Source organism: Gymnogyps californianus, chromosome Z, assembly GCF_018139145.2.
Source record: "Gymnogyps californianus isolate 813 chromosome Z, ASM1813914v2, whole genome shotgun sequence".
In the NCBI taxonomy this organism is placed as follows: domain Eukaryota; kingdom Metazoa; phylum Chordata; class Aves; order Accipitriformes; family Cathartidae; genus Gymnogyps; species Gymnogyps californianus.
In genome coordinates, this window is record NC_059500.1 from 44,089,544 (window position 1) to 44,161,632 (window position 72,089).

A 72,089-nucleotide genomic window follows, 5' to 3' on the forward strand; every position below is an offset into this window, starting at 1 on the left:
TGTATTTTATTGTTGCAAATCTTACAGACATCAGCGCTCTGTTAAGTAAAGGAATGTAGCACAGTAAATACATCACAACAAAATAGCTGGCCAGAAAGGCCCCCACCCTGCCCCACCCAAAACAAAAAGCCCACTCCTCTCCCCTCTACCCTCCCCCCAAATCAAACCACTGCAGCTTCATTACAGAGGTCAGAGACCTGTGGCAAAAAACATCAGAGGAATTACATTCAGTAGATGTGCAGTATCAACATTCCAGGCTCACATATATTTATATATATATTTATATTTATATATAGAGATCATTAAATGTTTACAAAGAACAATATTGTTACAAATACAATACTATACTTTTCCCAACGCTTTACAATAATTTCTATTCACCCTCTTTACAGAACAATAGTACAACTTCATAGCCTAGGTACTGCGCTAAATATGTACAAGAGATCTCAACCATGTTGCTGTCTTCAGAAATACATTTCATTTAGAAAACAAGGAAAGCAAGCAAACCTGGAAGTCCCAACTGAGTCTCAAACTCAAACAAGATACAAAACAAATGTGTGAAACTTGCCAACAAAAAAAAATATAAGGGAAGTTTCATCCTTAATGTAAACACTGAAGAGTTAATTAGACTGTATGAAGCAGCAAGGATGAAAAAGAATTCAGGTCTGTCACGGAAAAAGGAATGTAAACCAGCAGTTTGTTCCTTTGAATCTGTTAAAAATTCACATATGTAATCTAACAAACTGCTGCAACAGTCTAGAGAATTGCCAGCTTTCCCTTTCGAGCTCCTTTTTCTTGAAACTCTTTCCCTTTACAAAGTAAAATGGGATTGTTTACAAGACTGTTATCAGAAGCGTGCACACACTATGGACCTCCCAGTTTAGAAATCTTACACACACACTGTAATTGGAAAAAACGAGATTTTTTTCTAGACTCTGATCCTGCAAGCATTCACTTGCTTAATGTTAAGCACCTGTTTGACATGAACTGTTCAAGCACTCAAGTGCCAGTAACTTCACAGAATCTTGGCTGCAAGATTTTCAAAGAAACAGTTGTTTCATCTCTAAATACATTTGCAGTTCAGGTCTTCTTCATTTCCCAGTGAAGTGAGTTAAAGACCCCACCACAAGAGCTGGACAGAACCACAGAAACAGGTGAAGCTGAGGGTGTAAACATAGCAGGAACCAGAAGCATGATAACTGTGTCTTCAAGAGTTCACTAAGTTTCCTCAGGCAACTTACGGAAAGGCTGCACTGTATATAATCTTCTAAATTGTACATGGTTATATATCATATTTACATATGTTACTATATATGTGGAAAGTTCTGGAAAAAAGTTCAAATTATCATAAACCAGATGCCTACAGTTAAACAATATACTCACAAGTCATTCACTATCTAGTTGCATCAGTCAGGTAGCAGAGGTAAGTACTAACCTGGAATACTAACACCGCTCTCTTGTGCAATCTGCTATTCTGGAGATTTGGATTAAATTATATAACAACAAGAACTGCAGTAAAATCAAGTCATCATACATTAATCTCAACACTAAAACATATTCACTTACTACAATAGTTTATGCACCACTTCATTATCTCCCTTAAATATTTACTGCCCACTGAAATACAAAGTTCATTCTCTAACTCTGATCAGCCCATGATTTCTGAAAGCCAAAAAGGGACCTCTGGCAGGAGTGCTCAATGGCTGTCAGCAATGTTTGCACCAAGCGGGCGTATGCATGCACACACCCCCCACTTCATGAATCTCTGTAGTAATGTCTAGGTATTGTTACTGAACTGCAAACAACGCTTACATTGCACAGTCCACCCCACAATAACTGAGAAACAAGTGACTATGACCAATAGCACATTTGCAAAGCAGAAGTGGTGTGTGGCTGTGTGTGGCCTGCTCTTGTTTTCATCTCACTGAGCCTTTCCATCACAGTATAACACAGCAAAAACTGTTTCTTTAAAAGAAATCAACATATTAGCCTGGACTAAATGCATGGTTCAATTTCAGCATCAACACCAGTATACAGTCCTGGTAAAAAGTAACTACAGAGAATGGAGAATTTTCCTTTCACTAGGAAGAAAAGCCACTACTTTCCCCCCCCCCCCCCTTAAAAAAAAACCCAACCCAACCCCTTTTTCCCCTTTTGTTTCTAGCATGCAAGTTAGAGGCCAATCAAATCCTAGATTTCATACATCCCTACAGTTTAACATCTTCATACAAGTGCAGATAGTACACACATATCTCCTTCAAGTGCCATACATATGGAAAAAAATCACAAGTTAAATTATATAACAAAATAAATAAGTTTATTCCCATCTCATCCCTTCCACTGTTATCTATATCATGAACTAAAGAGAAAGTCAATAAAATTAGACAGGTCTTTGGACAAAAATATATGTTAAAACTGGCTCAGAGAACAAAATTACTTAGAATAGTCTGCAGATCTCTTATATTCAAACTTCATAAATAGCAAGCACAGTTTTAAAAATGTCTATATACACCGGCACACATGGCTATATGTGCACCAAATTCAGAATTAAGAGCCTAGAAAAAGTGTAGCTATTCAGGAAAGCCCCTCACTATTTCTCTTGTAGATATTTAAACATCCTCCCCCCCTCCTTTAACCTCTAAAATAGGCAAGGGACTATAAAAGACATGTTGCATTTAAAAACAAAGTAGAAGAAAACAAAAAGTTAGAAACCTGGGGGCCAAGAGGGGGAGGCAGCTGTAAAAAATGCCTCCCAAATTACTTAGTGTAAGTAATGCAAGCGTAACATGTTTCAGCAACTCACAGGGTACCTTTTGGGGTCCTACTATCATGAAGAACTGATGACAGAGGGGAATTAAAAGGTGTGTATTTGAACAGTCCATTTTACAACAGCAGCATTTACTGAGTCTTTGTAAGCAGATAATTCTTCCTGAGGGCAAAACTATCCTTTTGGTATTCTACTTTCCCTACAGACATAAACCTTTAATACTGAGCTCAGTGCCTGTGGGAACACAGGGCAAGAAAAGCAAGTCACATGCAGGATATCCAAGAGAACACTTTGCACCCTATACTTTTATCTGTTTGGTAAAGACATCTTTCATTCAGCAACATTTCATTTACTCAGTTTGTCAAATTATAGCCACAAAAATAAAACTGATTATGTAGCATGAAGCAGAGTCAATCTTCTTTGCGAATCCTGCTGTGAACAATGATGCTGTTATTTTCCTGTTTTGCATGTGGGACTGCATGAAGTTTCACTTGTAAAAGGATGCAACCAAAATAGTCCCATAGATATATTTTGCCCCTTCCCAAAAAACAGGAAAATGGTGGGGAGAAGAGGAAAAAGGGAGGGAGGAGAGAGAGACAGTGTGTTTGTGTCTGTGAAGGAGAGTGAGAGAGAGAGAAATGTCTCTGCAGACACAGAAATGCAGCACTAGAGAGACAAGCACTAATGAGGAAAAACATCCTCCATGCACATTGTGACGGTGAGATGTCGGCTTTAGATGTAAACTGGTTGCTCTTGCGCAGTCAACAGTCTGTACATGGCAGCTGGCATAGTCTTCATATGAATCTAGAGGAAACACGGCAAGTCAATCAATGTCCCTAACATGCATACCGCAACCGAGCATTGGTGAAGGAACTAGCTGAGGTCATACAGGACAGAAGGGAAAGGTAAAATCTGAGAGTTTTCCTACTCTTATTAAAGTATTGCAGGTGGTGATTTTATGAAACTGTACATTCAGTATCAATGAACCATCTAAAGTTGTGGACATTTCATATTTTCAGATTAGGGTTCTTCTAAAACATAGGAGAACTATGGGTAAATAATAAAAGAAATGGTGTGGTGGCTTGCTCTCCCTTCCACTTTTTAGATTTGAACAGCAACAGGCTAACAGAGGTAGAATCACAGCATTATGGAACAGTTTGAGTTGGAAGGGACCTTCGAAGATCATCTAGTCCAAACTCCCTTGCTGCAGGCAGGGACATCTTTCACTAGATCAGGTTGCTCAAAGCCTCGTCAAACCTGACTTGGAACACTTCCAGGGATGGGCCATCCACAACTTCTCTGGGCAACCTGTTCCAGCATCTCACCACCCTCATCATAAAAAATTTCTTCCTTATGTCCAATCTAAATCTACCCTCTTTCGGTTTAAAACTGTTGCCCATTGTCCTGTCACTACAGGCCCTGGTAAAAATTCTGTCCCCATCTCTCTTACAAGCCCTCTTTAAGTATTGAAAGGCTGCAGTAAGGTCTCCCCAGAGCCTTCTCTTCTCCAGGCTGAACAACCCTAACTCTCTCAGCCTTTCCTCAAAGGAGAGATGTTCCATCCCTCTGATCATTTTTGTGGCCCTCCTCTGGACCTGCTCTAACGGGTCCATGTCTGTCTTGTGCTGGCGACCCCAGAGCTGGATGCAGTATTCCAGTTGGGGTCTCAGGAGGATCACCTCCCTCCACCTGCTGGCCTTGCTTCTTTTTATGCAGCCCAGGATGATTGGCTTTCTGGGCTGCAAGCGCACATTGTGGGCTCATGTCCGGTTTTTCATCCACCAGTATCCCCAAGTCCTTCTCCACAGGGCTGCTCTCAATCCCTTCATCCCTCAGTCTGTACTGATGTTGCAGATCGCCCAGACCCAGGTGCAGGACCTTGCACTTAGCCTTGTTGAACTTCACGAGGGTCACATGGGCCCTCTTTTCAAGCCTGTCAAGGTCGCTCTAATGGCATCCCTTTCCTCGAGCTTATCAGCTGCACCACTCAGCTTGGTGTCATCCGCAAACTTGCTGAAGGTGCACTCAATCCCACTGTCTATGTCATCGATGAAGATATTAAGAAGTATTGGTCCTAGTATGGTCCCTTGAGGGACACCACTCATTACTGGTTTCCAGTGGTTGTTACTGGTAACAGTGATGAACAATGTTATATTGCCTAGACACATTGCCTGCTCTTACCTCACCAACAGCGTTTGAGAGAATGTGAACAATTTTCTCATGGGGTGTTGCTACAACACTCTGTCCATTGATTTCAATGATCCGATGGCCAACACGCACACCTCCTCGTTCTGCTATACCTCCTCTCATAAGGCTACAGATCTGGAAGGGAAAGGACAAATTTATCAGGTCCTGGATAAGGAACAGAGGCTTTAGATTACCCATTTTTGCCTGTAAACTGTAAATCAGCATTTAAACACAGAAGCTTGCAACAAATTCTAAAATGTAATCCATCACTGATTCAAAGTAAAATTTGTTAGTGACAAATAACTACTGGATATTCTCTTCCAAGAGCAGAACAAACTGTTAGAAAAGGCTGTTTGTGTTGTACGTCACGTGCTGTGGTTTGGAAATTTAAGAGTATATGAAGGACCACAGTTTAACAATGTTCAGGATGCAAATGCCTTACAACAAAAGAGGATCAAGGACAGTCTTTTTCTTTTGAGATCATGCAATGGCTTGGTTAGACACATGAATGATGCAGAGTGAAAGCAGCCTCTGCTACACCATTTTGTTTCTCTAACCTAAAACCGCTTTTCTGTTCCTCTGGCTGACTCTAAAGTTGTGAAGTAAGTAGAGGCAAAAACAAAAAATAACTCTGATTAACTCAGCTTTTATATCTTAGACTTAACACAGGTGCAAAGTCCTGCTTGCTGTAAGGGAGAAAATGGCAGCTTCCCTCTTCCCACACTGAAACTTACCCACAAATGGATAAGAAGTTTCATGTATATTAATACTTAACCAGAGGGTGTGGAAGCTACTTACAATCCCATTCTGCACACTGAAGCCCAACTGATATCTGAGGTCCGGTCTCCTGATCAAGACCGTGGTTACTGGAGGACACCTAACTATGTTCAGTTTGACCCGGGCCTGGTTTTTCAAACCCTGCGAAAAGAAATCACCATGAAAAACGCTGGCAAAGACAGAGTGAAACATTTAACAGAAGCACTGCGGGGGGGGAAGTGTTAAAATATTGACATGGGAACAGCCCTGAATAAACAGCTCTTTGTATGCATTGTAACAGAATCTGATCACTGAATGCCAGACACAAGCATCAGAATATTTAGTGAAATGAGTGATAAAATATCAAATTTTTCTTGTCAAGAAGCTGACACAGTTGTTTTAAGAAAACTAGATTCCTGTTGGCAATTTCTTCATGTGATAACACAAATCATGTATAAAAAGAATATTAAACAGGTCTATGGAGCTCACCAAAAAAGTCAATGACTGTGGATGAGAAATAAAATTTTAAATAAGTAGCTAAGCTAGTTACAAATAAGTGGCTTCCCTAATGGGATATATTAAATTCTGTCAAGCAAACGGCAGGTCCTGCTCATATCATGCTTGTATAAGCAGTGCTCCTAATTTCTGTTCCTCCTCCCTTCTAAATGAGTTTTATCACATTCGTCATGAACTCCTTGCTACCAGAAGAAAATTGAAGGAGGGAAATTAATTTTTACTGTCAGGGTCCTAAAACACTAGAACAGATTACCCAGAGAGGTTGTGGAGTATCCAGCCTTGGAGTTATTAAAACCCTAGTGGGCACAGCCCTAAGCAACCTGCTCTACTTTGAACCAAAGGGTTGATCTAGACCAGCTTCAGCAGTGACTGCCAGTCTCAGAAGCTCTGTGATTGTATGGCTCCATGAAAACTCAAATGTGAAAACGCAGATAACTGCAGTCTGACCCCTTGCACAACTTCAAGTATTCAGAGCTCTTGAGACTGTTAAGATATTTTTCTGAAATGCTTCATTCACACAAAGGATTAGCCATATAAAAATACATAAATAAAATCCACATCAAGAAAGAAATGCTTTATAAAGAATACAGTAACTTCCGCCTTACTTAATACAACACCTACCAATTCCAGTACTTACTTCTGCATTCCTTTTATATGTACAATTGAAATCTGGATCCCATTGCAACTAGCAGGTGCCTGACACTGACTTCAAAAGGTTAATTCTGAAAAATAATTCCTACTATAGCTAAGGTAATACACTGAAGTCTCTACATCCAGTTTACTGCTGCTGATTCTGTTGAGCTAAACTCCAGATTCAGCAGTGACTTGAATAACTAGACTGGCATCCTGCCAGGGTGAACTGCCTTAGAGTCTCTTTTCTTGTCAGTGCCTTAAACTGGATGCAGTCGTCACACGGGAAACAGCTGCCCTCACTTCCACACAGTGCCGAGCTCAGCTTGGCTCATTATTGAAAGTGGCTCCAAGAGAATGGGCATGTGAACACAAAATGACAAAGCACGTGGCTGTGGGAACTGCCTCTACTCCACTCTCAGCAGAAAGAAGGTCCAAACTCCATCTTTTCCATGACTATGGACTCCTCCACTCTGGTGAGGAGTTACCTGCACACCACACATGCTCAAGGGCTATTCATCGTCTATATGTAGGTCTTCACAACAACACACATTGTAGAAGACAGGGACTAATCAACCTGTACTAAGCTGTGGGTATCATGTTTACTCAAAAGTCTGAGGGACTTTTGCCTCCTTCTAAATCCAGGAGGCTAGGAGTCATGCAGAGTACTGGAGATGCCCATTTCTATGAGGAATTAAGGTGTCTAACTTCAGTCATCTGAGTTCACTCAGGTCACATGCCCTCAAGAGAGTTGACATCATTGTGCTCTTACTTCCCTGACAAATGTGCAAGTTATTTATATGTATTCCTCAGAAAAAAAGCAATATGGTCCCCAACAAATAATTTTCTAATTTTACAGAAAGCGCGTCTATTTCAAAAGTGGTTAATTTCCAGTATTATGCAGACTGGTAATATATGCTGATCAGAAACAAAACAATTGCATCATTTGACCAACTTATTTGCTTATCTAGTCCCTGAGTCTGCTTCTGATAGTAGGCAGCACCAGATGCTTCTGAAAAAGATACAAGTAGCATAATACAATTAGGGAATAACCACCACATACGGAAAACTTCTTCTGAGTTCTGTCAGTTTGCAATTGGTTTATGGTCAATTAGTAGCAGAGATTACATCCATAATACTGAAATTATCTCATCTGAAGTGCTTGCAAGATATTCTTATCTACATAATATTCTCATCTTTTCACAGGAGTCCTTACAGCATGCTAAAGAAATCTGAAATCCTGAGATATTTCTACCACTTTTAAATGTGTGCTTAGATCATTCAGTGGTATATATACTTATTACCAGAAGCACTATATGAACAGCTCCAGATGTATGGTTATGAAGACCTGCAAACATACAGACTGACTTCTCTTTAGAAAGACAAAATAAACAGCTAGCAGTTCCTATGGCAACAGCAGTAAGTATCAGTGAGGAAGAGAAAGGTCTGCAGAAGCTGGAAACAGTAAAGCTGGTTGTTTCTGTTTTGAGGAAGTTCAGATGAGGACAACGAAACTCCACCTGAAGAGGCTCTGAATCAGAGAAGCGTAACTCATCACAGGTTTAGAAACAAAACTGATGTGGGATAGGAAAAAAGTATGGCTAACATGAAAAGCCTAAATTTGCAGGGACTTCTGTTCCACTGAAGCTGGCACAAAGATATTTAATATGATTTTTTTTTTTCCTTCCTTCACAAATGTAAGACTGGTTTTGCCATGTTTTTAGTATGCTACACTTCGAGGCTATCATTTCTACTCACTGAATCTAAAATGGCTGGTTCAGTGACTTACACATCTATTACTCATCAGAACTCAGCATTAACATTTTTGGAAACCAGAATGTGAAGTCCTTACAGCAATCATCTCAGTTCAAGTATTAAGAAACTAATCCATAGACAAAAAATTAAAAAATTACTTTGTAAATTTTTTTTACTTTGTAAATGCAAAATTTACTTTGCAATTTAAAAAAGTACAAAATGCAAAAAAACATATTACATAATACAACTTGTTACCAGAAAGTTGCTTAAATAAATAAGTTTAACAGGCATATTCCTAGAAATCAGAGAAGGATTTCTGTACAGTACACCACCAGCATTACATTACGTGTCTACATGTTATGATCTGTTGGAGCTCTGTGGGGCTATTTCGATAAATAACAAAGTCCATATAGCTTCATCTCAAACATTCCCTAGTCATGCATCTCTCCAGCTCTTGAAACTCTGATGTTTAAATACCTATTCCCTTGTATCCTACAGCTACCCCAGACACTATTCAGTTCTAGTTGACCTGCATGCTTTTTGCAGTCACATACTTCTCTGACAACTAGAATAAAGCTCTTCTAATTAAAATATCCCATTTAGCCAAATGAAGAGAAGCATCACACTTTCAAATAACTTGGGCAATGTTTCTACAGAGGATAAGTATGTCTTTAATTCAAAGTTTAAAAGTTTTAAAAATAGTTATAAATAAAACAAAAAAAAAGCATCAGTTCTATTTCAGCCAGATACTAGGAGGCATTTGAACAGCTAATATGGCCTAGGACAATATTAGGCACCTGCGCCTCCATTTGTCACGTAAAATTTTAAGTGTATATCTGGTAATATCTTCCTTCTGAACAAAATATTCTCTTGTGGAGTGAGGTTCTGTACAGAGTCCTTGTCTATACAAGTAAATGGCACAGCTCACTTTCTGGGAGTCAGAAAATTGGTGTAGCATAATTCGCATTGTAGTTTAAAGATCATGAAATGGAAAGTGCTATACAAATGTTTGGTAAGAAATTACTTAAGAGTTATATACTTTCTGCTCTCCTATTATGTAACCCTTTTAAAATGTGTACCTTCCAGAAACATCCTCCGTACCTTTATAATGCTCTGACATGTGGAGAGTGGTAAACCAACCAAACTGGTCCCATTGATTGACATGATCTGGTCCCCTATGTTCAGCTTCCCAGACTTCTCTGCTGGTCCTCCATGCATCATGTTGGCTATGATAACTGTAGGCAAAATGGATCCCCAGCCAGACTCCACAATCACTACACCTAGGATTTCTCCCTTTTGCTTTTCAATGTAAACCTGTATCATAAGAAAAAGTGTTAAAAAAAAAAGCTTCTTCACACCTATGGAACTAACACCCCCCTTCCAAACATTCATATAACCAACAAACATATACCCCTCCTTATTTGCAATCTGCCTTCCAAATTCAAAGGCAAAACAAAATAGGGTACATATTTTACTAAATTTCATTTGTATTCAAACATGAAATAATCAGCATGATGTAAGATAGATTTTGCTTAGTGTGAAACTTCCCTCACAACTTATTTCTGCATATGAGCAGAGGAAATCGGAGTGGAAGAAACCCTGGTGCCATGGGCTTCAGTGGACAAAGCTAAACAGGAAGAGATTGCACGAGTTTATGACTGTGGACTGGAAAACCACTATCTGTGTGTTCCAGTGGTGTACTGGTTCATCTTTATTAACCAAGCTGCAAATCCTTTCAGCAAATACAATTCTTTAAAATCTGCCATCAGCCACTTTCACAAACACCCATGCCTCTATAAATTTTATATTGTTTACTGTAATCTGTTAAATTGTACTAATCTGTTAATCTGTTTTAAATTCATTTTCAAACATGTCTGAAAATTGTTTGGTAAAAAGAACACAAACAGATGGTAAATCATTTCACTGCTGATAAATTTTGGGTTCACTGTTTGCCTTTGAAACAGAACTGATAGCACAGTGTCCTACTTGGGAGGATAGTCTAGACTAACTGAGGTCATTTATAGGAAGTATTAATGGTTTTCTGATTTCTGCCAGCATGGGCCTGCAACTGGTACAGAGCAGCTTAATGCTGTTACAGAAAAAAAATGAGACATACATCTTTGCAGTTTTCAGATTTGGAGAAGTGAATCAGGTCATCATTGTACATGTCCTGGGTATTGAGCAAGTCACTATATTCCTTCTGGCTAAGGTCTTCTGGGTTGATTCCGTTTGCCCTCAGAAATTCCTGGTAGGCCACACTAAATGCTTGACCTATGGACTGTGCAATCAGCTGTGCCTGTAGCAGTTCCCAGAGAAGAGAAAAGAAAAAAGTGAAACATTCTGATGGTCTTGTCCACTGACACTTTCTGTGTTACAATCACACTGTAAAATGGATGATCAAGTTGACAAACCTACAAGTTACTGCAATCCAGTTTAAAAGATATTTGTGCATTAAAAATTAATTTAAAAGACCCACAAAATGTCAACACATTCACCTGTGCCATGAATCCATCTTGGTAAGCAATTATAAATGAGAAATATAAATAAAGCCATCCTTTCACAGGTAAGAACTGCTAATATAAATGTAAAGGTATACCCGCTGCAGTGACTACAGCTTGCTCCTACAGTTCTTCCCACGTATGCAGCTCCCAGATGGCTCTCCCTTCTAGCAGAGGCAATGCGATTCTCTGACAAGCCAGCAGTGAAAATGAAAATGTCTACTAGAAAACACACAACCACATTTAAGAGGGTATTTCCTCCTTTTCTTACCCTCCTTTAAACCCACCACATCCATATTGGCTGCTGCTACCTCAGTCTCGGATGAAACAGGAAAAGGGCAGCAACTAGTGACTGGATCCAGGCCTTGAAGTGACTGGAAACGGTCACACACATCTCCTTCTCCACCCTGCCACCTTCTTCAACCTCTCTCCTCTACATTTCTTGTTTCCCTCCCTCCAACTCCCGTGACTCTGTCAGTTCCCTGCCCCCTTCCTTCTCAGCCTGTCCTTTGTGTGCACCCTCTTGCACCTGCAGCTTCCCATAGCCTTCTCTGCAACTAAAGCCACCAAATGTGCCACTCACTACACTGCATTGCTCCCACCGTGAGCTGTTCTACATCTGCAGCAGTGGGAGAGAAACTGGGCACAAGGCAGACACAGGGAAAGCTCTGCATCGTGCAAGGTGGGGGATGCAGCTGGAAACAGCAGACTAGAGGGATGCCTCTCCCTTTGAGGTAGTGATCATGGTTAGTATGAGACAGGTAATGGACAGGAGAGGAAAGCAGCACAGCATGGTGCAGAGTACTGCTGTGTATAAGCAGAGTTATACGTTCAGTAAGCACTGTGTAGTGCACAGGAGTTGGCCAGGATATGTACTGAAACAGTCCCTTGGAGAACAGTGCTGGCTGTGATGAAGGGAGGGAAGAGAAGAGGAGAGCTCCACAGCTGACAAGGTAGGTCTGGGGCAGTGCTAGTGATGAATGAATACTGCTGAGGTATATTTTTATACAGCCCACCAGCTTTATTTAAAGTCCAGTTTGGTTCCTAATAAGGGAAAGGTTCCCAACCCTGAAATAAAAAGTTGATTGTATCTTAAAGCAACTCAAACTAGCACTAAACCTGTTGATGAGAATAGCATGAATGCTGGTGCTGAAAAGGCCAATATCTAGACTGGCAGTATTTTACCAATGCTCAGATCAACCCAGTTTTGACAGCAAGAACAAGACAGCAAGAAAATGGGAAAACTACACCTCCATAGCTCAGTAACCTAAGTGAGGAGATAAATGCAGACTTTACATTCATACACATGTATCTTCTCTCCAGGAAGAGATCAGCTACCATTTAGACACCCAGCATTTGGACACATCGCTAGGGCTCAGCTAATTTGAAGATCCAGTTCTAAATACAGTTGAAAATCTGGTGCTGTCCTCCTTAGATAAGGACTCTTCCAAGCAGAAACACATTCTGGCCAACACCCGCTTGAGGCCTTACAGCTGCTGTGCCAGTTACTGGGTAAATTCTTCTAAACACCCAGCTGTGCCAGAAGAAAAGGTAACAATGATACATACATGAGTTTTATAATATAAACAGGCTGTACTACTCCACTGGATGTATAAGATCTATGAAGCTGCCATCTCCTTGCTGCTAACAGGTGCTACAATGTTTCCATTCTAACTCTTTCTTAGTCATTTGGGTATTTGAGATAAATTTTGCAAGCTATTTGTGAACTATACCATGACTAAGGAGAGCTGATACAATCTCCTGCAATTTCTCAGCATATGTTCACATCACCGAGCAATGCTTTTATTGGATCTACAGGCATGTACTTTCCAGGCCAATATCTAGTGGCATAGGGAGGATCACATCTGATACAAATATGGGCTGATCCAAACAAACCACAGAAAGTAATGTCAGCAACCCCCCAAAGGAAGCATAGATTCCAGTTAGCCAAAGTATTAACAGCAGCCTGGGAAACAGATCCAGGAAGTCTGGATCATAGTCAGACCACCACATGCTGAAGGAAAATAAGCCCCAGCCTCTGGCATCTGACAGTTTGATTTTTGCTTTTTCAACTGGCCAGTAAGAGAGCTAGCAGTGTTCAAACTTGTGACTAGAAATACAGGAAAAGCAACCTCAAAGTGGGCAGCATATCAAGTGATATTAAGCCAAAAAACCGTTGGCTACTCTTTTTATTTTCACACCAATTTCTTGAAAGGCTTTGCAAAACTGGCTTACATGTTATTTTGGGGAAAAAAAATCCACAATTTTTTATGCTCTCTGTCAAAATTTTGGTAGAGGATTACTTCTATCAGTGCTCTTGTCCTTACTTTTTAACCTCAGCAGTGGGTCATATATGTACATTCATCTCCAACCAGATAATTTATCCAGACATGAGTTTAGAACAGATTCATCATTACATAAAATCAGCCACTTATTCAAGAAAATCTTCCCATTTTGAAGTCCTTGCTGATACACTGCAGAGTGGAAGACATATGAGTATTTTATAAGACACTGATATTTTCACCTTATGTCTCTGAAGTAATACTCTGCTATTTGGAGGGCTTAGAACTGAGATTTTTTATTTTCCCAAATTATTAGGGCTAACTTGATTATGATCTTGACAACTACATATCTAGCCACTTCAATCTGATATGTTTGATTTTACCTTTCAGTTACTGAGCTTTAAAAAGTGCATAAAATCAGCAAGTTATGCACATGGATTGTGAAGAAAGGATATCAAGTCCTATATAAGGTAAATTAGTAACATGCACCATAGACTAAAATTTACTCAGCTGTGTCTCTATTCAGCACACTCTGGGACTGCTGGAATTACCAACTTTCTTTGCTGGCTTTTTGATATGATGTCAGCAACTACTCCCCTACACAATTCTCCTCCTCAAAAAAAAAAAAGGAAAAAAAAAAAAAATCACCATTCTAGTATGTATCAATGACTGATCCTTGATGCAAGACTTGGAATCAGAATTTCCCTAGGAAAATAAGCATCTCTGATAGACTTTCACTCTCACACGCAGAATCTGAGCTGGTATTTGTAAGCTGTGGCAACTGGACCCTCCTCTCTTTGTTACTGGAAGGCATTGAAGGAGCTTAAAAATCGGAGGCATTTCTATAAACATCAATTTTGTGAGTAAAACGTCAGGTCCAAACATGCAAACAGAAGGCAAGTTCGTCTGCTTAGATGAAATATTTTGTTGCAGTTAAAGAACAAACAGGCCAACTTCCAACAGACTTCAAGCCTGCCAAAATGTGCTTACATTTCCACCCCTAGAAAATTACAAGACCGAGTAATTCCTTACATCCTCAGACTCAAAGACATGGCAAATCATTTTGTACTGCCTCTTTCCATCTTGGGAAGGGTGAGATGCTTCCACGTTATCCTGGGAGTTAGACCGTGGCATTCGCCTACGAGCCATCAAAACAACTATATTTCCTATATCTGCAATGTAAGAAATGGTCCGCAGGGGATGATCCATCATTGTTTCCTGGGGAATACAAAAAACAACATGAGCAGCTGTTTCAACGAAGTTTGTATTGCACACCTAGTATTATGAAAACAAACAAATGGCAATAGAAGACCTTTGTTAAGTGAAGTCTGTAATATCTGTCATGCATGAAGGGAGATGCCAACAGAAAACAAGAGCTTCACTTTCCAAAAGTAAAGCAAAGAGCAAGTTTTACAAATTAAAGTTGTGTTTTCTGTGGAAAAGCACATGAAGACCTCAATATCAGAACCTGAATATGCTAGGCACGTATGTGAAAAGGACTATGAACTTCAGATTATCACAGCCAAACACTTTGGACTACTCTGGGCACAATCAATACTTGACACATCATGGCTCGTAAGAAATGAGCTGACTGCAATTAGCTTACCCGCAAATTCTAATCATTTCTACAGTCAGACACACCAGAGTGCATGTATGACAGGGTTCTTGAGCATGGATTTCTTACTAGAAAATCCTGGAGGGAAATACAAGAGCCAGCACTTTTTGAACGACAAATTTTGGCAGGTAGATGAAAGTCTATTTCAGTAGCCTACTACCACAATACTGACAAAGGTGTCTTTGTCTATACCTGTGTGTCTGCATTCAATACTTTTATTCTCTGTGTGGAAATGAAGAGGTCCACTTCAGTCATGGGTTGAGATTCACCTTCTGGAGCCTGCAAATAAATGGATTAGAGTCAAACAAGCACATTAGGTAACATACTTACTAATGATGTTAGCTCACAAACAGGGGCACACTAAGACACAGTCACCAGAACAGCAATGCAAGATAGAGTATTAGACTGCAGAAGCTAAAGATAAACGCAAAGATATGGAAACTATATACATATATGTGAAAGTGAATTGGATATTATTTGAAAAACGGTTAACTGCATAAATGCTTCCCTGATATTTTTCCCTGATTCAGTAAAATTATACCTGACTGCAACATGAACTATATAAAGGTTTCATGAAAATCAAAGTTATTCTCCCATTTTCTCCACACTATGAATCCCACTTTAAAGAAGGTTTTTCACACAAGCCATAGAAAGGCCTAACAGCATCTCTTGCCTGAGGAATTTCTATATGGGCTAACAGTGACTCCCAAGACCACATGAAAAACCTGTAGCACAGGTGGGTACAGTTTAAGCAATTCATAATGCAGTTCTGGTAAGAAGACCTTCACAGTCAGACAACACACTATTCAAGCACTAACCGACTGTAGAAGTCATATTTTGTTAACAGAAAGCAAACACTTGTAATTTTAAAAAAAATTAGATTTGTTAAAAGATACTTAAAAATATATAAATGGAACTTATTACTAAGATGAGTCAATCTCAGCATATTACTGTGTGTATATACATAAACATTTTTCTTTTTTGCATCCAGCAATTTGACACATCTGTGAATCAAACAAAGCACTCTTATAGAAAGATAAAATAAAAAAGAAAAAAGACTTTGTTTTAATCTATCATTTTACAGAGTTAAAACCTTTGCCATGTCAGCCCTGTTTCTTTAGTATGCATTTTGGGTACTGCCTGTAACCATTTGATAAATCCAATCTTTACTCTATTTCTAACATGAAATGGCTAATGATAAGCAACAAAAAATGGCCAATCAGGTAACTGATTTCTGAGAAATGTCAACTTGTATGGTGGCTCAGAAATAAATCTAAAAAAAACTTGCTGGATGCAGAAAATAAAAACACAAAATAAAAAGAAAGGCAAAAAACCCTCCCAGAAAACAAAAGAACAGGCATAACATCAAGCTGATGGAGTTTGTACTGCACCTTCTTCCTGCTTTTGGCTAATTTCTGGGCCATCTGCTTAGCATGGAACAAACAGAGACAGGAGAATAGTTAGAGAAGAACTTACAGAGACTCCAAATCAAGTAGGAATCTGCATGCTAATGCCAGGGCTCACAGACTACTAGCTGTTCTAATTAGTCCCTGCTTAGATTCATTTCCTCCTTTTCTTTTTGGCTTAAAAAAAAAATTAAAAATTTCATGTTTAGGACAATTACTTTAAAAAATGAAAAGAAACCTCACCAAAACAGTCAGGAAGAACACAAAAGGATTTGATTTTTTTTTTTTTTTCCCCTTTCCCCATTTAAAGTCTTACTCACAACAAACAAGGGGGGGGTTTGTGGGTTTGTTTCTTGGGGTTTTTTTTAAAGAAAAAACCAGAGCTTCCCCTCATTTACAGCAGTGTAAACCATGATGTTACTTCTTTTGAAGCAATACCAGTGTAAAAGGTGAGAGAAGAATCTTAACCATTATTATTCCAGCTTTTTCAGATGTAAAGAATTTAGATTCAAGTTTCCTAATGCTCTCGTACTTAGAGTCTTCAAAAAATGCCTCCCTAAAACTATGCTACTTTTTCCTGGAAAAAGAGAATGACAGAGGGTAACTTGCACCTCCACTTTCTCCTCCTTCTGTGCAAATATACCCATACCAATGTTAGCATTGCGTATCTGGACGACAGGTTTTCCTGTGACATCTGCACAAAGATATGTCCATGCTATCACATTTTTTCAAGAAGGCAGTGGAGCATGTACTTCGGTTCCACAAACATCTGAAAACAGGTCTCTCGTCACTAAGTAGTTTAATTGATTTACGTCCAGAGATACATCAACCCATTGCAACAAACCGATTCCTTATGTGCTACTACTGTGGCAACAATAACAACACAAATAAGCATCATTCTTACAGTCTTGCAATCATTAATTCAAACCAAGGTGAACCGAATGTACAGACCTGCTTACTGAAGAAATGCAATACTCTCCAGGCTGGCACATATCCTTTTATACCTAACAGTAACAGCCTCTTAGCTAACTAAATTAACAGGTGTTCTTGTGGTGGGAAGAAGGCTTACTATTACAGGCTTTATAGAGATTCATGGCTAACTACTTTTATGAAGAACAAACTGGAGGCCTGAATCACAACATATATCAAACGTTTTATCCTGATGCTCACAACTTAAATCTGTCAGGTTTCGTCTAAACAAATCTGAAAGCAGTTACTGAAACTTTAGACCATGCTGCTTATTTACACAGATAAACATTTTCACACTAGCTTTTAGTCACCTTTTTCAAACTAAGAAATATTTGATAGCCTGGTGATCACAAACTATTGCAAAAGCAATTAGAACTGCCTCATGCTGCAGGCTCTTCATTACATTAATATTAATTTGCATTGGTACTCAGAAATAATATACTCATCTTGAATAACAGCTGCCTACCATACACTGGGCAAGGGGGAGACACTAATGAGCTAGAGCATTTAAATTGCTTTCCAAAATCAAGCTCCCCTTCAGACAATTTTCCTCCCTCCCCAAACTTTACAGAGTGACGGACCTCACAAAAGAAGAAAAGCACAGGCCAAAAAGAAGAAAAAGGGGGAAAAAAATCCTTGAGCTAGAGGTTTACAATGCAGATTTAAAGATTAATCGAAATGCACTATCATTCAATTTATTGAAAATTCTGCTCTGGCAATAGAAGCATCTGGTCTTAGGAGTATTTTAATTTTTTTAAGAATGACTTTCAAATATTTCATAAAACTAAGGTAATGACATGGAACAACCAATTTTAATAAGTGATTTAACACTGCACAGAAATATCATAAAAGAAGTTATGGTCCATGAAAAAAAACCAAATCAGGATAATTCTATGCAAGACACTTTATCAGACAAATCCTCTTTATCACCACATTATTTTGCTAATTTAGACCAAAAGATTCTTTCTATATTCTTAGAAAAAAACAGAAACTACCTAATCTAAAGAAAATATTATTTTTTTTTAAATATACAGAGTCTAGGCTTTTCATCTAAGGTAAATGAAATGTAACTATGTATCTAGTAGCAATTTCCAAAATTACAAATTGTTAAAAACCAGCAAGCTTTCACTTTTGCTACAGGGATGTCTTAAATATACTCAACCCATTTAACCGCTACAAAAAATGTACTGCAGCTCAGTGAACACCCAGATGACACCGAGTAAACAAAACGTACAAAATATTAAACTGTTTCCACATATGGGTTCTATCTTAAATTACATTCAGTAATTAAATCAGTTGTTATCTAAAAACGTTCAAACCTGCCACACAGCTCAAATCTGCTGATGAAAAATGAAAATGGAAGTTAATTGTTAGTTCACATGTGAAACGTAACAGCACAGATCAGCCGTGAATTGTAACCATGAACATTTACTTTTTTACTGTTACAAGTATTACGGGTCCACTCCAAGTAAAATGTGAAAAGATATTTCTGTGCTATCTGGAGAAATGAGACTACAGTCTGAAAATGGTGAAATACCTTTTCTATTACTAAAAGTACCTCTTCGTGGAAATATGAAATAACTACATTTGATGAATGCCTTTAAAGCAGTGTATCTGTTCTAACTTAGTTGGACTTCACAGAGATGAATGCCCAAGCAAGAAAACCCCCAACTCTTGTAGTTTTAACTGAAGAGATATGTGTTTAAAGAAGCAGCATGGAGAATTGTTTTCAAAATCTGTTCATATTCTAAATGAATGAATATGTGGTCTGAAGGCCTTGCTAAAAGGAAGCATTATAGGGATTACTAAATTCAAAAGGAACACATTCATATGAAAGGTATGTGTACACAGAGGGCCTTAAACAAAGCTCCTCCCCCTTATTAATGCTCTTAACTTCAAGCCTGCAAATTTTTAAAAGCTCATTCTTAATTCATAACCCTTGTTTTCTTTAACTACAGGGAAATGTTTCACATGCAACACCTAACACACTCCTTAAAAAAACATGAGTAGGGCACAAGTATCATAGTAATTGTGCAAGCAATGTTTTACGCATTTGGGCTAAAGGCTATCTTATGCATTTATGAATCTGGCAGCCGGAACTCCATCTATCATAATGAATTTGTCACTAAACAAGTTTAGCTTTAATGGCAATCAGCAACAAAACCAACAAAACCAACTCTAATAAACCAAAGACCCTAAAGTGCAAGGAGGTATATTTACATTGCCTGAGCTTCACCTAGAAGCAGAAAAGCAGAAATTGTCAAAGAAGTGTACAATGGTATTGTGTGCCATGCAGTAAGCCAATAATTTTCTGAAATACACTTACAGTTTCAGAAAATTATGCACACCAGCTAGGCTTTTACCAGGTCAACAGTGCAACTGCTTGGGCCTCCACTGTGATACAAATTTACTACTGAAGAATATGCATGCCTGCTGATTTATATGGGTGTATAAATTATGGGTTTTATGAGTGAAATAAGCTAAACAGATTTCTTCTGTTTTGAGGCACAGCAGTGCTGAGGCATAACAGAATCCTCAGAAAGAACTTTATTTTGTTAACAAATTTCTAAGAAGTACATTTAGTATCAGAGAAAGATGCTACACTCTTGTACCTCATAGGCCCGCTTTGAATCAATTCCGTTCCAGTTTTCTCTAACACATCCCTTCAATCTTTGTATATTGTGTACTCCCACGCAAGCTTTACCTCCTAGGTGCAAACATCCTGCCCAGCCCCAGGTTCAAGTTCAACTCCTGATACCAGTTTCCTATGACAGCTGATGTTAATCTTTCCTTTCAGCCTCTAGTGACGCATCCCTCCTAGATCCAGCCTCACTGAAGCCCTTATTTCTCTCCCTTCTCTATCTTACCTTTAGTTTCCTGTGCATTCAAATTAGACAACTTTTCTACCATGCAGCCAAGCATCAGGAAAGAACACACGTGGACCACTAAACAGAGAGGCACAGCCTTACGTGCACCCAGAGCAGGAAAGAAGCAGACTCTGTAAGGGAAAGTCTCCACTGTAGCTTTGGGAAGAACCCACCAAGACCTGCCAGGGTTGAGAAAGCTGAGTGAAAAATCTTTTTAAAAAATGTCACTGAATCCAGAGTCTCCAATTAACACAGATAAATTATTCTTTTTCAAAAGGCTCAGTAGTTGCTTAAGTTTGTGGAAACTTCTACAGAGATGGCAGAAGATGACTTATCTACAACAGGAAGGCTAGATCCCTGCCTCCTCTAAAATGCTAGAGTGTTAGTGATTTTCAGAAACAAGGTTACAGGAACTTATGTATTTGAACATCCGCAAAATCACAATTTCTGGAAGTGTCTCAATGGTTCTAGTTGGAGCTTCCCTGTGAAAGTTTCATACACAGACTGAATTGAACATCTGGCATGGAAAACATTGGAAGGAATAATAACAGTAGGAAGCATCAGCCGACCTTAATAGACAGTGCTATCGGCCTTGCTGATAACATGCTGTCTCTCTTCCTCTCTCTTTTATACAATTGCACAGAAAGTCTGAGTTGGAATCCAAAATCAACTATACAAAGGAAGAACACACAAATATTAAACTAAGGAAAACTTTATATGAGATTGTGTTGGTTAGCTGAATTAGCAGAAGATGAAGCTGTGTGCCTACCACCCCGTCACGTAGGGGTAGCAGTAATATTGCAGCATCCTCTACAACTGTGCAATACTTCATCCACACACCTCTAATTTCAGTTGACAATGCTATCATTGTAACTTACAATACAGCAGTATGCCCATTGCTTGTCGTGGCCCAAACAGAAACTGGTGAGCATTTCTGTTTTCCAAACAAACAAAGCAAACATACCAGATTCCAGGACAAATTATTTTTTTCCATACATCTCTGTACCATCACAGGCTTTTCTTTTTCTTTTTAAATCAGCTCATAGCTGTTATGTGGTGGAGAAACTAGTATCCACAGCAGGGTCAAAAATAACTGCAGACATTACCACAGCACCAGTTCCATCAAGTGCCAAGCCAGAAGCAGCTGCAGTACTTACTAGTTATACCCTAAACCTATTTTCCCTCAACACCCAGGTAATATATAACGTAGACTACCACTCACTTCAGATTCTGGCTTAGAGTACAGAGCTCAAGTATTAATATAGGAAATTAAAATGATCTGGTAACTTTTCCTTATCAGTCTTTTCCAAAAGCAGCATTAAACGTGGTTTATTTTGCAGAAAGAAATATGAGGCACTTAACCTTTCCAAAACCACAGACAACCCCACATGAAAAAACTACTGCATACATAGGAAGTTCATATCCGCAACCTTAAGGCACCTGTATGAGAAGCAGCAGGAATTATTCCTCACCTTGATCCTGCTGACAGCTTCCTGAGCCTGCATCATTCTCACATTCTTGGAGGGAGTTTTATCAGAAAGGAGTTGAGTTGAGCCAAGGTAATTGGCAGCAAAAATGATTCCATCAATTAAGTCTTCAGGATCGCAAGGTCCAGGAACTGTAACACAGGAAAGCAATCACTTAAGAAAACCATGCTGAACCACAGCAAAACAGCAGCACTCTGACAACTTGAGCCTGCACCTGATGGCTGCAAATCGTCCTCTGAAAGACTTCAGTTTAGCATGATGATATGGCCACCAGTACTTTCGAAGGTACAAAACACCAAGCAAATGCTCTCAACATCTGTGGTAGGTTGACCCTGGCTGGACGCCAGGTGCCCACCAAGCCGCTCTATCACTCCCTCTCCTCAACTGGACAGGGGGAGAAAATATAACAAAAGGCTCATGGGTCAAGATAATGACAGGAAGAGCACTCAGCAATTACTGTTAGGGGCAAAACAGTCACGATTTGGGGAAATTAATTAATTCATTGCCAATCAAATCAGAGTAGGATAATGAGAAATAAAATCAAATCTTAAAACACCTTCCCCCCACCCCTCCCATCTCCCCAGGCTTAACTGTACTCCCGATTTTCTCTGCCTCCTCCCCACCAGTGGTGCAGGGGGACAGGGAATGGGGGTTGCGATCAGTTCATCACACGTTGTCTCTGCCGCTCCTTCCTCCTCACGGGGAGGACTCCTCACACTCTCCCCCTGCTCCAGCGTGGGGTCCCTCCCAAGGGAGACAGTCCTCCACTAACTTCTCCAACATGAGTCCTGCCCACGGGCTACAGTTCTTCACAAACTGCTCCAGTGTGGGTCCCTTCCATGGGGTGCAGTCCTTCAGGAACAGACTGCTCCAGCGTGGGTCCCCTGTGGGGTCACAAGTCCTGCCAGCAAACCTGCTCCAGCGTGGGCTCCTCTCTCCACAGGGCCACAGGTCCTGCCAGGAGCCTGCTCCAGCGCAGGCTCTCTATGGGGTCACAGCCTCCTTCGGGCATCCACCTGCTCCGGCGTGGGGTCCTCCACGGGCTGCAGGTCGATATCTGCTCCACCGTGGACCTCCATGGGCTGCAGGGGGACAGCCCGCCTCACCATGGTCTTCACCATGGGCTGCAGGGGAATCTCTGCTCCAGTGTCTGGAGCACCTCCTTCCCCTCCTTCTTCACTGACCTTGGTGTCTGCAGAGTTGTTTCTCTCACATATTCTCTCTCCTCTCTCCAGCTGCTGTTGTGCAGCAGTTTTTTTCCCCCTTCTTAAATATGTTATCCCAGAGGCGTTACCACCGTCGCTGATGGGCTCGGCCTTGGCCAGCGGCGGGTCTGTCTTGGAGCCGGCTGGCATCGGCTCTGTCGGACATGGGGGAAGCTTCTGGCACCTTCTCACAGAAGCCACCCCTGTAGCCCCCCCGCCACCAAAACCTTGCCATGCAAACCCAATACAACATCCCTCCAGCAAAAGCTGTAATTGTTAATCCAGCCTGTCTCTCACGATAGCTCATTCTTTTGTGAGTAGGGATCACCCTGGAGGAAAATAATCTCTGAGTTTTCACTGTTATAAAGGGACAGACACAGTTACTCAGTTAGTCCCTCGCTCACCAAAACCAGCCTTGCAATTCTAAGACCAACAGTCACAAACAGAAAGAGGAGGGGTGCAATTTAATAACAGCCATCAGCCACTTGCTCACTTGTTTGTTAGCTGCAGTTAGTACAACAGGCAGAGGAACCTCCCCAGGAATGCTTTACAGGTACAACATGTCTCCCCTTACCAAGAACACTGATTGCCCAATTAAGCAAAGTACTTTTATGCCATAGACCTTTAAAAATCACTCTTAGTCTCAACAAGGATATTGAGGTAAAGTACAGAGTTAATTAAAAATGAAAGCATGGGCTCTCCTGATGGCAAAACAACTCTCTTAGTCCCACACATTCTTAATGACCTGACTCCCGTCAACTTCTGTGGAAAGTTAGAGGGTGGTGAAGTGTTCAGTGCCTAACAATGCAAATCCTTACAAACCAGCATTTATGATCTGTAAGTGTTTTGGTGTTCGGTGATTATATCTAAAAATTGTATATGTAAAAATGTCCTATTATAACACCTTGCTACATGTTAAAATTGTCATGATCCAAAAGGGAAGCTAGTTAACATAAGAAGCTTCTTGTTTTCTTACACGTAAGGAAAAACAATTGATGTTCAAGACAAGTGAAAATGCAAATCATCTTAAAGAATGCTAATGGTAAAAGTGTCCACATTTTATCACCAAAAAAATAAACTGTTTTTAGGTTTGCCTTTTTTTCCTCTAAGAACAAAGCAAAAACCCCACAATATCAGAATGGAGTTTTTATTAGTTCAAGGGGTATCTTGAGATATAAGGTGATGGGGCTTAAAGATTAACATTACTCAGAATGCTAATTTTGTTCTAATCATAACTGAAGAGATTAACAACCCCTCAGAATAAGCATGGGTAACTTTGGCCCCAAAGAAATGCAAGTCATTATTAAGATTAAAATAACAAAAGAAAGAGTTGGAGATAAATATCACACTAAAACTATACACACAGACAGAAGTAGATGTATAAATCTTATGAGCAAGCTTGTCTCCTTTATGGTTTCTTTAAATATGAAAATTTATGACTAGTAATTTTAAGATGTTCATCTCCAGTGTGCAGAATTTGTTCAAATACTATGTATCTGGAAAACCCTCAAAATGAACAAGTCACTTTCAAGTACATGACCCAAAGAAATGGAATTTTTTCCTCACGGAAATTTATGCATCTGGAAGTACTACATAATTGCACACTCTTCCAGTCCTAAAACCATACAGCATTTTAAGTGTTGCTGTTTGTTACTCTACATGTCAAAGCCTTTTCACCACTTTCACCACTTTACTACAAAGGGTACAACACCCTTCATAGTACAATTTCTGATCAAAACACAAAAACCATAAATATAGACTGACAAAGGTGTAGATAAGACTCCCAGAAGGCAGCATATTAAAACCAAAAAAGGTATGTGCTCTATTTTCATCAGAGGTGAACATACAAACAGCACTCTTTTTTATAAGACCCCCTCCATTTATTACCTCTGACAATGAAATTATTATCTGAATGAAAGTGTAGCATAGGTGCTAGCAAGTTTTTCTTGGACTGCTGGTGTATAAAAATGGAAAAGCTGTTTTTTTAAGGAATTTTGCACTGGACCAAGGTCTAAGATAATTATAGTTTATGATTTTTTTTTTTTAAGGAGGGGAGGATTATTTAAGATAGCCCTTGATAGACAGGGCTACCACTGGGAAATGAATTTTAATTCTAAGAGAGATCCTTCATTGCTGCAAAAGTCCCACCCTCAGCTAGTTTCAAAACAATATATGAAATTTACATTAGTTGACATTCTGGCCACAGACTCCAAAATATGCAGCTCATACACTGAAGACTAAACCAATGATCAATTTGTAGTCTAAAGAGAATGATCACATAATCGTTTAAACACGGCACACTGTAAAGCAATCCAAGGAGTTCCAAGACAGTCCAAATGATGTGTCACACCAACTCTATTTCTGGCATTCCATCAAGCATATGGAACAACCACTGTCAGGGGAGAAAAAACCAAATGAAACTTCGAATTTTCTGCTTCTGCCATGCTCTCATAATGAAATAACCAGGTTTTACAGCATGCAGTCTTCCTGTACACACAGGATGCAGACTCATACAAAAGGTAACAGCAGTTCATGTAGCCTGTAACTTGCTTTTTCACATTGTTCTGAATAAATTCAGCACTAGTACAAGTGCAACCTTAACTCTAAGACAGGAAGCACTATTTAATTAGAGGAGAAGCAGCTGTAAAGCAGTGCAGATTTCCTCTGGCAGGCCTGCCAATTAATCCAATTAATTCAATTCTATTAATTAATCCAACTGAGATTGGATTGAGCATGCCAATTGAAATCAGTGCTGGAGAGAGCACTACAGTCTTCTTGCCTAGCCTATTTTCCTTGTCCACAGACATTCATATGTGTTGTGTAAATACCATAAAAGAATTGGTAGTGTTTTAAGTGATACTGATAAAAAACCAGCAGAACTGACACAGAAGCTATGAATGAAACACTAAAAAAATAAAAGCTCCATGTGTCTGAACTTCTGAAAGAGCATAGTAGGATTTAGCTCAGGTTCCAGACTGGACACAATTTAATGTAAATCAGTAAACCCAACCCTAGCAGCTTTTCTATTCAGCAAATAAAATTTTATACATTATAAACATTGGAGTTTTTTGGATATGAAAAAACATTTAGATATTGTAGAACTATCTTACCTTCAACATAGGTTGGAAATGAAGCCAAGCTTTTTCTGGACTGTAATTAAGACAAAAAGGGTTTCAAACAGAACAGAGGATGCATTAAAAATTTCTCCATACCAAAAAAATAAAAAAGTAAACCAGTCATAGTTATTAGCAAAGGAAGATCACCACTTATTAAGATTTATTATTACAGTTAGTATTTTCAAACTCTAAGCACCTAATAGAGTTAAATTCAGTGTATTCCATTTGTGTCTTTATCTATCAGTCAACACGCTAGGCCCAATTTTCAGTTACTTGTTAGTGTTCAATGGTATATTAACCGTCTACCACTAGGTGCTCTACTTTTACTAATCAAGAAGTATGCAGGAAAATATATCATATCTCAAAGACACTGGATCTTCCAACTACAAATAAATACATGCAGGAATACATAAAATTACGCTATACTGTTATTCATGACTGAAACCATCAACCCAGTCCGTTATTTATTAACAAAATTCTGTTATCATTAACCAAATTCTGTTATTCATTAGGACTGTTCTTAGATGTATCCCTCACATTAATACAGCCTACAAAAAGCTTTCTAAATTTTAACAGGTTAGGCAGCAACCTGTATTCTGTGGGGTAACTGAATTCACTAACACCTCACCATCAGCTATGTTTATACTGTATCAAGCACAAAAACATATCTGGTAGCTTCAGTTACGTAAAAGGTGAACAAATAAAAAAAATTCTGACTTGCATATGTAAATACACAGTCTAAAGTAAGAATTTACTTCCAACTGTGATTTTAAATGAAAGACTATGTGGCTAACACTTCAAACACCTGAAAGCTACAACTTTCAGTGAGTAAGACTCACCATTTTTTTATAACCAATAAGGTAAACCACATAGGAAAATTTATCGAAGAAAATTCTGTGTGGCAATATACAGATGGTAATGGGTATATTGAAATATCTGCTGCTCTCATATGTGTTGCAGATAAGAATTTTGGATAGTCCAAGGATTACAAAAGTTTAATGAATCCACAACTGACTGTATTAGCAGTAACTCCTCCAATGACTGCTTAGTATAGTTTTATTAAAAGAAAATCTGTATATGATCAAAATAATGCATAATATCTTAGACAATTTCCAGCATATTTCCAGACAATATACACTGAAATATATTCCAAATTATTTTCCTTTATGAGGGGCAACTTACTAGGTTCTGTGTATTAGTGGAAAAAACAGTTAAACTAGGAAGGTCATGGTTATGTGACAGGTCGGGTGACCAACCCCAAGGAGTCTTTTCCATCATAACAAATAGAAAATGGATGTAACAAGTAATATTTTTCAACCAACGATGCTTGTCTTGCTATAAAATAAAACAACTCCTGAAACAAAAACAAAAGGTGTGTGACACAGACAGCAGAGCCTGCGCAGCCTTTAAGTACTTTCTGTTCCTTATGAAAATGACTAAGCTGTACTGCAAGACCAAGAAAGCTCTCTAGCTGAGATTGTACTAGCATAAATAAAGATGTCAATAAACAATGACCTCCCAGTGCCAAAGCATTTAAGCTGCTGTGAGGACACTGACATGCCTTTTCAGATCTGTGGCTCTTTCATCTCTTCAGATGAATGTTTTTACTGGACCACCTACCCATACAGACTTCAACAATTGTTTGTAATTGCTGCTGGTGTAGTGCTAAGACAGAGATTCAACCACTGGACTCTGACAGGCCTAGAGGACAAATCCCCTACACACCAGAGGCAGCTCATGTATATAAATGCCCCTTCCAAATTACTTTTTTTTTTTTTAAACAGAGTGAACAAAGTCTGTAATTACAGATTTGGCAGCTATTCAGCAATCTGACTAGCTGATGCAACTTCTTTTCAGGATAGAGTAGTGTAAACTGTCATCATATATGCCTTTACTGCAAAATCTCACACACAAAATTAATTTTTTTTGTTATTACTCAGGTTGAAAGACATTCTACTAAGACCACAGAAATAGCAAAGTAACAGGTAAAGTTACCAATAGGAGGAAACCTACACCTTTTAATTTTACATATCCATGAATAATGAAATATGAAGGTCATTAATGTTTCATTACTCTTGTTAATCTTGTTGCCACCTAGTATTATAAAATTTATATTTTAAAAAAAGGTTTTACTAAGACCTAGAAGTCATTCTCAAAAATTATGAGGCTGCTTTATCACTGTTGTTCTTGCACTGGAAGTACTAAAGCAGCCATTATTGCTCATCTGAGGAAAACAAAGAGCCTGACACATCCTGTGAAATCTGGTTTACCACCTCTGACACTACGTGTGAGCACATCCTAAAACCTGCAATGAGTAGTGTCTTGTTTGTTTTCTTCCTTTGGGTAAGTTTATCAATATCTAAAAACTGCTAAAAGTTAGGATATATACAAAGTGACAAAATCTGTACTGAAGAAAGCTAAAGGCTTTAACAAGCTAACAATACAGCAGATGAAAATTTAATGGCACAACCTATTGTTGAAGGCTTTAGCACATGAGAAATTATGAGTTTCTTAAGTCTTTTGAAACCTTTCATTATTTTCTAAATGCAAATACAGACTGGCACAAATACATACATGTTACAAGCTTTTTTACCCCTTGATAATAACAAAAGAAAAGAAGAAATAATGGATTACTAATTAGTGTTTCAATTTTAATCAGTATTTCCAATTATAGTAGGTCAGTTTTTTTCATTGTGGAAGATAACTCATGCATTGTCATCTGTAACAATATGATATCTTGTTAGACTACAGTTTCTAGATTTTTTTCAAGTTTAAAAAACAAAAAGCAAATAAACCAAATTTGCAGACTTTTATGTTTACAGAGCCAGCCATTCTATACGAATCCAAATACTTTTTATGCCAAATTATTTTCTTTTCACACTGCGAGAAGTTCTACTCCCACTTCTCATTTTGTGTCGGTGGAACTACTGCAGTGTAAAAAGCTGCCAGGTGAGAAAAAAAAAAGAAGGGAAAAAAAAGAAGAAAGTAAGTATTTAGCTTTATTTTGAGCAGCCTGGAGTCAGGAACTGAATTCTGACTGTGAATCACTGGCAGGTCAGTTTCTACAATGACAAAATATTAAGCAGCATAAATTACTAGCTAATTAATTTCATTTAAGTAAGCTTTTTCATCTGGATGAGAAACATTCTTTTCTTTGCAGGAAGACATTCTGCACAGAAAAAAGAAAAGCGCTTCTTCCTTTTGCCTCTAATACAGAGATGATGTTGGCTGTTTGGTAAATCAATACCTCCCAACCTGTTAAATAAATTTAGTGGCAGCTGAACACAGAGTCAGAAATGCCATGATAAACAGTCTTAAGTATGTTAGAAATTCAGTCAGACAGCCAGGCAAGCATAAGGGAAAGAAGTTACAAATCAGCTTTTCAAGTTTGTTGGAATTTTGGAAGAAGAGAAGGGATTGCACAGGTACAAGGGGGAAAGGAAAATAAAAAAGCATAAGCAGCAAGAACAAGACCGTGGCTTTCAAAAAGATTTCACTCTACCTCTTTATTAGTGGAGGCCTCTGCTGTACTGCAGACATCTTGGTGATGTTGCCTACTTGACGATTCAGCACCCCGAGGTGAAGAGGGATCTGGAGATGGAGACTAGACATGGCAAGAAAATTAAATAATAATCTGAGTGACCAATGTAGAAATTCTTCTTTCATATTTTCCTCTAAGTTGGTAGTGGAAATAAGAGATGAGAGGGGGGGAAAAAAAGAAAAAACAAGATAAACATTTTTAAAATGTTGTAACCCCTGCTTTTTATGTTCACATGTTCATATATCAGTATCTCAGTGGACTTATTCTGAAAAGCTAAATCTTTTAAAACACACCTGTGGTTTTTTGTCAGTAATGTATGAAATTAAGCAGCTGGAAAAATAAAAAGCTGTACTCAGTGGCAAGCAACGGCCAAAAAGTGTGTTATAAAACTGTATTTTTGCAAGGTGAATGGAGGATCATCCAATATTGGTATTAGGCCAACTACTTACACTTACTGTCAGCATTCAACTAAGCTGCAGTTACAGGACTTTCAGTTGCACAAGTACATGCCTATTGCATGCTGGCAAATGACTGCGAGCTTACTGAAGGCTGCAAGCAATGCAGACCAATGTCCTCAGCTCTGACATTCTAGGAAAGAAAAGATAAAGTCACTAAGAAGTAAGCTGTGATGGGAGACAGGTGAATTGACCATGACCAGAACACAGGGATTCAGCTAAAGATTACTTAGTTGTCAAACTGGGGGGAGTGAAGAAGACTGCAATTTCCCCATAAGCACACATGCTTTCAGGTATAATTAACCTGAAGTGCTAAACTAATCTAATCTGAGCAGAGGTAGGCTGCAGTGGTTGTCCATAAATGTTATTGCATCATCTTAGAAAACAACTTTTATAAATTGTACAGAGTAATACTAATGTATTCAGGGACTTATGAATATATTCAAGCACTATTCAATACCAGTGTAATCAAGGACTATGGTTCCTCATCTTAGATACAGCGCAAACTTGGAAAACATTTCACAGTTCTTGCTATGATCTCTACTACACACGCTCTCTAGATCAGATTTCTGCATTTTTCTCCCTTCACTGTAAACAATTCAGTGGAGAAACTGTCTTTCCAATCATGTCCTAGTCATTCATGATCATCAAGAATGTCATAGCAGAAAAAAAAAGGGAACAGCATAGATAAGTAATAACATGGAATATCTAGATCTATATGATCTGTCAGCAAGTACTCTTGGTAAAGGGAAAGAATGCTTTGGGAAAGGATATTCTAATCATAGGCAATTCCTAATGAATGCTGGTGACACTAAAAAGCTGTAGCGAAGTATCTAAAGTCCAGAGCAGGGAGGACTGGTACGGGCGTATGACACAAAAAAAGAAAGTGTGAAATTAATGAAGGTGACCAAAATGAAAGAGAGTACAAAGCTTCAACCCAGCGGGCATTTTTAAAGGCAGATCTTAAGGAGATACCTGCAAAACATGTCAGTGCGCATGCCAAAATGTGAATCCTCAAAGGAAGGTTTAGCATTTAGCTATGTAAGCTAAGGGCTTAGCCCAGCAGCCCTGGCATTCTACTCTCTCCTTTGACATAGGGAGTTTGGCCCTAGCTTTGCCAGCTCAACAGTTCATCATTGATGCCAAAACAGTCAAATACTTTTCTTCTGGTTTCATAAACAATTACATGACATGGCTTTTCTCTAACCCTATGAGTCATACCAGAAAAGGGCTACACTTCCAGTGCTCTGAGCTGGCAGCAGCTGCAATTTAGGAGTGCCCTCCTGCTATGCCTCCACTCCAGCTGAAACATTGAGTTCTATGAAATAGTGTGCAAAAATGCCTAAGTTTTGCAAACTTAGCTTCACAGATATGGAACAAAACAAGAAAATAAAATTCCCTTCTCCTCCTCTTTCTTTTACCGTCATTCCTTTAAAAGGTCTATCTTGGATAATTACTAAATATTAGAATTATAGTTAACTAATAAAGGCTTCCAGAGAGTTAAGAAGCAATTCGTCATACAGATATCTCCTGGGTAAAAGAGTAGTCCTTGCGTCTCCCTATATTTTGAATTACAACTGCATGGCAAAAAGGAGATGCAGCTGTGAAACGGTCCCTGACCAGATGCAGCTGTGAAACGGTCCCTACAACGCTAGCATGGGCCTGGGCTGTTAGACTGAAGGATTGCTCATCGTGCTGCCGGCATTCACGCAGGGGCTGTGGGAGAGACACAGACTCCCCTTACTTGCTGTGTAACTACCACAGTTACAGTGCCACAGTGACTCAACTGCACAAATGGCAACTCCTATTTACTTAAGGAAGCGTCCTCATAGCGCTCACATTCCCAATAGTTACATAGTATTTCTGTATTAGGATTAAATATAAAAGGTGCACAATACTATCAACCTAATAATGACATTGGGATATTGTAGGATTGAGCTTTAAATAGTAAACAAAGAAACAAAGTAAAGCATATCACATTTTAGCATCAGATGTTTCCACACACACAAAAAAAAAGTGCCTATGAGAGATTTCAGGCATTTTAAAGCGCACACTAAAATGATAACAATAAGTGATTTTATTTAAACCAGTTGGTTGCTGACATTAAGAAATTTTGCACCATTTAAAATGTATTAACAGTAACTCCAGTAGCACTACAAATACCTTTACTCAGCTATTTTAATCTACAAAGTATCAGAATTAAGCAACTATCAAAATGATGACACGGCTTTCCATGTGCTCTGTTTGAATGTCTGCTCAACTTCGTCGGGGAAAAAAACCCCAAAACTAAAACTACCAAACCCAGTTATCAAACATCCTACAAAGTTTGCTACATGACATGACATGAAAGCTGTCCCCAAAAACATTTGTACAAAAAAGTTCAGTCTTTGAAGAATAAACACCTAGTTCTCTTCTGCATCAAAATGTATTTTTAGAGGTACCATACACAATACACACGGAAAGGATGCAGTCACAGCAATCACAAGAAATATTTTGATACATCATAGTGGATAGACAACTTTCATAGCTGCTCAAAACACTACAACTGAAGTCTAAAATAAATGCTCAGTGACTGCTTCTTTGTCTGTTAACAAAGCAAGTTTTAGAAGCCTAACAAAAATGCAGTCAGAACAAACATAATAAGTTCATGTGAAGCATGTTGTTATTACATAGAGAGGTCCATCAATGGAATTACAAAGTGTTTTCTTAAGTACAGCAATAAAAAAGTACTAGTTACTCCATTTCTCCTCTTGAATATCTACTCACATTTTTCTTACGATACTCAACCTGGTACATCCAAAAATTCTCCATCTCAATTTTGGCGTTGTTTGACTCTCACTAACATGCAACCCACTCCACCTGAGAAACCTTCCTTGCTATTGTGCAGAGGGATTTAGTAACAGAACTTGTAACAGGAGAGGATTGTGTTGCATGTAACCTATCCAGGTCAACCCAGCTGGCTACTGAATAGCTCATGAAGACAAACATAACTGACACTGAAACACCTTCAAATACAACCACCTGCTCTTGCTTCATAAAAGCAGTCTTGTTTTACCTGCTTTTAGCAGCAACTCATCTGAAAAGAGTATAATGTAGTGGGTCACATCATCACATACAAGGCTGGGACAGAGGGGATGAAATGAACAAATACTTCAGCAACGCAAGATTCACTTAAACAAAAGGCCATTACTTATATGACACTAATGTCCACCTACAGGCTTCTCTGTAGAGGAATGGCAAATATAGTCTTCTTGTACATTAGTTCAGAGGAGACAACTGGACAAAGCAAGGCTTTTAAATTTATTTGATTTTAGTGATAAAAAGTCTTCTCAGAGGTACCCATACACATTAGGCAAAGGTCAAAGCACTATGAAATATTCAGGTCCAACAGGCAAGTATAGTCAGATGCATAATTTCACAAGCACCACCCAGTACAGCACAACTATGGCAGTAAATCTCTTAGGTTTTAGCACAACTATGTTGTGGCGGAGTATCTACTGTGATTTGAACTGTTCAAATTCTATTCACTAAAATGTAGACTGAGACCATCAACATATGTTCATAGCTTTTAGATGGCATAAAGTACCCATAAAGAATGTAGCTGAAAGCTAAATTTCCTTACAATATAACTAATAATCATTATTGGTCTTTTTTGTTTAAGTTTGCTTTAACTATAGTGTTAAAAATGGAGGCTTTGAAAAAAAAAAAACCAGCTCAGAACTATTGTAGACATACATGCATACTGTGGTACAACCTATGCAATTTAATTTATAACTGTGACATAAGGATGAAACCTAAGTTTGTACTGTAGTTGTGGTGTAATTGTAGTTGAGGCGTAACTGCCTCCGCACATACTCACTGCACTTACCCATCAGTTGCTGGGTGGGACCCGCTCCCTGCCAGTTTGTGCACAGATGATACCAGTTGACTTGAGACAAGGTAACTGACTGAACTGCTCACTTCAGAACAGCATTTGACTAATTGCTATAGGACCTCTCCATACAGGAATTTCAGGCAGCCTCAGATTCCCCCAGCAGGCTCCTCCTGTGCATATGACAAGTGAGAGGCCCAATTCATCGCTTCAGGGTGCTAACTACCATCCTGGGGAGGGACTCTGGCTGACCCAACAGCTCCCCCATGCAGTTTCTGCTGCAAAAATGACCAAAAAGTACATGGATAAGATACTTGCCAGTAGTCAACAGAAACTATTCCTGCAGATGCAGATAAGGTCGTGGACGACAGTCTTATGTACACAGTTAACATAGGATGTGTTTTGTATGTAGTTTAAGGTAAACTATAGCAATGGGTCACACGTGCTAGACTAGTCATGTAGGATCACAGACCAGCTGTATGTAAGACCTGAGAACAAATGCAGTTTGGAGAGTCTTAGTTTGGGAACCTCCCCTCATCCAGCTGATGAGGCCCTGCAAGGACGGAGCCTCCTGCCACTTGCCACCATCTAGACAATGACTGGCAATCCCACTTGAGAGATCTGACTGTCCACACGTTACATTATGCAAAAGCTCTGAATAAACTAGCTTTTTTTAAAAAAACACACTGTCCATGAGTGTCTGCACAACACCGAGTTGTAATTCTTCAGTAAAATTCATTGAAGTTACAAAAATAGATATTGACCTAAGCCATAACTGCATACTTCTGTCAAAGTTTTTGAAGAAAGACCCCCATCTGTTACTGTTACCTTACTGAGTCTCAAATACAAAATAAAAATATACCTAAGAATACATAGAGGTTTAGATCTGATGCAGAAAAGTCTGAGTGAGCAAAAAATAAACGTAACTGAGCCTGTTAGGGCAAGATGGCCCTCTATTTTGCCCATTTCAAAGAATCTCTTGGCCACATGCGTCAGTAGCAGTAACCGTGTAGTACCACAGTCACACTTTGTGAGCTGGTAACTTCTCTTTGAATAAAATCGTAGGCTGTATGGACTGTTACTGCCCGTCAGATCACACACACATGCTATGCGGGTAGGGTCTGTCCAGCAGCGTGCACGCTGGATGGAAGGCTGCCAGCACAGCAGGGCTCTTGGAAGCTGGTTCAGTGCTGGCTGTTTCTCTCTCTCAAGTATGGACTTCCTTAGTTGTACTTTCACCTGAACTTGTAGTTCGAATGCAGCTTCATGTGTCAGTCTGAAAAAATAAGTGTGGATCCCTCCTGTGTTTTCAAAAGACTTTAACTGTAACAAGTGCTGTTCTAGTTTTCAGCAGCACAGAAAAATCACTTGAAATTGCTTTCATCTTTCAATAATTAAAAAACATAATGAAACAAAAAAAATATTAAAGGGGTTATGTATCCAAGGCTCACTGTAATTTAAAAGCTCGTAACTCATCTGGAGAGTGTTTCTCTTCAAGCAGACTAACTGATAAACGTAAGCTTTCTTCTATGTGATTGAGGAATCAGCATAAAGCTTTCTGCCCTGGATATTAGAATGCTTTTTGTTACTTTTTATTTAAATGATTTTTGGTTTGGGGCTTTGGGGCGGTTTTTTTCTGTATAATTTTAAGACTGTGGTCTCACATAGATGACGGAAAGATGACCTGTATTCTGTGTGCTCAACCAACAGTTTTAAAAGGTCTGCTCAGAAAAAGAAAACAATATCCTATCAATATAAACTCATCTTTATTTAATTTCTTTTCTTTCTCTTTCTTCTGCCTTAGTTCATCTATTACTGAAACCTGGTTAATTATTTAAAACAAACTTCTCTATTGCCTTGTTAATAATACATTACTCCTGCTGTGGAAAAAGTGAAGCAAATTCATCTCCATGAAAACACTTCACTTCTGGAGTTATCAGAATTGAGAAAATCCTACAACTGAGAACTCAAAGGTTGAAATAAAATATACATAACCAAAAAGAACAGAGAAGCAAAACAATGCAGCTCAGTTCTGTTCTACCTGTCCTATGCTCCCTCCCAGCTTCTTGTACACCTGCTTGCTGGCAGAGCATGGGGAACTGAAAAGTCCTTGGCTTAAGATAAGCGCTACTTAGCAACAACTAAAACATCAGTGTATTATCAACATTATTCTCACACTAAATCCAAAACACAGCACTGTACCAGCTACTAAGAAGAGAATTAACTCTGTCCCAGCCGAAACCAGGACAAGAGTGATCTGTAGCTTTCTTACCATCACAGTCATTGCATGTCTTTCCTAACAGTCCCAAACTATACACAGCTGCATGCTAGCTGAACACTTCTGGATTGTTAGCTTCTCAGAATAGTCTCTGAACACTTCCAACTGGTATTCTACCAAACATTCTGCTGTGAATGTATCATCCAAATGCTCAGCACTGAGGAGTAACAGTCGCTTTCTTGTGAAAAAAGGCAAAAGAGGTTGTCGTATTTAATGAGTCTCAACTGCAAATCATTCTTCTGACTCCCTGGCTTCATTGCTCTCTCGTGGAGACCTCCTAGCTAAATGAAAAGTGACTGCTATTTGGATCTAAAGAGGTCTTACCAGTTTCAATATTATATGATTAACCACAAAATGATTACAAATATTTTCAAGCAAGTTCTATCTCTAAAAGCAAAATGGTTTTGTTAAAAAACAATGTGGGGACAGTTTTCAAAGCAGACCTGCAAAATAACTGAAGGTAATAAAAGCACCCAATTTACATCTCTTATCTGCAGCTCCTTGATACTTGTGGGGGAAGAAAAGGGTGTCTGCCTGAACGTAAAACACTCTCTTTATGTAATTCCTTCTTATTTCAAGGCCAATGTTACCAAACGACTGAATAACATCTCTGGCATATACTGGTTACACTGAAAAGCTCCTGTCTGAGATCCTGTTTTTTTCTCAAGGGAGATAGAATAAAAATCTACATTTAGATGAATGGGCTTCAGCTATATTTGTATTACAATCCATCACTCATGGTCACTTAGTCAACACAACCTAATTTTGCCCAACTTACTGCTAAGCAATTCTAGGAATGCTTTGTTAAAGAAAGCAGACTGTTCAGACTGTTCATGAGTTGGCATCTGAATTAAAGAACCCAGTAAAGCAAATACATACCTCATCTTCAGTGAAAAACAAAATTCCCACCCAGTCCCAAGTCCCTTCTTCTACAACATGTATTCCCCTCAATTTGTACAGATCTTCCAAACTATTTGCTTAATTTACTTCCCCTTTCCAAGAACACAGATTGCATATCTACAACCATCATTTATCTTTGCACTGAGCTATACCGTCATTATACATCCCTGTTTTGATTACAGCCAGCACTGAAAAGCTCAGTCAGGTTCTTATCTGACAAGCTATGAAAAATATCGAATGAGAAATTAACTTTTGGTGCTAAACGGAAACCTCTATATACTTCAATACCTAATGTAAATACAGACCAATGGAAACACCTGTTGTGTTTACTGTTAACATACCAGGCTGAGTCCTCCCAGCATATCGTAGAGAAGTTAAATTCTGCAAAGTGCAGCAAGATTTTGGAGAGCAGCTGGAACACCTTCAAGAAGGACTCAGTGCTCTCAGGATCCCCAACCTAAAGTCGCTGAGACCATCATGGTACTGGGTGTTACAATCAGACAATCAGGAAGGAACGGGAAGTTCCTTGATCCTCCCAGACAAAGACAGCCCTTACAAACACAGACAATATGGTGAACAAAATGTACAGGAAAAGAGTAATGTGATCTATTTGAAAAAGGGGAGAGAAATAATTACAGCTTTCGGAAATTTTTAAAGAAGTTAAATTAAAAGTAATTGTTCTCCCATATAGAATAATCTGCGAAGATTGCTTTAGCTCTCCATGTGACTGCTAATCAACTCTGTAACAGACACAATTTTTTAAATATTTGTAGAAGTAATTTTTGCAATATAGTTTGTTTTTTAAAAAAAAAGCTTCAGTGAAAACTATGGAGAAACAAAAAACCAACCCAAACATACTCATCACTGTGTGTTTCCTAGTTTTCAAGGAAAAATAAAATCTGGAAGCTACATGTCTCAATCAGCTTGCACGTTTTTTCAGCAACTCAAACACCATGCTGCAAAAATCTCTTCCCATTTGTAGAATACTAGCCTTCCTCAATTTGAAGGCAGATAAAAAAGTCAGAAGCCTGTCATAGATCCACACAGCATGTGATCTTTTTTCACCATTTGAATTCCCTTTGCAGAGGCTAAGGTGTTTTGGATAGTTCTGATGCATTCCTAGAACGTTACAATAATTCAGTTTAAAACAACAAACAACACACAGAAAGTTCTGTTTTCAGTGTTCTTCCAAAAAAACAAAGGTCACAAAAAACATTCCACAGCAATAAAGAGGATGGAGCAGATGTTTGCAGTGCAGTTATCCTTGAAGTAATAGCATGGGTCCATATGATAGACTATTTTTGGCCAGTAAATTTAGCCTGCCAGCTCTTTTCATATTAGGCATGAATTTAATGCAGTTAACAGTTGTTTATGAGTTTATCTTACTAGAAACACAGAAAACTCATAAAACTTCAAGTAAAGATTATCATACAGGCAGCTGGAACCACAAACTGGGAACTGATTCTGATCCAAGTTAAGCCTCATGCCAAAAGTACAGAATTTCAGAAATGCTGATGCTGTAAATCTGAACGATGGCCTTCAATACTTAGGTTGCTGGAGAGTGAATACACTTTACAGTGATAATGTAATATACTGAGGTTCATAACACATTTCTAGAGCCTACAAGTGGACAAAAATCCTGCAACTTTTCAGGAACATGAGTCTGATCTATGATACCATCATAAAGAATATTAACAGATTTTTGATGCAACTGTTAGGATTGTTATGTGACAGAAAATGAAACTTAGAAACCTAGAATTAAACAGAAATACACAAGGATAGACAATAGAAGACAAAGTGTTCGGTAGCTATTCTAAAATAACCCATGGCAGTAAAAAACGTAACAGCATTTGTTTCAGAAAAAAACAAGTAAAGAGCTTCATGTGACAAATTCTTGTATAGTATAATTGGGGTCAGCAGTGCTTCATAAAGAAAAATTTGGCCCACTGATAATGCACATGCTTACCTCTTATATGCTCTCTAGAGTACAAATTTAAAATAGACAAAGCACTACATACTTTACGGAACGATGAGTCACAGAACAAGAACAAAATGCACCCTCCTTCACTGCCATGTATGTCACAATTAAAGGAACGAGACACACATAACCTAAGAGCTGAAAGCTTTGTATACTCACATCTCCATCTAGTGGCCTTTGGTCGTCAGAGTCCCTGGTTGGACTGATGTCCTGCCTCATCACCCAGATAGGCTCCTTAGGTTCATCAGGGGTGTAAGGAGAACGGATGGTCCTTGTCTTCACTTCCTCAATAGCCTCTTTAATATCCTTGATGGCCAGTGAAATTGCATCTCTCTTTTCCTTGCTGTACCTCTGTACAGATTCTCCTGAGCTGGATGTAACTCGAGAACCAGCTGGGAGCTGGCCATTACTTTCATGCCCACCACCGGCAAGAACATGACCATGCTCCAAACTCTGCTCCGCCTCTGGCATGTCTTCAGCTGCCTTGTCTAAGCTCTGGGAGCTCATGCTCTGCTTCACCTCTGCTACAATCTGATCAATGTCCTCCTCTTGTTCGTAACTATCCATTCTTGGGTAGGGTGCAAACTCTGCCTCCTTCTCAGGGCTGTCAGACTCTCCGTCAGACCGTTCATCATAATGGTGAAGGCGGGCACCAAGTGCCTCCTTGCGGTAATTGTCAGCTTCCTCCCTTTCCCGCTCATACTGTTGGATCCCCTCCCTAACATCGAGGTCTGGTGTATCTCCTATCTCCTCGTACACATGCTCCTGCAGTCCGTAGTCAGCGTAAGGCTCAGCATACTGCTCATCCTCTCCTCGGTGGAAGAGCCGATGTGTGTAGACATAACCCGAGTAGGCTGCATTCATGGCTTCCTCGTGTTCGATGGAATGGAAATGTAAGTGATTGGGCAATGTTCGATTATGAATGGCCTCGCCATGCTCAGCCTCGGCATTCTCCGTGTACTCCTCAGACTCAGGCCTGTACTGCACCGCATATGCGCTCTCATCCTCATTTTCCTGAACTCTCTCTGTGTCGTAACTGTCCTCCACTGTGGCTATCACATCCCCTTCTGCAGTATCCGTGTGATTGTGGAAACCACTCTCAGTGCTGGCTGACCGAGCTAACATCCCTTCCTCCTCCTGCCCAGTCAGGCCCCCTTGGCTGCTGTTTGTATGCCTTGGGTAGCGAGTTGCATACCGCTGTTCCTCTTCCACCTCTGAGTGCTCCAGGTCAGCCTCCACTGACTCATTCACTGCTCCATTTGCTGGCTCTTCACTTACCTCCCCCTCAGGCGGTCCAACCAAATGGTTCATGGCAAGTTCTGGTGGGTAGGTCACTTATTCTATTGACATTTTGTCTATCGCAGCTGGAAAGAAATAAAAAAAACCTCTGACGTTACTCTTAAAAAAAAGTGGAGTCAATAAACAGAAGCAACAAAAGGCACCCTTCCTTCCCCAGCAGACAAACGTTTGACTTCATCAGCTCTGAAGTCAAAGAGACTTCAGATGCTTCTATGGACTGCTGTGGCATTTTGATGACGTTGGAAGGTGCATGTTAGAAAAGCTAACTTTTGCCAGGGGCTCAACCATGGTAGAGATATGACAGAAATATTCCACCTTTGCTCCACCACTCTCCCTACAGCTCACTAACTTGGTGCAAAAGAAGGATGCTGTAATGTAAAATGACAGATATAGTCCCATCACGGGAGTCTGCAATTCCTCAGCTACACGACAGCTATGCATACTACACTTCTTCAGTATGGTATCTTCAGCTGAGCTAGTCACTCTATGCACTTCTAAAAAATCATTAGAAATAAAAATGCGCTCTCAGGATATCTGACGCACCTGTTTCTTTTCCCTAGAGAAGCACATGACAGCTAGATACAACATAGTTACTTCCGTGGAATGCATCTATAATCACTTAAGATGGCTTCTGCACCTTTCCTAAAACATGGAGAAGACATTACTAATATTCATAACCATGACCACTTTGAGACTAGCGAGGCATCTTAGCCTTGCTGACTTTGAATAAAAATCTCAAAAGATGATATAATTACTAGAGAAGTCTGCCAATAAAAAAAAGTATGCAGGCCATAGAAACAGGAAAACTCCATAAGAATACAGATTAGCTTCTACAAGTTTCATAGAGCAAACAGGCCTGTCTAGCTCAGAAGGATTCATTTTTATGTAACAGTTTCAGCTATTTTGAACCTTGCCCTATGTTTTTAAAATGCAGTGTCATAAAAAGGACATTTTATGTCCTTTTAGGTCCCTAAGTCAAATAACATCTCCGTAAGTAAAATACAGCTCTAGCCTGTAACTTATTGATAAGTACTGAAAGAAAAGGTACCTGTTGGAAGACTTCTAACTGGAAGGATCGATAAAAGCATGTGTCAATTACCAATTTAAAAAAATAACGTGAATGTAAAATAGCATTTGAACCAAATCTACTGAACTGAGGCAAGGAGGCTCAGGTGACACTTTGCTGACTAAATGAGCTCTGTGCAAAAGAGCGGTGGGAATAATTTCCTGTGACAAGACAGCAACAGTAATTTCACTTGCCCTCTATTAGAAAAGTTGACAGGCAGGCAAGGCTAGGTGGGAGTTACTTGCGCTATAATTCCGTGGGAAATCTAGTGGATGCAGCTTCCAGCTCAGCGAACTCTCCTTGTCTTTGTCACACCTAATGTTTTAGCCTTTAAAACTTAGGAGTCGTTAAAAAAAAAAGGAAACAAAATACATCTTGGCCTTTGTTCCAGACAGATTTTTTTCATTTTCAGAAACAGCTCATACATCGCTTTTGCAAATCTAGCATGCTGTGTTTAACCTCTAAGACTTGGCTTTCCCACCCTCAGCACAAGGGAGAAAAATGTATAATATATGATACAGTATATAAAAAATGCAGTTCTAAAATAATAGCTAATAAATCACATCAACTGAACAGATAAAGATGGTCTACACAAACTAATCCTTTTTCAAAATAACTATGAAAAAACTCAGTTTGTTTTTTCTAAAGCTAAAGAAGGTATGTTAGTAAGAAGCCTTCAGTGACAAGGTAAGGTCTTTTCCAGCTAAGACTTCCAAGAAATCAGGAAAGACTGGGCAGAATACAGGTGTGTATGCAGGTGTGTGCCAGGACTAACAAACCAAACACTCTCCTCCCCGCAGCATATGACATATTATTTAAGTAAACAAGGACAACAATATTGGAGAGCTTTCCATTTTAAGAAGGGTAAAGATGCCGAGGTATAACAGCCCTTTGGAAAGTCCATCCTAAGCAGGATTTCCTGCTTCCATTGAAGTCAGTTATAAAATTTCCATTGCTTTGCACATAGACAGAATTAGGCTAAAATAGAGGACTGCTTAAGAATTCTGCCTTAAATCTGTTGCATTCAAAGCAGCCCCTGACTCGCACCCAAGTGTTATTGGTCACCCACAGAAAAAGGGCAGTACTAGTTGAAAGAATGAAGTTACATATAAACACAGGATGATAAACTTTCTGAAATCTTTATCACATGTATCCTGCCACATCTTTAACTGAATGATGTTAAGTTAGAAAAGAAGGCAAAATTCAACTGCATGAAGACGACTTATACCTCAAGTCAAATAAGGTATCAAATGCCACAATATTTACGACAACTAAAGTTCTGATAATATCTGAAAATACATGATCCTGTTTTAGAAGTCTTAATACAGGCTTGCAACATAATGCATACTATGGACAGACAGCATCACTGGCATGTCTAGCTGTGAGAAACAAGTTACAGAGATTACAAACCATACAAAATATTGCTAAATTGCTAAAAAGAGCCCCAACATTTTCCTTTTGCAAATTGAAAGTTTCCAAAGTCCCACTTGTGAAATTGCCCTCATTTGAGAAATGACCTCAGGTGAATTTCAAATAGACATCCTGAAATTTTCAAGGTTGTGTCTTTTGAGGGGATGAGGAAGAAACTTTAAGCTTTACTCAAAGCTTTTTGCTGAAAGAGGTCCTCTTCTGTTTGCCCTTCCTCCAATAATTTCAGTTTAATTTCACTTTTTAATTTTGCAAAAAATATTATTTTCAAATGTATTTTGAAATTTTCAAAAAAAGAGAAATTTTAATTGTTAGAAAAGAAGATAAGTTTACTTATAAAATTGTAGATCTGAATAAATGCCCTTAGGTCACCTAAGCCCCAATAACCTTCAATAAAAAGTAAGCTTCTAAGTCAAGTACATTTATCTGACTGTTTAAAAATCAGTCTTTAGGACACTAATTTAGAGAACCACCTATTAAGGTTGGCGGTTAGGAGTACTAAATCCCTTTTCATACATGGTAGTTGGAAGACTACTAAAACCCACTTTTTTTTATCCTTAGTAGCATTTCCCTCAAGCAAATACAAGGTCTGCCTGATTTTTCTCACTAGGCCTTCAAAAAGCACTTTATTTTCAGCAAACAAACAAAAATCAATAACCTACATAAAATGCCATAGACAGAACAGAATATAAGCAAAAGAGGTCATCTGACCTTGGAAATAAAGACACAGCACCCATCTGAAAGATATTATACTCTCACATTAATTACCCAGAACAGCAGCTGTGCTCCAGTAATCAAACACACATTGGAAAGTGCTCTGTAAGCACTCTTAGCTTTGCACTCAGGACTTGATAGATGAATCTGTCTCCAGAATAGAGAAATCAGAGGTTGATAACTACTGCAACTAGCTCTTTGCTGAAGGTTAAACTACCTTCCTGCCTGTAAAGAAGAAAAATTAAAAATCTCCACATATTTCTCAAGCAACATAAAGAAAAAGCTGGAATTTTAAGGATTTTTCTCTGCTACTTTATATTAAAAAAAGAAGCATTTAAAACACCACCAAAGGGCATACTATCATCTTGGAGCAAGACCACAACATCCATGCCCAGTGCTACTTAGGAAAAGACATGCAATAAGAAAAGGTGAAAATGTGAGTGTTCAGATTCCAATTTGGTTTGTTTTTTCCCAAGTCCAGATGCATAATTGTTTGCTTTCTTGTGCATGCAGGCAGAAATGAAGCTTTTTATTATTATTACTCCAAATATGCCTTTTAGAGTTTACTTTATAAGAGCACTATGCATCATATTTCCACATTCTAATCCTGACTTTCTGGAATAAAAGATCACACTCTTGATAGGTCTGTCTACTATTGTTACTGTCTCAAAACAAAGCTGTGTGCCATGTGGAACCAAGACTACACCTGCACACACACGTACACACTGGTTTTTGTCACATATAGGATAACAGGATAACTCAGTTAGGACGGGACCACAGGAGGTCTCCAGTCCAAGCCCTGCCCAAAGCACAGCCAGCTCTGAGCTCAGACCAGGCTGCTCAGTGCCTTATCCAGCTGGGGCTTGGTAACCTCCAAGGCTGGAGATGGCACAACCTGTCTGGGCCTCGGCTCCACTCCTGGGCTGTCCTTGTGGGGAAAACCTTTCTTCCTTATAGTCAGTTTGAATTTCCCCTGTTTCAGCATGTGCCAGCTGTCTCTAACCCACTATCCTGCCACACACCACTGTGAAGAGCCTGGCTGCGTCTCCTTCATCCCCTGGGCTGTTGTTGGGTGACCCTGAAGCCATCCCTCCTTCCAGCTAAACCAGCCCCAGTCCTCCAGCATCTCCTCACAAGGCAAGGGCTCCAGCCCCACGGTCTCGGTGGCCTCCCCTCCCCTCCGACCAGTTTGTCAGTGTCATTCCTGTATCGGGGCCCAAAGCGGAGGCAGTACACAGGTGGGGTCTGACAGGCGCTGAGCAGAGGGGACAGTCCCTGCCTTCCCCTGGCTCTCAGGGCTGTGTCCTGCTCACACTGCCCCAGGTGCCACTGTTAATTTTTTTGCTGCCTGGGCCATGCCTCAGAGCTGCCCCTTAGGGCCCACCAGCCCCAGGCTGTATCATTGTGAGGGGTATTTACATACATACTTTTTTTTAATTCATCTTTTCATTTATAACAAGCATAACTGTTTCCTCTTATTTTGCAGAACTTTTGCAAGAGAAAAGTTAGTATGCCAGTTGAGCGTGTAAGCAAAAATAGTTTTGCCTTCCCTAAAAAACTTTGGACATATTTACTCATGTCTTCCTTAAAAACAGCTATTCTTTGAACCTATTTACCCATAACTCCAAGTCACACTAGAAGCAGAGAGACCTCTGACTGAATTTGCAAAGGCATCCCACCCCAAGTGCAAGTTGTCTTGGCACATTCTCTGAGGAATTTCACAAAGCACCTATGTTTTTCCAGACTCCAGCTATACACCAGTGTTTCACTTGTACAGACACAGTTATCTTGACAAGACATACGAACACAAGCTACCTTTCAAAAAACCAACATAGTCTTTTAGCAAACATATGTCTTTGAAACACATCTTCAAAATCTTCTCTTTTTTTTTAAAACGAGCCCCTATGGTATAAAATGGCTGAGAATTTAACAGTATATGCAATGCCCCCACCTCTCCTGTGTTAGACGACTCTCTCTCTCTTCTCTGAACTGTAACCTGCTTGGGAAACCTGATTGCTTCTGCTGCCATGTGCTAAGTAAGCTCATCCAAAACAGCTTTAAACAAAAAAAGCTGTGAAACGTATGTTTTTTGCCAGTCAGTGAAAGCAGCACCTGGACAGTGACATTAACACCCCACCACATGCACACACATACACACATTGGTTCATACTGATGAGGCTGAACAACTATGAACACTCATAGTTGTAATTGTAAAGCAGAAAAGCTGCATGCACAATATTGCTCTGCACACAAAATTTTCTGCAAGTGCTTGTGGAATCCTTGTATCCCTGTAATATTTCGAACAAGTTAAACACATTAGCTTCAACACTATAATTTGCCTTTAATATTTTCTGCAAAGTCTTTTACTCCAATTTTGTCCATAATAACCTTGGAAGCTTCCATTTCTGAGTCCCAGGTCTGCTTCTGAACTCAGCAGGAGCAAAGTTTAAAACACACTACTCAGCGTTCAACAGAAAAGCCTTTTGTTTTCTAGTAAGGTATGTAAATTTCAAAAGGGAGTAGCTTCTAACAGCTTCTACACTGTACCAGTGTCCTGGTTTCGGCTGGGACAGAGTTAACTCTCTTCTTAGTAGCTGGTACAGTGCTGTGTTTTGGATTTAGTCTGAGAATGATGTTGATAACACTCTGATGTTTTAGTTGTTGCTAAGGAGCGCTTATCTTAAGCCAAGGACTTTTCAGTTTCCCATGCTCTGCCAGCAAGCAGGTGTGCAAGAAGCTGGGAGGGAGCATAGCCGGGGCAGCTGACCTGAACTAGCCAAAGGGGTATTCCATACCATGGAACGTCATGCCCAGTATATAAACAGGGGGGAGTTGGCCGGGAGGCGCGGATTGTGGCTCAGGAACTAACTGGGCATCGGTCAGCGGGTGGCGAGCAATTGCATTGTGCATCACTGTTTTCTTCTCCCCCCCCTCCTCCTTTTTTGTTATATTCCTTTTCATTACTATTAGTATGATTATATTTCATTATTACTATTGTTAGTATTATATTTTACTTTAGTTATTAAACTGTTCTTATCTCAACCCACGAGTTTTAATTTTTTTTTTTTCCTTTCCTCCTCCTCACACCACTGGGAGGGGGAAGGGGGAAGCTGCTTCGTGGTGCTTAGTTGCTGACTGGGGTTAAACTACAACAACCAGCTACTAAGAAGAGAATTAACTCTGTCCCAGCCGAAACCAGGACACACCTAAAAGAAGTCCTGTGCCTAACAAGAGAACTACAACTAGCCAAAGATCAAGCACTGTGGCACAAGACTCAGTGGCTTACCATTCACGTTTCCCCACAACTGAAAGCACACAAGGAGTCAAATTTTGGGCACAACAGAGGAAAAAAATGCAAAACCATGAATTTATGACCAAAGCACCACTGAGCTACCAGAACAGGACCGTCACAGGATTTAAATCTGCAGCAGAAAAATAAACAAAACCTACAAATTCTTGGGAAGACATAATTACATCGGTTGTTTAGATCTGAGTAGTTATAAACTTCCCCATATATAACACAATTATGATTATGTTATTAACACCAGAGATCCATATGGAACAATAATGAATGGAGTACATAAGTGACACTGGAATGGAAGTGAATTGGATTAACCCGCAGTATGCACCTGAGTAACTCAAAGGCAAACCATACATCAGATGTCAGTTTCCCACTGTTTCTAAATCTACTTTGGCTCTCACCAGGGTATAAAATTCTGTGGTGAAAAGGGTGAACATGTGTCAGCAGCAGACTTCCTAAACCACACCATCTCAGACTAACCCTGCAATTATAGGGAATTAATCTGAATTTCTGCTTCCAATTTAAAAATTTTTTACATCAGCTCCTAAATATCTCTTTAAATTGAATTGACATAATAACTAAGGAAACTTGAACAAGTCACACAACTCTCTTGTGGAGTCTGGAAATGTCATCACTCCCCATATAACAGATAACAGAGTACTAGGACCATACTATGTTTTTGCTCAATAGCATTTCTAACTCTCCATTTTTTAATTCTATGTACCTACTTTTGGTTTTGAACTTTTTGTTCTGATAACACAACTTCACCCTTGCTGCAAGTCTTCAAAAGCACATTCCCATTTCATCTACTGCAGCACATAAACTGGTGAAACCACAGAAGACCAGTTTTAAAAAAATGACAATTTATCTGATAAATGTCTTTATAACTTTTCATACGATTTGAAAAGTACTTTAGGAATAAAAAGATAAATTATTATATTTACAAATTTAACAGCTTATTGAAAACAGGAATTATTTACTGCCTATGCAAATCACCTCTACCTGTTTTTAATATGGGTTTAAAATGGATAAGTAGCAGCATTTTGCAAGTCTTCAATTAATGAGACAATTTTTTTTGAAAAGTAATAATCAGCTTTAGGCATCCTATTTATTAAATTGAACATCTGAAAAAAAACCCCAGTTTTCAGTTCCATTGAACCTGAGCACACTGAACAGCTGATGACTAGTATGCAGTCCATGATGAAGCCAACCTAATAGACACAGGATTAAAAAAAAAAAAAACCAACAGCTCCTTCATTTCCTGCCCGTGGGCCTCCTTCCTCCAGACCCATGCCTGCCCCCATGAAAAGAAAGGGGAGCTGAGAGAAACATGCATCTGACATAAAAGAACCCCAAACTTTTGTTAATAGTAAACAGATCTAGAATTACCAGAGTTAATGAGCTCTCAAAAAGCACTTAACTTTTCTCCCCTTCCAATTCCCATCTTACTCAAAACTAAATTTTAAACTTGAACAAGAAACACCATTCAGTAATCTTCAATGCAGACAGGCCAGGTCTCGTAATGCTTTAGGGCACTGGAGAGAGAGACTGCTCTGATCAGAAAAGGAACAGACCCTTCCCACCACCTTTTAACACTGAAGTCCTGCCTACACAAGAAACAGAGGCAATGGACTCCGGGAGTATCTGAAGCCATCCGTCTGCTGCCCGGGGAAGGTTAATTGATACTATGGCCCAAACAGAAGAGAGGAACCAAGAGCAGCAGAGAAAAATCTTGACAAGGATCCACTGGCAACATCTGCAGTCAAGTACAACTATTAGACATACTAGATCAAAGACCCTTAAACAAACAAACAAAAAAAAAATCACAAATCCCAGATGGTAATTGGTTGAGGGAATAAATCTGACTGCTCTCACCAACCAGAATGATTAAGCGTCATAAGTAAAAGCCCTGTAACAGCTAAGATAAGGGAATTTGGGTTCCTCTTTCACTCTGCTGTGATTCTCTAACATGTTACTGCTGGTTTTACTCCTGGGTATATTACAGATTGCATCTTTAATTAGCGGCCAGATAATCTAAAATTTTGACCACTGGAATTGTTACTCAGGTATTTAAATCATGGTTACTAATAAAATCCATTTCCAAAGAGGAAAGAGAAATTGAATCGTATATAAGCAATGTCAAAGCACAACATTTAAGATCAATATTACAATGTGATACCAGCTTCAATCTCTGCTATAGGCACAATTATTAAAAATGAATCTTTACTAAATCTGAGCATATGGTTGTTTGTAATTTACCATTTTTTCTGTGTAAAAGGGCAGAACCGTCTCAGAGAGCAAAATGGAAATGCTCACTCTCCAGTGATGAATTCTGAATGCAAATGATTTTATCTTTACACTAGTGACATTTTTATAGCAATGAAAACTATGTATTTCTCTCTATTTAAAAAAAGAGGGATTAGATCTATGCTACAAAGGAAAACCCCAAATTGACCCAGCAAGCCCATTACCCTTTCTATCTCCTTTCAGATGCCATTAATAGTGTAACACAGAACAACTAAAAACCATGATCCAGTAAGCTGCAGGGCACGGCTGTCTTCAGGGTGAGTAAGAATGCCTCAAGCTTCACTCACAGAGAGAGTAAGAACTAGTATGTTCAAAAAGCCCTTGGATTTTCCTCCTCTGCCTACATATAAAGACTTCATCCAACCTTTCTGGTTGAGACAATCTTACTCAGCTGTATCTTGGTTGGTGTTGCACAGTCTTGATGCAACATATCTTTGATATAAGCGAGACACAAGAATTATCAGCCAAGAATCAAGATTGAGAACACTCTGCATCTGTTGAAGCTTTTGAGTCACGTAGTCCTCCTGATTTAATAACTTGAAATGATACTGAGGGGAAAATCAAGTTTATCAATTTTGTTATGGACAGCAAAGTTTTCAAGTGAGTTAAACTCTAGATTTTTTAATCCTTTAACGCATTCAAGCCACAGGTTGTGTCAGATACAGAGAAACAATTGGATGGTGTTGAGACTACTTCAACAAAAGAAGAGGGGTCTGTTAGAATGTGAGAGAAGGCTCTTCAGCAAATATGCAGCTTTCAGGAAAAACTAGTTAAACAAAGACAGTAAAGTCCAGCTAGTTAGTCTGTTAGTCTAATTAGCTTCCTTCAGCTGAGAGAAGCAAGTTGCAGAATACTCTTCCCAGGAGAGATTGTTTGAAAGAAAAAAAGGCTAAAGTAGCAGAATAGTAAACATGTGGAGGGGAAAAAAAGCCTCTAGGACACCTAAGCAATAACTTTTTTACTTCTTAAATGCATCTGTAACAAATTGAGTAGTTAGCAAGACAACTGAGCAACACATCTTTATCTAAAAATCCGTTTCCTACCTTCCCAAATCCAAATCCAAAAGGACAGGATCAACTCATTGAAATGGTACAGAAATAGTGCTGAAACCCCAGTAACTTCCTAGATTCTGTCATACGATCAGTAAAAGGATTTGTTCTGAGGAGCTCGTTATTACCCGAGAGCTTCAAGCTAAGGATACTCCCTCATGAAAAGCAATCATGGCTCAGACAGTGTAAGAGACCTGATCCTCCTTTAATTCATTTTATTTCGTAAGTTTCAAAGGAGCTATACCCGAGTTAAGTTGGAAAAGTGGGATAGATGGGATACAGAACTTGCTTACCTTTCATACTATAACATGGACTTAGAAACGTACCACTGCCCGGCAACTGTAACACTTAGCTACTGAAAACACTAGATTTTACAATCCCTCCCCGCCCTTTGCCTTCATCCTAGAAAAATAAAAGCCTCAAAACCAACAGCTCTTATTTCAATTGTTATTTCGATTAGACTTACACTTTACTACATGGTTTTTGACAATGACTTTTTCTAGAAAGGCTCAAAAAAGGCAATATGTAAGATGTGGAGATGTTATTCAGACTGGGGAAGAATGAGGAAGACAGAGAGATGAGGGAACTAAAATACCAAAATATTTGATTATGGTGGGCATATCAGCTCTTTTCCATCCACTTCTCACCATTCAAAACAACTGAATTAACACTTTCTAGCTGCCACACCATAAGCTCCTTTTCAAGGACCTGATGTATTCCTGGATTACATTATTGAGAAGAAGGTTTTAAGTATTAGCTAGTTTGACTCTTCTTTCTGAGTGACAGCAAGACATCACAGGCCATATCTGCTTCCATTCACAGAAATTAGGTAAGCAAGAGCATGTAAGGGCTGCAGGCTATCAAAACCTCATGAAGAAACAGTGAAATCTCACTAACAAAGAGATTTCATTTAAAACTATAGTCACAGCTGAAAACTTACAAAGTTACCAAAAAAAAAGAGAGAGAGAGAACGAAAATCTTAGTGGTTTCAAGCTGCAGTATTCCTGGAATTAAATGCTACTTCAACAGATTTGACCTTGTATCTATATAACTTTAATTCTCAGGAAAAAAAATAAAAATCACAAGAAACAAAAACTATGGAACAAAACAACAGATGCAAAGGAGGAGGAAGTAGGAATGCACAGATGTAGGTTACAGGAGATTAAAATTAACTTTTTTTCCCCCCCTACATGGACAGCTTTCTCTTCTATCATATTTTCTGTCACCATTTTAGCCCACATAATAAGCCCAATCTCATCTCCAGCCACCAAGTTCTAATAACACCTGCAGATTTTTTTACTTCCTTCTATTTCAAGGACAAGCTGCTGATTCAGTCCACCCTAAAAAAAACCCAAAGCTGCACAGACCAGCTCACGAGTTTCCAAAGGCTTGAAGGAAAACTGATCTGTCACTTGCATTTTCTAACAGATTTGCAATTGTGTTACAGTGCTATACTGTAAAGACAGCCCCACTGTCCTCTCCAAAACCACATGGAAGGATGTCACACATTTACCTCTGAAGCACAGTCCAGAATGATTAGAGAAAAAATTCTCAAGCACATCTTCCACTGTTATGACCTTTCTGAAATGCTGTGGCCACTTGTCAGCACCAGAGTAGATGCACAGCTAGGCACTACACACCAGATTTTCAGCTGCAAGAGGCCTGTCTGGCTAGACCAGCACCTATGTGCTTTTGACTGGCCTCACCAGACCTGTCTGCCTGTTCCAGGCTCCCCAACAGCAAAGTTATTTCTAGCCTGAAACATTAACAATTTCTGCACCTTCAGTGACTTAGGAAGCCAGATACACCTTGTGCTCCTCCCCAGAGCTGATAAGAGAAGGGTTAGTTATTTAAACAGGGAGGACATCGCTCTATTTTCTCTGCACTGAGGAAGATCTTGACTGAGACCTACTTTTCAGCACAAGCACATTTCTGTTAGTGGAACTAGCTGCTCCAAGGCGACTACACATGAAATCTGTTCCCCAGACATAATTAAACCCTAATGAAGGCTGGCATTTCTCCACATCTGCAGCTCAGAACAGAACTTGAAGAGTATTAGTAATTGCACTGTACACAGCTCAGCGTCCTCAGATCTGTCTCTCAAACAGCAGCTTGCTTAGAAATTCCAGTCTGAGCAGGGGAGATGGGAGCAATGTCTGGCTACAGCCACATGGGTCCCATCAGGTTAAGTAAAAACATAAATCTGTTGATGCTAATCAGGTTAACCAGATCACACACTACTGCCAGATCATGAAAATCAAAACCAGATGCATTCTGTCAAAACCACAAAGCTTTCCATACACTTCCCAGTCTCTACCCACTAAGAAAACAAACTTATTAGAACACAATCACACAGGAGAGAGTTCAGAAGAAAACAAAGAAAGTTGAGAGGAGTCACTCAAACACACTTTTCACATCCCTGTGCAACATTTACAGCTAGAACCTCCATGCGAACCAGTCCAAGTCAAGTAATGCATAGACAATGGAAAAAAAGGATATAGTGTAACAGCATTTAAAGATGCAGTCATAAGTGAAACAGAACATAAAGAAAAGATTTTGTAAACACATATAGAGTGGCAGTTGTTTTCTTTTTTGAATTATTCATTCCTCCCCCCGCAGTGCTTTTGTCTCCCTTCCAAACAGAACTGACTTCAAAAAAAACTTCAGATGGCTCACATTTCTGTAAAAGTAGGTTACTTTGTCTTCACTTTTTATATAGCAATACTTAGATTTTAGTAGAAGAGTATATTCCATTTAAAATATTTTTATTATGCATTTTTAACCTTATCAAATCTTTTTATATTATTAACACATCCAAGCAGTGGAATTTTAGCAGAGAAAAGCAGCAACTAAAAAGGGCAGTTGTAAGGTAGAATACATTTCACATGAATAAACTTACAGGAAGAATAGTACAATCCTGAAATGTTTCAATACCTGAAGTAATTAAAATATTTAGATATTCCTCTATTAACACTTTTCTCCTTTTTGCTTGCAGACAGTCTGAGAGTCAATGGCTCCCTTCACTTATCCTCAGAAGCTATTATTAAGGCAATGTATTTCAAACACATTCATGACCCTTTCTGTCCAGGAAATGGAACCCCTAACTATTTTGCTTCATTATGTTTCATAAAGAGAAAATAAGATGCCTTTTAAATGAGGTTCCATGAAACCTAGATAAGAGGGATTCTATAATGCCAGGGAATGGTATATTTAAAGTCATTCTGCTTTCTGTTTTTATTCCTTTTCAAGGAAAGATCATCCCTCCTACAACAGAATGTCTTTCCTTCTGACATCCAAGCTTAAGTGTGGTATTTAAGGCTCCATTCCCTAGTGGTATTTAACTCAAATTAAAAGCCATGCTGGTCTGGTCTCTGCTATCCATGAGGCAAAGGAACAGTTTGGACCTCTCTTCAAATATCCGACCTTTGCATAAGTGACCTTATAAGCATGCACATACTAATTCCCCTTTTCCATACTACAGCATCATTTTGTTTTTAATTTCTTAAATTCAGGACAAAAAGTACTGAGGATGTGATCTCTCTCATGGAAACGTGCTTTAAAATGAAGGTAGGAAGCCACTGAACTAACTTTAAATACGGCAGTGGATTAAAAAAGCAATGAAAATAATAAAGAATTATGTATTTCTCACGGCTCTGTAGGTTGCTACATGATTATGTTAAGATTATGACTTTACTACAGAATTCGACACTATGTTTCAAATCAGCCAGGCAGATGGCTACTGTTGGTATTAAGTTACATGGACTTCTCTGGAAGAGTAAATCCTTTAGCTCTACAAAACTTGTAAAAATCCATAGTGATCAGTAAATCTGACCTCCTAAAAAGCACAAACTATTATGACCCCCTAAGCTCTCGCTTGCTTGAACTGCAGCGTAAACCGTTTAGAAAGACCTGCAATTTTCAAAGTTTGTCAACCCACAACATGCATGCCATTATCCTACACAGGACTGACGTTAAGCTGCCACGCTACAATTATCCAGTCATTCACTTTACCTTTTAAAACATTAGCACAACATAAACTTCCTTACAGTCTTCTGGGACTCTGGTATTGTTATAACAGCTATTGAAAACTAAGAGTCCAAAAGGCTCTTCTGCTGCACCCTTCTAAAGACGTTACATCAGTTACCTGAACAGAACAATTTTTATGTACAAAAGCAGCCGGTCAACAGTAGGAATTTAGCACAGCCAAGTTTCAAGACTTTCGAACAGGCCAGTTTCTGCAGACAGTTACTCGTGCAGATCCTGAGCTCAAATACACAACATCCAAGCTCTGGAACTGAAAGTGAGTCACTACAAGCTGAAGTAATGTTTCAAAAATTCTGTTTAAGCAGACACACGATTAAAAAAATCAGTCAGTCCTGGGAAAACACTGTTTGCTCTTTCAGACCTATGACCGGGGTTTTGGCTTTTCTGAAGGTCTCTGAACTTCTGACTCTCATCAGTTCTGGGGGAAATAAAGTCTGGAAAAAAGTGAAGGGAGAGGAAGAGGAAGGGAAGGGAGAGGAAGAGGAAGGGAAGGGAGAGGAGAAGCACAAAAAAAAGATATGCAGCTTGCAAGAGTGAATAGATTGTCACTTGTCAGAGGCAGTTTCTCCGAGTGGGTCTATGTTTGTGTTTTAGTTTGGATCCGAAGTATACTTTTGAAGGGCAACTTCTGACAGTCCCCACACTGCACTCCAGTGCACACTGCAGAGCAGACTTGGAGATCACATAATGGATTTCTTTCAAACAACAATCAATTGGCAGAAGAGAGATCCAGGAGTGCACCTAATGTGTTCAATCTGCTGGTGAGCATTCAGGCACAGGACCAGTCCAGAGCTAACATGATATGAGACTCGCCAAATGTGCGTAAGGCTGTACATTAGGTCCTTGGTACCAAATGTTTTGTCCTACAGATCCACTCAGGCTGCAGCTAAGTCAGGGACAGCCCCAGAGCGGTTCCACAGAAACATTTGTTTGATAGTATCAACCATCATTTCTAACTTATGTTCACTCTTTTAATCACATGGGAATATTTTCTCTCAGATGTTTTTTCACTAGTGGGATGGGGAAGATAAAGAAAAGGAAAGACAAATGGCTTTAAACTGAAAGGGGGTAGATTTAGATTAGATGTAAGGAAAGAGTTCTTCACCATGAGGGTAGTGAGGCACTGGAACAGGTTGCCCAGAGAGGTTGTGGTTGCCCCATCCCTGGAATTGTTCAAGGCTGGGTTGGATGGGGCTTTGAGCAACCTGGTCTAGTGGAAGGTGTCGCTGTCCACGGCAGGGCAGTTGGAACTAGATGATCTTTAAGGTCCCTTCCAACCCAAACCATTCTATGATGCTATGATTATGGACACAGATTAAATATTTGGAAAATCAGTATATTCTGGTACCTGCTTGCATACTCAGATGGTTCATACAAACTCAGAGAGTCAGAAAAATGTTGATTGTAAGTGACCACTGGAGATCATCCAGACCAACCAGCTCCTCAAAGTGGAACTAACGTCAATACTAGACCATGCTGGTCATGGCTTTGTCTGGCCAAACCTCAAAACCCTCTGCAGATGGGTTATTCCACCATCTCTCTGGGCAACCTGTTCTGGTTTTGCACTAACCTTACAGGGTAGAATTTTTCCATTATGTTCAATCTAGAGACGCATTACTATGATAACTTGGTGCAGCTGAAACATCAGAATTGACCTTATCAACGAATTCCTCATTTGTTGTGCCTGTTCATAAGAGTAAATATGAGCTTGGGAAAAAACATCGGGAGGACCAAGAGACAGAACAACTTCAGGCAAAAAGGGAGGGTGGAGGGGCAGCAGAAAAGAAGGGGAATACGACACACAAGGTATATTAACAAGGCAAGAATTCCTTCATAATAGTGTCTTCTGCAATTATCTCTCATTCAAATAGTTGCAGGTAATCTAGCTGAAGAGCTGGCATTCAGTTTTAAAATCTTGCCAGTGGTACATTTTTTGATTTTTTAATTTAAATTCTTCTTTAGTCTTCACATTAGTGTTGGGACTCCTCACTCTTGCGAAAATAAGACATAAGAGTCAATGATACTTGATTATTATTAAATCCATGGCCATGTTTTGCTTTCATTTTATTTGCATGTGTCCTGGTATTTGTCATCTTTAAAAACACTTTTAAAAAATGCATTAAGAATCATAACAAAACTACATAAGCTACAAAGAAAAATAAGAAGTCTGGGGGAAAAAAAAAGAGGGAAAATTGGCATCTAACTTCTTTAAAAGGTATTTAGAAATTCCATTTTTTTACTCCTGAATATATTGTGAATTTCATTGTATGGGATGGCTAAGAATTATCTGGTGGCACTGAAAAATTTCAAAGAATCACATTAACCTAATTCAGTTAAAAACAGACTTCTGAATGACTGTTGTTTTAGACTGGAATTGTTAAATGAAACTACAGCTCCAGTATCTTTGCACACATGCAGCGTTTCCTAACCAAAAGACTGTTACTTTCATGTAACCACGTTTGAAGATGCTATTAACAGATTCTTCTTTTATGTACCAGGGTGTGGTGGGCTGACCCTGGCTGGACGCCAGGTGCCTACCAAGCCGCTCTATCACTCCCTCCCCTCAACTGGACAGGGGGAGAAAATATAACGAAAGGCTCGTGGGTCAAGATAATGACAGGAAGAGCACTCAGCAATTACTGTTAGGGGCAAAACAGTCATGATTTGGGGAAATTAATTAATTTATTGCCAATCAAATCAGAGTAGGATAATGAGAAATAAAACCAAATCTTAAAACACCTTCCCCCCACCCCTCCCTTCTTCCTGAGCTTAACTTTACTCCCAAATTCTCTACCTCCTCCCCTCCAGCGGCACAGTGGGATGGGGAATGGGGGTTACGGTCAGTTCATCACACGTTGTTTCTGCCGCTCCTTCCTCCTCATGGGGAGGACTCCTCACACTCTCCCCCTGCTCCAGCGTGGGGTCCCTCCCAAGGGAGACAGTCCTCCACTAACTTCTCCTACATGAGTCCTGCCCACAGGCTACAGTTCTTCACAAACTGCTCCAGTGTGGGTCCCTTCCACGGGGTGCAGTCCATCAGGAACAGACTGCTCCAGCGTGGGTCCCCTGTGGGGTCACAAGTCCTGCCAGCAAACCTGCTCCAGCGTGGGCTCCTCTCTCCATGGGGCCACAGGTCCTGCCAGGAGCATGCGCTTCCCACGGGGTCACAGCCTCCTTCGGGCATCCACCTGCTCTGGCGTGGGGTCCTCCATGGGCTGCAGGTGGATATCTGCTCCACCGTGGACCTCCATGGGCTGCAGGGGAACAGCCTGCCTCACCATGGTCTTCACCATGGGCTGCAGGGGAATCTCTGCTCTGACGCCTGAAGCACCTCCTCCCCCTCCTTCTTCACTGACCTTGGTGGCTGCAGAGTTGTTTCTCTCACATATTCTCACTTCTCTCTCCAGCTGCAATTGCTGCTGTGCAGTAACTTTTTCCCCCTTCTTAAATATGTTATCACAGAGGTGCTTCCACCATCACTGATGGGCTCGGCCTTGGCCAGCAGCGGGTCCATCTTGGAGCCGGCTGGCACTGGCTCTATCAGACATGGGGGAAGCTTCTGGCATCTTCTCACAGAAGCCATCCCTGTAGCCCCCCCACTAGCAAAACCTTGCCATGCAAACACACAGGGTACAAGAGTACAGTGTACCAGTTGTACCAATGTTTAGTTATGGTGAAGAAGGCACTTTTCATTACTTGAAGAACAAAACAGCTTTCTGAGTTAATTCTCTTATGCTGTCATTCCTGAAAGGTAAGCACTAGTCTGCATGCATGCACACAGATTTTTTCTTAGGACCAAGTGGACCAGTAAACCATCTTGCCTGACCTCCCACATATTACAGGCCAAAAAAAATTCATCTTGTAATTCTAGAGCAACTCTGTCTACATGTTGGTTTGTTTACAGGCTCCTAAGCATACTCACACTACTCCCTAAAATGACTAATGGTGCTGGCAAGATGAGGCTGCAGCACAGTCTAATGACTCTTCCAGTTGTACAGGCACAAAATTATGGCCTTCAGAGCAGCCTTGGGGCAATTCTCAAAAAAACATCTACAAGCCTTAATAAGGCATTGTAATTTGCCAAAAGGGTCTGATCTAACACCTCTCAACACCACAATCCTGTAAGTAAATTTACCTCTGAACCACTGGAAGAAAACTGCTTCAAGGAACCATAAAACTAAGGAAATGCCGTAATGTTCAACAGTGAAAATTCACCTCTGAACCAACTGCACCAATTGCTCTGTCACTCACACACACACACATACACACACACACCTTCAGGCAGAATGAAGGAGCATAGCTCGTTGTGCAGAAATTGAAACAATTTATCATGCTTTGCCATGAGACAGAATTATGCCACTCAAAACTCCTTCTCAAAACTCTTTCTTTTTTTACCTGCCAGAGTTATTCTGGCTTAACAATTACTGATGGACATTAATGGATTTTGAAAAAAATTTCATGTTCAAAAATGTTTTCCTGTGAGTTTCAACTTTTGCATCTCTTCTTCTTACTATGGTACTTCTTGCATGAAGATAGATTCAGAAATTCCACTTCAGGTCCTACCAAAATAATCTAACAGGGTATCAAAAAACAGGCTGCATCTTTCCAAAACAAAAACATCCACCACTAGACAAATGCTTAAAAGCAAAATACTTTGCCACACAAATTATCCCAAGTAGCTTTGCAAAAAGACCAAACATTTAAGAAAAAAAAAACCAAACCAAACAAACAGAAAAGGCACAAGTAGAAAAGACTTGTCCATGAAGCAGATTAGGGATAATGACAGTGTTTTCTTTCAATATTACTTAAGATGTGACAAAGATGCATGTCTTTTTTAATAGCACTTACTTTTTTAAAGCAGTGTTCAAACCCTTTTTCTCTTCTGTGTGTGGTTTTGAGCTAAGAAATGCACACGGAAAGCTGCTTCAAGCTAAGCAGATCTCACTTTCTGTCAACCAAGATTACAGTAGTGTGTCATCTGGCAATATGAACAAGGTAACACTGTCCACAGGTCAAGTCCCCAGGTTATGTGATCCTTGTGACAACATGGGGGCTTGGACCAGATGATATTTAAAGGTCCCTTCCAACCCAAACCATTCTATGATTCTATAAAAAAAGAGCTAAAACTAATCTCAATGCTGAAGATGTAGCTTCTATATCTCTATCCCAGACAAAAGCCCTCTTGTCAAGCCTGCAGATTGGCTCTTCCATCCACTGGAAACATATTTTTTATAGCTAGCTGCACCACAAGAGAAATTGTTAAATGTGTAAACCTCTTTCAGGAAAAAATGGAGCAATGCATGAATCTGTATTCAGACTAAGAACAGCCAACACAAGATTTGCCTGTCACTTCTGCTAATATGTAGGAATGACCCTTGCAAATACAGACACTTCTGATGTAATTTGTTTGTAGAATTATATTTATCAACAGAAAAACTACGTTACAAAATTGTGACCTATTCCCTTCTGAGTCGCATTTTCAGAATTATCTCCAGTAACAAAGAAAATAAGATGTTCGATATAAAACTAAATTTTTTACTCTTTCACTTACTAACATTCAGCTAGTGTAAAGCTCAGTATGAAATTTGATTCAAATATCTATATACCAACCACGTCACACATTGTAAGAGATTAGCATCCCCGAAGTGGAGATAAGCAGTGGGTCCAATCTACATTAATCAAAGCATACACATGCAAACCTCAGATGAGGTTGGAAGGTAAATGTACAAACCAAAAGACACCAAGTGCACAACAGGCGTTTGGAAGGCACTGGTCAAACCGTTTAACATCAGAAGGTTATTTTAATCCAAGGAGACAGGCATTCCAACACATGCAGGAAAAGTTGTAGGACACCATGGATCAGAGAGTGGGAATGGCTCCAATGATGTCATGTCCTGACTCCTCGAAAGCAGTTCCACTGACGTGCAACAGACCATTTTCCTGCAAACTTTCCAACTAGGGATTTCATGGAGCAAAGATGCAACAGAGGGACAAACTCCAACATCACAAAACCTCTAACATTCACACGGAAAGGAATCTCACGATGCCCTGCCATGCTGCTCTCTGGGCATGTCTTTGCAATCCCACCGTATTTAACTGTAAGCTACTCACAGCCACAAACATGAGAAATACTACAGAAGCAAACACACCTCCACCAAGCTCTAAGGCAAGCATTCAAAACCTTTCTCTTAAAAGCAGGTTACAAAAAACCCAAAGGGTAAAAATAGCTTTTCCTCACGTAGCTCAAACTGGACTGGAGAGTCTGGCAATAGGTTTTTGCACCCTCAGGTATGATGCCAGAGTATATAAAACAAATACCAAGTATTTAAATCAGACAGTCTGGAAGCAAGCAGTAAACATTTCGCATCAGTTATATTGGTGTGCAAAGTCATCGAGGAGAACGCAAATTAGCACATATTAGGCTGATTATTTTCTCAAGGGGACAGTGTGTAACCATAAATGGAAACACTGAAAGCTAGAAAAAGGTCAGCAATAGAAAACTGTGCAGACAAACTATGACCTCAATTCTTTTATCAAGTATAGAAATGGACCTAAATAACAGCAGCAAAGCAAGATTCCCAACTCTGCATCCGATTCCAAGCACATCACAACAAACATAAGCATTGTGTTGCATGTGCAAAGCAAGATACATTTTAAGCAAATATCTGCTCTAGCAAAGTTGAGAGAAAATACAAAATAGATAAACCCAACCTAACAGCAAAAACCTAACAGAAAAAAATCAGTGTAGTGACAGAAAAACTGCTACATTATAAAAAAGAACACAGAAAATCCCTTTGAGCCTGAAGGTTCAAAAAAACCTCAGTTAATTCTTTGTACTATGATATTTAAATCTGCATGGTTTGGGAATAACAATACCAATCATAATTCAGGTAACCAAACATGCTGAGAAGCCAAAATACAGATTTATTTTTCAGCTTATAGGAGTAACAGCATGCAGACAAACATTTTAAAGGGCTCATCCAGGAAACCTGAATATTACAAAAGATGGTGGGGGGGGGGAATCAGCAAACCCACCAGTCCAACTCAAGGCACAACAAAGCAGAGTCAATCACAGAGTCAACAAGCTCAAGATCAATAATCCATACCTACTGCAAAGAACTAAACCACCAGAAAACATTAAAGGAAAATAAGCAAGAGGGCGTTGGTTGGGACCACACAGGGAACAACAGCATTTCAGTGACTACAAAACACAGCAACCAAAGGCTGCTGAGCAGCGACAATAGGACTCTTGGCCCTCAGCCATGGCAAGCGCAGCTAAATCCCATCCCCACATGTTCCCTGTAGGTCCCAGAGGGGTCGGCTTTGCTGGTATCAGGCTCTGTAGCATCATCACCCAGGTTTTCCTCACCTCAGGCCGGCTCCTGCATTTTAGAAAATACAGCTGTGGCTCTAACCCTTTGCTGCCTGTTTTGCCCCGAGGTATCTGAACTCCTCATAATAACAGTATTAAAGAAATGTGGAAACAAACCATTTCTGTTCTCACCCCTCCCCCCCCCCCCCCCCCCCCCCCAAAAAAAATAATTCTTTTGGTCATATGCCAGGCAATTCTTCCTGTGTGTGTACATGTATGGGGAAAGATGGGTGCCTTCTGTGAGAGCTTAGCCGGGCAACAGGGCCAGGAGAAGTCCATGTCTGGACCGACACCTGCAGCACCGGCTGGTGTAGGGGCATTGCCAACTACAAACCTAAGCACTCTGATGATGGTATCGAAGGACCATCTGCAAGCACATTAGCTTCCCCAGATTTCCTACCAAGGTGGGGTTTTTGTGGTATTTTTTTCAATAAATCACACTTTTTACCCTTTTTGTGCCAAGGCCTGCATTTCTCCTGTCATGGCACAAAAAGCCCCTGCCCGGAGTCCCAGGCAGCTGCACTGCTGTCTCCGGGCAAACCCCAAAAACACCCACCCCGTGTCCCCTAAGTGAACCTGAGGCTACCCACAACTCTTCAGCTACACACTGCCATAACTGCTCCTAGGCTCCAAGCTTCCCAGTACAAACACTTGCCAAATCCCAGTCATCATTTAAGAAGAAACCATCTCACCTTCTCCCCCCGAGGTAACTACCGCAGTTGCTCTGTACAGGGTGCAGTGCCCAGGCACTGGCTGCAGGGCGGCCCCTGTGAGGAGAGGCCGGGACTGCCCCGTGCCGGACATGGCCGGTTCCAGCCAGCTCCAACCAACCCACCGCAGGGCACAGCTGAGCCTCGCAGCCGAGAGGGCAGCACCTCTGGGAAAGGGTAAAAAAACGCTGCACGGCAGAGAGGAGTGAGGAAAAATGTGTGAGAGACAGCCCTGCAGCCACCAAGGTCGATGGAGAAGGAGGGGAGGAGGTGCTCCAGGTGCTGGAGCAGAGATTCCCTTGCAGCCCCTGGAGGGGAGCCCAGGCAGGAGCAGGTTTTCTGGCAGAAGCTGTGGCCTGTGGGAGACCCACGCTGGAGCAATGCATTCCTGAAGGGCTATACCCCATGGGAGGGACCCACGCTAGAGCAGTTCGTGAAGGACTGCAGCCCGTGGGAAGGACCCATGCTGGAGCAGCTCATGAAGGACTGCAGCTCGTAGGAGGGACCCCACGTTGGAGCAGGGGAATAGCGTGAGCAGGAAGGAGTGGCAGAGGAGCTGTTATGGACTGACCACAACCTTCACTCCCCATACCCCTGTGCCGCTCAGGGGGGATGAGGTAGAAGAATCAGAAACAAAGGAGTGAAGTTGAGCCTGGGAGAAAGTGAGGGGGGAGGGCAGGGAAAGTGGTTTTAGTTTTTGTCTTTGTTTCTCACCATGCAACTCTATTTTAATTGGCAATAAATTAATTTTCCCCAAGTCAAGTCTGTTTTGCCCATGACAGCAACTGGCAACCAATCTCTTTATCTCAACTTTAAAGCTTCTCCATCTTATTTTCTCCCCACTGTCCTGTTGAGGAGGGGGAGTGAGAGAGAGGCGGGGGGGCAGCCAGCCAAGGTCAACCCACCACATGGTCACCAAAAGAAAAAAAACTATTAAGAAAAAAGTATTAACATATATTCAACCCTCTGTAATTCAACACAGATATGGGGAAAACCAATGTCACATGAGCAGGGAACCAGGCTCTTCTCTGCAGTGTTCTCAAGACCAAGCCTTCGCAACTCTTTTTTCAATGCAGAAGAAAAAAATACATCTAGATTAGAGACTGGTAACAGGTTCACAACTTAAAATCATGGGAAAGGGCGGTAGGGTGGGGAAAATACTCAAAAGATTTTTTTTTTCCTTCTAAGTTCTTTCAGTACTAGTAAACACAGGTGGTATTTGTAAAAATGACACAAAAATATCAACAGAATTGAGATTTGAGAGGTGTGTTGTTGGTTTTTTTCAAATCCTCCAACTATCTTGGCACTGAAAGATCCATTTCACAGACTGCACTGTAGGAAGAAATTTAAAAAAACCTCTGAAACTGCCTCACCTAGCTTATTATATAACAGCACTATCAGTGATTTAAATCCTCAAAATCCTTATCGACACTCTCGTCTGTTTTTCTGAGGGCTAAGTCTTGTCTTAAATAAAATCTAAATGGAGTACGGTTCGCTTATACTTTTATATACTTTCAGCTCTGAAGACAGTTTCTGTCACAAGACACTCAAACACAAAGAGTGACCCCTTTCTACCCAATGTAGGACTACGAAAAAGGTAAAGCCATTGTGCCTTCTTACTATAATATAGTCAAAAGCAGCACAGATGAGCAGCCACAAGCTCCTGTGGTTCTTGCAAGTTTCGTGACCATTCTCTCTTCCAGGCCATTTTATCATAGGTGGAAGTACTTCCATGCAGAATTGCTTTGCGTTTTTTTAACAGAAAGTTTCTCCAGATTTTTTGACGCAGCAAAACACAAATACCATGATCTTTAGTACTCTCAAAATCCTTTGGGACTGTTCTATGGTACTAGTGACCTTCAGCTGCCTCACATGGCAACATATAATGTTACCTTAACAGAACTACAAAAAGAAGTCAAAAGGTCAGAAAGAACTTTCAGAATTCAAAATTAAATACTAATTTTAAGCCCAGATTATCCTTTCCTTCTATGAGAATTCCAATATTTTGTATCAGTTAAGTAAACTGCTAAACTGCAGGCATCATACACTGTGCTAAAAACAGACATCATGAGCAATATAGACACTTACTAGTTTCTTACCGATAGGATTATTTTAAAATAGACTGCATTACTGAGAATACCAAAGATGTTATTTTTGTCCCAGGAAGTTAATACCAACAAAACTAACAGCTTACACTCAAGCTAGAGTTAACATACTGAATACTGTGTAAAAGTTTCTTGACATCCTCCGGAGCTAGGCACAGAATTCCACAGAAATCCAAAATCCTAACTTTAGTTCAGTTTTTCTTGTAAGGACCATCAGATTATACAAAATGCCAAGCTGATGTCCAAATCTGACAAACTATTCAACGATGTCTCAATTAAACTAAATAACATATTATATCTGAGTTTTGTTGTAACAATAATTTTTTTTACAAACCAATTTGCAGTTTGTACAGGCCAACATGTTTATTAAGAATTATTTTCATCTAAGTTGTCATGTTGTTATGTTTTGAGTGTCTTTTCATTAACAGTGTAAAGAATCACTGGTGCAACTTGCAGATCATTGATATATTCATGCAACCGGACCAAACTAACAATCTCCTTAACTAAAACCCACAGACTTGTCCTTATTCCAACATGTGGTATCTGGTGCAGTTAAGTCAGTATACTAAATTTTCAGAAATAAATGCTACCCAGTTTGCAAGAGGAAATCAGCTGCTCCTTCAAATCCATTCCTAAACTGTTCTATGTTTCTGCATTTCTTTAAACAACAAGAGGTAATTATTCTGTGGCTACACATTACTTCAGCGAGAGGAAAAGCAAACAACAAAAACAAACAAACAAACAAAGCACTTCCAAAAAGCTTCAGTTGGTAAAATATGGTTTCTAGGACACCTGAGAGTAACACACTAGTAACTCTTGCACCAAATAGATTGACAGATCCCTGAATATGATTCTGTCTGCAAATATCCCATTGCAGAAACGTGTCTCAGGGGTCTGCAATTCAAGCAGGCGGACAAAAAAAGAAACTGCAGCGACCACCCAATTAATCTGCAAAGCACAGCCTGAGAACATAAAGGTAACAGAATTTCCTCTGCACTCACGCTCTAGAAGACAGCTGAAGACCACAGACATATTCAGAAGCACCCATGTGAACGCTACTGCCTAAGGCTCATTTTCAAAAGCGATTTAGGAAGCTTAAATACTGCATGACTTCAAGAGAGTACAGGCTTCCAAACAAACCTGTAGCATTCTGTTTTGTAATATTAAAAGACTATTTGCTTCAAAGAGTTTAATTACCTTTCTACTGTCCCCTTTGGGGACCCTCCTGTCCTGTGCTACCTAGTCACTTGGTATTAATGACATTGCCAGATACGGCTGTAACAGATCAGAAATACTTAGTTTCTAGGACACTGCTGAAGTAGTCAGAGACACAAGTGGCTCCCTCTTCAATCCCCTAGTCAGGTGTAAAGACCCAAGTAGGGGCAGATGCATAATTGGAAATGAACACATGGCTGCACAAATAGCATCAGCAGAAGGGTTTTAATTTTCTTGACTGAGAGCGCCTGTTTGGCAAATGAAGGATGGCCCAAAACTGCAGAGGTGGAGAAGCTGTTCAGAATACTAGCTGAGCAACAACAAAAAGGCATTAAACTAGTTTTTGAGGGAACTAATGGGAAAAGCCCTTACAGATTAAAACAACAGTAACTTTGTCTTAGAAATAGACTCTAGGAAGCAGTTGGAAATTGCAACAGGATTATGGAAGAAAGAAAGACAGAATGTCAAAATACAGTTCCCTAAACACCAACGGTGCCCACATAAATGCCAAAAATACCAAACCATCTGAGAAGTTCTGCAGTATGTCCTATCCAGCACCATTAAACTCTGTGGGACAACTAAAACCAACTGGAATAGTAACATAGAAGGTGACAGCTTGTTCATGAAGGACAACCATGGCAAGGAGAAAAGAGTAACAAGGTTCTATATTGTACTTCAGGAATAGTGCATTTATTCTGAAATTCAAGAAAAGATAAAAGAGTGGACTGAAGTTAAGATGAAAGGCAGGGGAGAAAAACCCAAATGCAATATTATAGGTGAAACAGATTCTCAAATTTTGAAGCAAATACAGACATTTTTTCTTAACTAGTTATCTCAACTACCCAAAAGACAGCCTATGATGGTAAAATACAAGAATTCATTGACTCAGGCACTGGGTGAGAAAGCGATGCAACACAGTTACTAGAAGTATGCAAGGATCTTTGTTGCTTAAGAAAGTTGAGAAGGTTACCAGGACAGGACATCTTATTCTGACCAAATATGGAGGAATTAGTCTTGAAAATCGAGATGTGATAGATAATTGTGTCACAAACAGAAAACAATGAAGTTTAGCATTGTAAGAACAGCAGGATTCTGAGTGTGACAGGATGAGGACAATGGACTTGGGAGAGGCACCAGAGAAGAACAAATAATTACAAGAAGCTGAGAATACAAGGCCTCTAAGAAAAGACCGAAGGAAATGAATTTGTTTAGTCTTCTGGGACAAAAATTTATCAGCCTAAAAAGGCAACTAAAAATACTGAGATCAGACTTAGGGAATGAAAAAAAAAAAAAAAAGGCAAACAAACAAAACAAACATACAATTGTAACTTTAAAGGATAATGAGTTTGAAAACTGATTACTTTTGGAGGCTGTGGAATCTCTTGTCTACTTCTCTGGAGACCTAAGAAGAGATTAGAAAAGTATCTAATCAAGGATGATTTAAGTGATTCATTGTACCTATATACAGAAGAATGAGTTAGATTCATGTCTGGAAAAACCTTCTAGCCTTATACTTCCACATTAGCGATATGCAGATTTCACAGCAGTAAGCTTTTCTTGCTTATTAAAACATTTATAGGCTTCTTTAAGGCAAGAAAATCAAGAGATTCAGCTCTATGTCTTTGACCAAGGTACTCATATATTTCCAAGTAAATTAAACAGAAAGACTTCAGTAAGAAATGGATTGTATGGAAAGGAAATTGTAAGTAGTAAGTCAAACTGGAGCACAAGGCCTCACAATAGCTAAGGCCCTAGTAAGGAACCATGACAGCCCACAGCAGAAGTGTAACAAACAAGTTACCCTGCTGCTCTGGCATGTGCTCCAGCACAGACATTAAGGACCTGATCATGATGAACTGGATCTAGATGGAGATCTAGGGCTAAAACAGAATAATTATACCCAGTAACTGAAAAATGTAAACCAAATCCAAACACTCTAAGCTGGTAATAATAGGTGAATTTGGGGCTGCCAAGCCACTCACACTGAGGCAATCCTGTTGATAACACCACATAAGGCTTATATTGCCTGTATAACAATATGAAATATGAAATCTGGGTATAGATGTAGCAAAACTGGGACCAATGTCAAAAAAGTAATTATGAGAGGGCTGTTTACTTGGGAACAGTTTTGGCAGAGACAAGGAGGTGCAAGGCTAATGAAAAGCTGGGCCTAAACTCAGAAAAAAATGGAGCACAAGATACCAAATAGAGAACAAAATGCCAAATCGAGTGGAGAAAAAAGGAAGGTGGGTCTTCCAATGGTAGGTATGTGGACACCTACAGACAGTAGTAACGCTGACATGTGGATTCAAGTCCACAAGGAGGCTGGAGGAAATCCCCTTGGATGACATGCTGGACTCTCCATGAGGTTTATGTTCTTAAGATTTGGGGGGGGGTGGAGGCAGGAAATAGATTTACATCTCAGAACTTAGAAAACTGTAATTTAGTAGTAATCACATACATGATTCCTTAGAATCCGCATTCTGTATCATTATAAAATTGTAAATTGGTGTCTTTGATTGCACAGAGTATAGATTATTTTGCATAGACTATTTTGCTGCTCTACCTATTTCCTTTTAGAGTGTTCATTAGTCAATAAACATCTTAATAGTTCACATCAGCTAAGTCTCAAGTCTCCCTTCTAAAGGAGGGAATGTCAAACCTTGACAGTAACAGAAATGTATCTACATAGCAATTATTTCTGACGTTCTTATAGGATGTATGAGTGAGGTTATGCGATAAAATCTTACCCACGAAGCAGCACAGAAAGACAATGGCAGGGGCGAAGCTCAAATAATACCCTGCCCCAGCTACACCCAGGCCCATCCCAGGAGCCATCAGCCCATCAAAGACCCATCTCCACAAGCCCAGAGCAGCACAGGGGCATACAATTGCAGATGGGAACCCAAACTACAGACTCCTAAGGAAAGAACACCCTGTCTGGGCCCCTCCCAGAGCTGACCCAGGAGAGCCTCAGCCCCTGTGTTCAGGTGTGAAACCCACCAAGATGAGTCATCGGGAGCAGCCCTCTGGATCACCTTTCCGACGAAGTGGAGCTGCTGTCCAGGGATTGTGGGACACATTACGGGATGCAGGGGAAAAGCATTTGGGGATTGCACACGACTCATTACAGGAAGTTTAGAGGAGGAACCAAAGACAGGCAAAGGGATGGATTTAGGTGATTTGGTTAGGAATGAGTGTGGGAAGACAGAGGAGTAAGGGGATAAAAAGGGCTGGTTGCATGTGAATAGTGGTCTGGTCGATATGCATGTCTGGCCATGCCCTGTGCCTGACCAGCACAGTCTGTCCTATTTTCTTGTTAAATGCCTTTCTAACTCGTTCCTGTGTGAGGCAGCATCTACTTGATGTGCATGTGTCTATGGGGTCTGGGTGCAGCAACTGGAGTCAGACCACCAGCTGGAGGGTCCATGTGTCCGTGGCACCAGCACTGCAGCACATGCGTGTGAGTGCGTGATTGTGAGCAAAGATGAAGCCGCACTAGCTGGTGAGCAGGTGAAGGGGCCCGGGCGCCGGGGGCAGAGGGGCCTTTAACAGCCAGCCCTGGGTGGGAGAGATCCTGTGCATCTCCAAAGGCGAGAGTACAGCAGCGTCAGCTATGGGACCAGGGGAGTCCTGGTCAACTCTGTGTGTGTTTGTGTGTCTGTGCGTGCAAGTGACATGGTGAGTACCAGCAACTGGAGCAGGGCTGTGGCCCCAGGGGCTCGTCCGTGCTGATGCCAGCAACTGCAACCCAGGGGCAGCTACAGGGCAGACTGAGGGACCCCAGCTGCTGACGGGATCCACATTTCCCAGATGTGTATATACGGGTCTCACTAGGGGACCCAGTCCTTCCCTGCAAGAGAGAGGAGCAGGATGAGACCCCTGGTGCTGTCTGTGCTTGTGTGAGTGCTCTGTGTGTCCATCTGATCCGTCTGTGTGTATATGTATGCGTGTGGTGTTCACGTGTGCTGCGTGCATTGTGTCCACTGGGGACACAGGCTCAGCCTTGCTACTGGATGGACACGTAGCCACAGAGCAGCAGCGGCCTCACCTCCCTCAGGCTGCCAGATTCAGCATAATCTATTTTCCTCTAACAGTGTAGTATTAAGCCAAATACAGACAAGACTGTACCTGCTCTATAAACCCGATATGCAAGCAATGCACTGTACTCCTACGAAGCTAAATCAAAATCAGTTTGACCTATATTATTATGGGTTAAAAAATTATTAAAGAAAAATAGTATTAACAAATACAGAGTATTTCTACCAATTACCACTAGAAAAGTGTTTTTTAAGAAACATTGTAAGCGTCCAATTTTCTCTGTTAAGACTAACAAAGAAATAGGTAGCTGCAATGCTGAAGCAATTTCTATGATAAACCTTGTGCCACTGCTTCAAGTTTGTAGTATTTTGATTATTTTTGTACTGAGACAGAAAGGGATGCTCCAAGAACATAGCTGGCAGTCAGAAATTCTTGATTTCTATCTAACCCCTTCCTGACAGTGGGCAAGTCACATCAAATCTCTCCTTTAGTTTCCCTTTCTATAACAAGCAAATAGCATGACACAAAAATTTATCAGGCTACTAGACAGCAGTGAAAATTAATCAGTGCTTATTTGTAATGCATTCTGAAAGGGAAAAGGACAATTTGCATCAGCAAGGAGTCCTCAAATGACACAGCACTGGCAACATGAAATACAGTCAGGAGGAAGAAGAGAAACAATTTTTTTGAAATACAGTTTCTATAAGCACAGGGAACAGTTACACCCTATTTCCTTCATTTATTTTATTTTTGTAGCAGCAACAAAAATACAGCTTAAAACAAGGCCAGTCTACTTAAACACTCAGTTTATAAATACAGAAATGATGTCATCCTGAAACAAATCTCCTGAAGTTAATCATCTGGGAGAATTTATGAGAAATGTGTACTTGGTACATAAGCGCATGCAACAGCAGTAATTAAAGCAAACATATCTCAAGCACATTAATTATATGTGATGTGAATTTTTCACTGCAAGTTAAATCAGGCTTACTGTAGCTGACTAAGATTTAAATATCTATAAATAGGGACTGTTAATTTAACTGTAAAATGTATCACCAAATTCTCTGTGCACCCTGACAGAAATGGAGGAGGTTAGGAATAGGATTATTTTATTTTCTTTAAATCAAACTGGACAGCACTTGAAATCAGGTATGCTTATAAGATAGTGAAGAGTAGTCACAAATGGAGTGAGTTGAGTTACTCTTCGTGACGTAAGATCACAAGGTCCTCCAAGTATTAAATAGCTGGTGGCAAGCTGAAGTGGTACAGCTTTTTATTTGAAATTGATGTTAAATTTTTCAGCAAAAGTACAAAATTTCTGAGTTTATATGGTTTAGGACTGCTTGGGCAGTCCTATTTGCTGTAGCCTCGCTGAAGCGAATGGGCGTCAAGAAGAGGTCAGATTCCTTGTAAATGTCTCTACATACTACGGGAAACACTTCTAACAGCATTGAGCAATTCAGCAGTTTCACAGCACGGCAGTTCCACTCCCACCGGAGGGCAGACCCAGATTCTCTTCAGAAGGCTCACAGGCCAAGACACAGACTGATCCCCTTAATCCACATATGCTGCCTATCTAATCTTGAAACTACTTTGCAAGGAAAACTGTCAGTGGCTTCAATGAGAGCTCCAGGAGTGGCAGCAGGCTTTGTCACCTGCTACAAAATATTTAAAATCCCAGTTCTTTTTCCTTTAAAAAATGGCTTGAAAAAGTGACATGAAAATGGCAAATCCTTCTTGTAGAATTCAATAATGGCATTTTATTAAGCCCACTCAACTCAGCAGAGTGGGGTGGCAAAGAGGGAAGACTGAAAAACCTTCCAAACATAAGGTTTACATTAACAATGCCACCTTACAACCTGTTAAAAAAGACTACATAGTTTTCAAGACACTGGATTTAAAAACCTGTAATCTCACAGACACTTGCCTCAGAATAACAGCCCGATTCAACTTTGTTGAATTTTATCAGGGATTAACATCACCTGCTTTATGGAATTTATTTTCTAATTGCATGGACAGTGGAGGAGGCAAGCTTAAGAGAATTTGTCCCTGGAAAAAAGGATCAGATCTTTCCTTCCAAACAGTAATCATAGATATCAGTCCCAGCTTCTCAGTCAACTACATAATCCCAAGGGATTGGACTTCGGTGGAACCATAATGGGCAGCATACCAGTTGGCTTCCTGAAACATAGACTGCTATTTCCCAAGGCAAACTTGTGCACTGTCCCCAGTGATGGCATACGACTATTCAAGGTACAAACAAAAGGTTGTCATCCACACATTTGCTGTCTCAGCAGACAGCCCCAGAGCTGAATGCATACGGAGATATAGAAAACAACTTATATTTTAACTATTTAGG

The 72,089-nt window shown here is 39.9% G+C and overlaps 1 protein-coding gene across 2 annotated transcripts; it reads right to left on the bottom strand.

The window, feature by feature from the left end:
- Window positions 1–2,630: 2,630 nt before the first annotated feature.
- On the bottom strand, window positions 2,631–40,390 carry APBA1 (amyloid beta precursor protein binding family A member 1). Of its 2 annotated transcripts, XM_050912967.1 has the most exons (12): window positions 39,239–40,390; window positions 29,559–29,660; window positions 26,051–26,090; window positions 21,721–21,866; window positions 16,398–16,430; window positions 15,199–15,285; window positions 14,424–14,609; window positions 10,728–10,907; window positions 9,713–9,925; window positions 5,753–5,872; window positions 4,949–5,089; window positions 2,631–3,571 (listed from the first exon to the last, which is right to left on the bottom strand). In XM_050912967.1, exons 1-12 carry the CDS (start codon window positions 40,388–40,390, stop codon window positions 3,500–3,502), a joined length of 2,472 nt encoding a protein of 823 aa, XP_050768924.1. In that variant the 3' UTR covers window positions 2,631–3,499. The 2 variants fall into 2 exon arrangements, with proteins under 2 accessions (XP_050768924.1, XP_050768925.1); XM_050912968.1 differs by lacking the exon at window positions 16,398–16,430.
- Window positions 40,391–72,089: the final 31,699 nt, after the last annotated feature.

Excerpts from the sequence above, each read along its gene's own strand:
- APBA1 (XM_050912967.1), bottom strand. The coding sequence starts at position 40,390 with ATGAACCATTTGGTTGGACCGCCTGAGGGGGAGGTAAGTGAAGAGCCA. Across the intron at positions 29,661-39,238 it reads AAAGGCCACTAGATGGAGAT|TCTCCATCTCCAGATCCCTC; the intron begins GTGAGTATACAA and ends TGCCATGTCTAG. Across the intron at positions 5,090-5,752 it reads TCAGTGTGCAGAATGGGATT|ATCTGTAGCCTTATGAGAGG; the intron begins GTAAGTAGCTTC and ends TTTCCCTTCCAG.